Source organism: Stegodyphus dumicola, chromosome 4 (assembly GCF_044657685.1).
Source record: "Stegodyphus dumicola isolate Sdum_Otavi_A_Nest chromosome 4, ASM4465768v1".
NCBI lineage: Eukaryota > Metazoa > Arthropoda > Arachnida > Araneae > Eresidae > Stegodyphus > Stegodyphus dumicola.
In genome coordinates, this window is record NC_140771.1 from 126,264,297 (window position 1) to 126,336,385 (window position 72,089).

Consider the following 72,089-nt stretch of genomic DNA (forward strand, 5'->3'; position numbering starts at 1 on the left):
AAGTAGTAAACAGGAAAAATGTGAATTAACAGTAAAAAGCCTTCACTTGTTTGCCGTGTAATGGGACTTCAATAAAAATGCGTACTTGAAGCGTACATGAAACGCAGCTAGTCAGTTAACGCAAAATTGAGTAACAATAACGCCATAGATATGAATTTAGGATAATTTATTGTATGATGATAATGAATCGTATTGGATTGAAAAGCAAAATGATCATGGTTCCGGACTGGTAAAAAACTTGCAGTGTGTGTTTTGTCTTTGATGATAATCTTGAGCTCAGTAACAATGAAAACAATTTTAGGCCCTTTTAAAAACGGACAAAAAATGATTGAACAGAAGAATCGTGTATTGACTGGAAGAATGGAGCAAAGTGTACCAGCATTGCAAGAGTACGATATTAAACGACTTTTCATTGCTAAACTTTCTTAATGTCCTAAAATTTTAGCTCTAGAAACAGGAAAATAAATAAATAATCCGTTGATTCAATATTTAAGTAAACAATGGAATATGTTTATATACAAACTAAGAGCAAAAATACAGAGTAAAAGAAAATTTTGTTACTGTTCATGCAATTAAAATAAAAAATAAACCATTTTCTAATAGAGATCATATCAAAGCATTCATAACTGATAGAATTATATTCTTAGATTAAACACAACTTTTAGAATATACATTTACCTCTCTGAAGTGCAGTGTAAGAAGACTGCAAGTGTAGATAAAAATATAAATAAGGTATAATGATCAATCAGTCAAATAGCAGTCGTAGTGGTGATAACACTTGTCAAAATTTGTAATCCCATCTGCCAAAAAAGTTTTAAGTTTTTGTTAGAAAAGTGATTGCAAGAAATTGTAATTTTTTTTAGCAGAGTCTAGGTCTTAAATGGCCTCGATGTTAGTGACCAATGGCTTTTATCTTTTCGCTTTCGGTTACATTCAATTTTAACATTTTTTTTAAATGTATTGCATTTCCCCACGTTAGTAACTGTAATCCATCAGCAACCAGTAAGCAGGTGACGAATGAAAATCCTATGCTTCGCAACAGCTCGAAACAGCTGTGATGGGTACGGTGTCTTTTGGTTTAATTATATTTTAAAATTTATTGCTTCAAACATAGAACCACTGCTCTACGCTGACGACCTGTATTGAGTTATCCTCCTGTGATCCTCAACCCGTTCAGTAATGAGCTAAAGTCTTGACGGGTATTCCAGCGTTTCTTTTTCATTTTAATTTAAGAATTTATCTAAATTTACAGCATGGCCAAATGGTTATTTACTGGCTATTAAAGTATCTCAACCGCTAGGCCACCAATGATCGATAGACTTTCCGAGCAGAATTGTGTTCTACTCGGTCTCAGTTTGCTGCACCGCATCACACCTGGGAAACACTGAATGGCATCCCTCAACCTCTAAGACACCAATGACTTTGACAATCACTGATAAACTTTGATGACTAATATCCTGACGATCATCGTTGTGCTTCGATGTAATTTTAATTTAAATGCTTACACAGACAGCAATATACATTTTGCCGGTTGCAAACTCTGCGGGCAATTCTTTTGCCCAGTAGCACCCTAAATATTACAATCTTTGCCACCCTTAAATAATGCTTACTTCCTCTAAATTTTAAAAATTTTAATATCCCTAAAGTTTGTTCACAAACGTTATTTCCATAATTTTGACGTTAAAATGTTTTTTGTTTCCAAAATTTTCGGATGTTTACATTATATTGCACTGTTATGTACTCGCCTATAATCTACTCGCCTTCTCAGATATTGCCACTGTGCAGGTATAGTATTGTGTTTCATTTATCTTTCAGGCGCTTCGCCCATAACTACTTCTTATAATGCTGCCACCACGAAAAATAAAATATATTTAATTTGCCTTATATGAACTTGACTCATGCCCTGTTCTCAGACTGCTCATTTTGGCAAAATGTAAAATGTTTAAGATAATCAATTAGTGATTTTTTAACAAACTGAAAATAAGTGCATTTCTTAATATTGTATATTTTAGTTTTATTTTTAATAACAATTGTAACCAAGAAGTAACATTTATAACGCCATATATTATATACCAGCTAAATAAACCATTTTCTGTCCACCCGCTACTTTGACAAATGGTGAATAAGGGAACTTTTTTTCAATAATTCTCTCATACATCTGATTTCCCAGCAAAGATTGAAATTGAAATAGTAATATGGAGAGTCAAAGAGAATGAGCTAGCTAAAATAGGTCAAACTTTTAGCTATGAGCACTGTCGGGCGAACTGAAAATCAAAAGATAATACAAAATTGATTTTTGAAGATGTCAGGAGGGAAAAGGAAGGTGCCTTAAAAGAAAACTGGCTATTCGTCAGTGCAAAATTAGGGAAAATTCCCGATACAGACAAAATGCTAAACTAACGAAAGAACGCAGGGCTCCGTTAACTTCCGCGCCGCAGAAATTCACTCAGACATTCTGAGCAGAGTTAGAATAAAGGAATATAAAGAGTCCAAATAAGCTGCATTGGTCTGCTATCAAATTAAGTGCAAAAGGAAGAAATAAAAAATGAACAAAGATGTCTTCACTATGTGTCGTAATGCTGAATTAATTTCGAAAGTTTTTCGTTTGGGCCTTTTATCGTCACATTTTACTTATTTAATTATTTTTAAGTAGCCTAGATATTTTGCTTTGTGCCACAAATCGGATACTATTAACCTACACTCTTCTAATCTATATCCATAAACCTTATAACGAATCTTTGTAAAAATAAATAGAGGTATTTTTAATGAAATTACGGTAAGTGAAGAATCATCATCAAAGCTAGAGCTTACGTTTAACAATTTGAATTTTTACTTAATTACTGCATGAAACAGCATTTTATACACTAAAATTAGTTGCATGTTGCAGCGATATAAATGCTGTGTAATGGATAGCTTATTTTGTTGAAATAAGATGATACTTCATTCGGCATAAAAGTTAAAATGAAGCGTGTTTGTCAGCAATCTGCTATGATACAAAAAAAAAAAAAAAAAAAAAAAAAAAAAAAAAAAAAAAAAAACCGGAAACGATTCATTTAAAATAGATTTGGCCAAGAAATCACAAAGTTTTTCTAGACATTGTTATGATTTTCTTTGATATCTAGCAATCATATATATACAGTACAAAGTCAGAAATTCGGACTCGTCAGTACTTCGGCGATTCCGGACTTTGGATTTTTCCGGATAATAGATCATCAGTTTAAATCTAGTAAGACCCTTCAGTGGCCGAGCGGTAAAGTCGCTGATCACTGGTAGTTCGGTCCGAGGTTCAAATCCCGCGAACGGGCTGGTTGCATGGGTGTTTTCGTGGTTTTCCCCATGTGTAACGTGTACACGAGTCAGTTTCGCTTAGAACGTCCTCCACGAAGGCATCCCTCCCCTTAGGCAGATAGCCCTAGTGTGCTTTTCCATAATTAAATAAACCAAACCAAACATTAAATCTAGTAAGTTGGCATGTAGATATTATAAAATTAAAAACATGAAATCGTGATTTATGAAATAATGAAGTATTCCTGATCTAAAGAGTATCAAAATTTACAAAAAAAAAAAAAAAAAAAAAAAGGCTTAATATTTATTTATTTACCTTATTAAACATTTCTTTCAATGCAAGTTGCTTCATTTTGTGTGCTAATACTTTCTCTTTAATTCTGTAGACAGACATAATCTCTTGTTTGGTTATATTGTTGAAGTCTTGTAATTGCTATTTCGAGAATATTACTTGTCAATCGAAACTGACTCGTTTTCAGTAACTTCTCTGTCACTTTCTTAACTATCAGTAGCGGTTTTTTTCTGAATCTAGAACCATACTACAGATTTCGCCATTCATTAATTGATTGATGATTGAGAAGCATTGTCATCACAATGAAAAACTTCTTTTATATAATCTTCATTTATTACCGCTTCTCCACATTTCTTTACAAATTCCGTTAATTGGAAAATTTCACCCTTGTTTTGCGATATCCGAAAACCTTTAAAATTAGCAGCTATCATCTCAAGTTTAGCTATATTTCACTATACATATATTTGGCTATTCATCATGAGCTTGGCGACCCGGTGCTAAATATCTTACCGTCTGATGCAGTCTCTGTGGGTCCTAAATTCTCTGACTCGAAGCGGCCACTCGAGCCCTGGCGCTGGTTCTGGGTTTATGTGAATAGAAAATCAGTTATTCGTAATTCAAATAGCTCTAATTGTAATCTTTGGGTCTATGAGTATCATTAACAAAATCTATTTTTAGCATATGGAAAGAAAGTTTTGGTAAATTTTTCCTCTTCAACATTTTTTAGCGCATTTAACTTAAATTTGTAATCATCGCCAGGCGTAATGTCAACATAAAAGGTTAGCATACTCCTTTATTATTCAATTTCTAACATAAAAAAATTTTTAGGCATCGCTACATGAGTCATTACTAAATTCTTCATGTTTTGATAAACATAAGGTGATGAAAGGAAAGTATAACAATGATTCGCCGGGTTGGCGTCAGATCAACGATGTATCTATGTGGAATGTTTGGGTTTGAGATGTATGCCAAGCCCATACGCAGCAACGGAGCCAAATTACTGATCGTACAAATTTATGCTAAAATAATTGTTTCTTCAATAACAAGGTATTTTTTTAGTGTCGAAGTGAAATTAAGAATCGGGACTCTCCAGATGTTTTATTATGCGCGGAGGAGGGAATCAAATGCGCATGCGTAAAGCCTACGAGAAAACGTTGTTGGTGGTTTTGAGGTCCGGATTTTAGATCATTCCGGATAATGGAAATCCGGATTTCGGACTTTGTACTGCATTCATTTCGATTTATCATTTATAAATAAATTCATTTTCAATTAATAAAGAAATGTCGTTTTGACGACTTCTAAATTGCGTACGTAAATAAACATGCCTTATATGCGATTACAAAAAAATAATCGCAATCGCAACTAAGTGCACTGCAATCAGGGGATTTGCTGATGTCATACATATGGATTAATAAATTGACATATTGTGTTTTATGGTATACCACACCATCTTTACTAATCACAGCAGTAAATTAATTCTCAATAAATGAAATGGGATCTATGTAAAAGCAAAAGATTGGAGTAAATTCGTTAATAGAAAGATAAACTGTTCAGAATTTCAATGATTAATAATTTCAGTTAGATGTCTTTATATACTTTTCGTGTAACTTTCTTATTGTTTAGGCATAATTTAAATATACAAATTGTCATGTATAAATTTATTTTAAGGGATAAGATGCAAGATTGTTTCAATACAGATTTAAACACTATTGATCATTTAGTTTTTAATTATATTTGCAATGAATCTGAATTTATATTGCATTTACAAAATAACGGTAGACCTCTCCCCCCCAATAAAAAGGATACAGGGAAAAAAAGAAACTTATTCTAATGCAGATTCAGAATAATTAAATACCGCGCTATGCCTTTTAATGAAAATTATTTTCTTTGAAGTAACTTTTCGGCAAGCAAATTACTTCAGAAAAAAGCTTCATTCAAAGCATTTCATAAAAGAGTCATTATTTAAGTTCTTTTCCTTTATATTTTGTAAAAAAACTTTTCACATAATATTAAAACTACTATTGGATTTATCATGTGCAGAAACAAAATTGTATTTCATATTTTAATTTCAGGTGGATACTCAGAGTTTTTATTACAGCAAAGCCCTCGAGAGTCTCTGCCTTAGGAAGTTTTAATTTTAGGAAAAATTACAATCTATGCTATTACTGTTTATCAGATCAAACAGAAAAGGAGCAATTTCTCCATAAATGTGACTTTGTTCCTTACGTGATGACGACGGATAGGACTGACGTAAGAGAATGACCATTTTTTCAAGCTTCCAGTTACGGATAGTCATATTGTACTCTGTTTTTGCCTTTAACGATAATCTTCAACTCAGTAACGATAATACAATTTTTAAGTTTTCTTAAAAATGGACAAAAAATGAAAGATCGAAGAGAAAAAGGTTATGTTCACTGAAGAGTGAAATACGAGTATTTTTTTGCTAATGTAAATAGTAATGGCATTTGTCTAGTTTCCAGTAAAGGGTATCAGCATTGCAAGAATGCAATATTAAAAAACACTTCACTATTAAATGTTCTGAATGTGGCACTAATTTAATTCCAGAAGCAGATCAAAAAATAGTCAGTGGTTTTTTTCAAAATTTATCTAGAAAATCAAATGTACTCACAAACTAGAGAGCAAAAATATAAAGAAAAAGTGAGTTTTGTTATTGTTCATATAATTACAGTAAAAAACAAATCATTTTCTGAAAGAGATTATTTCAAAGCATGAATGACTAAAATGTGTATGTTAAATCCGTATATTAAGCATAAATGCTATAACATAAATTTATCTCTGATAAAAGTTGTAAGAAGAGAAAAAGTATCAATAAAAGTTCTATGAGCAATTATTATCAATGTTACAGTCCACAAAATGGTACTCGATAACTCTAAACGGAAGTAATGACCAAACAGATATTGCACAATTTTTATTTTTATAAGTAGAAATTTGAAGTTATTAAAAAGCAGTAGAATTTCTTAAAAACCAAGCAACGGGGAATGACTAGCGGAGCATCAAGTTTGACAGAAGGAAATGTTGGTACATAACGAAAATGTAAGATTTTTTTATATTACCTTGATTACAATTGAATTGCAATTGAATATCAATAAACATCAGGCAAATGTATGTCAAAAGTTGAACACGTCACTTCTCGCATAGATAAACTTGTAAATTTAATATACACTCAAGAGCCAAAACATTATGACCATCTGTCAATAACGAGTTGGGCCACCTTCGGCGCGCAACACAGCTTCAACCCGCCTTGGCATGGATGCCACAAGTCCTTGATAGATGGCCGGAGACAGATTGTACCAGATGTTGTAGCAACGGTCACGTAAATCCGAGATAATGCGAATTGGTGGTCTTTGATCTCTGAGCTGCCGTCCCATGACATCCCAAATGTGTTCTATCGGATTGAGATACGGTGAGTTAGGCGGCCAAGACATTAACTGGAAATCACTATCATGTTCCCGGAACCACTCCAACACAATTGTAGCCTTGTGACAGGGCGCGTTGTCCTGTTGGAACATTCCATTTCCAGCTGGAAAAACAGAGGCTATATAAGGGTGCAACTGGTCCGCAATGATGTTCGGATAGGTCTGCTCTACCACAACCACGGGTCCCAGAGACGCCCAAGAGAACGTCCCCCAGAGCATAATACCGCCGCCAGCGGCCTGTGTATGATCTACTGTGCATTGAGGGAGCAACTGTTCGCTGGAAGACGGCGTATCCTGACACGGCCATCGGCGTGATGAATGACAAACGGTGATTCATCTGACCAGGCAACTCTCTCCCACTGATCCATGGACCAGTCGCGATGTTCCCGGGCCCAGCGCAGGCGCAGTTGGCGATGACGCTGGGTCAGCAAAGGCACACGAGTGGGACGTTTGCTGCGTAGCCCCATTACCAAGAGTGTCCGCTGAACAGTGTGCGTCGATACTTTTCTACTTGTCCCTGCATTGTTGTATTCGGCTGTCAGCTGAGCCACTGTCTGGCTCCGGTTTTGTTTCACCATGCGAGACAGTCTCCGACGACCTTTTTCTTTGATAGCGTGTGGACGTCCAACACCATGTCGTCTACTTCTGATTTCACCATCATTCATCCACTTTTCATACGTACTAACAACTGTAGATCGCGAACAACCCATGAGTCGTGCAGTTTTGGAAATACTTGTTCCGAGCCTTGCAGCCATTACAATCTGCCCTCTATCAAAGTAACTTAGATCCGCAGCCTTTCCCATCACACACAGAAGTAAGTGAAAGAATGATTCTTCAGACTCTCCAGCAGCAGGTAAATACCACTTCCACCTGATTAAGTGCCTTCCACGTCATCCAGGCGCGTTCATCGCAAAATGTAGGGCTGGTTATAATGTTTTGGCTCTTGAGTGTATTAAGGAGTTTGAAACACAGGCAGTCCATCAGTTTTCATCAATATACTGAATTCAAGTACTAAGATATTTCTTTCCATAGTCAAATTCTATGCCTTAACTTAAGAAAAGGTTCTATCAGATTTGAAAGATTATATTACTCTTATGAAAAATATGGATTTCCATTAATTAAACGATAGTACCTAGATTACCCTACACATCGTAACACAGGTAAGTACTTGATTTTACAAGGTAAATATTCGTATGATTTGCAATAGATTTTTAGTTAAAACACCAGCTGTTCCAGTGAAATTCACTGAAAAACAAAGTATTAAATGAAAATGCTTATTTGAAAACAGATCAAATAAGCATTAACACACTGTAGTTCTGAAATGACTTCATAATATAGCAAATTTCCAAGTACAGTAAAGCACCATCTATACGTTTCTCATTTATATGCCTTTTACAACTATACGTCGCTTCGTCTTTCTTTTACGTCTATTTATTCATATTCGTGTTAATAGTTAAATAACTTCATTTATACGACGCATAACTTCAGTTGCTTTTTCCTGAGTGTTTTTGGTGTTCTTTTCAGTTCCTGTTCCGTATTTCCTTTCGAAGATCAAACAGTTTTTCTGTATTTCGTTTCTTTTGCACATTGGAACACTAGGGAGATAAAGAAAAGTGTGAAAACTTCCTGGAAATGTGACTAGATGAGCCATTGACGTAAAAGTATAACCTTTCTTAATTTTATATTAAATATTTACTTAGTTTGAATTCTTAAAATTTTAAATATGAGATATATTAATTTTTAAGTTACTGATGCTATTTTAAACAAACTACATTCAGGGTGATAAAATTAAATTTACATAATAATAGTGATAAAGTAGCATCACAAATTTTTTACAGCTAAAATATACCCGTCATACTTTTAAACCGAAATTTCAATTATTTTTAATTTGCATATATCTTCTGAGAGCACCCTTGAACGACGTATAAAGGGTACTTTACTGTATTTATATCTACGCTAATCTTTTTTTTATTTTTGTAGGTAATGAGCGCAAGCGTTTCAGTAACCATCAATATTCTATCAAAGTGATAAACTTACGTATTTACAAAATTGTACTCATTTTTACAAGCTTGACTAATTAAATTTATTATTAGCATTAATATAGATTTCTGGTTCTTTGGACAATTCTACTCCCACTAATTTTTTAAAAATTTTTCTAGGCATGAATGCTGCATGGTAAAATTATGAGCTGAAAAGAATTTAATCATTCAACATCTGTTCCTTCCAAAATATCCCCATTGCTCACAGTTGTAAACTATGAGACTTCTTGATATCAATTTCGGATGTTTCCTTCAGAACACAAGAAATAGTTTTATTTCAGAAGTTTTCAATATGAATCTTAGAAAATAAATAAATAAAAATATTATTAAAAAACAGCAGCTTTATTTTATACAAAATTATTACGAACAAGTAATCACCATTAAGTACAATTTTTCACAATTGTGCAACATCTTGATGATTTTGCATACATTATAAGAACTTTCTCGCGTATCTTACATACACACATATGTATATATATATATATATAGAAAGAGAGAGAGAGAGAGACGTGATCACAACCATATTACACTGTTTATCCAGTTAAGGTAATATTGTATGTTGATGTAAATTCCAGGTACACCTGGCAGTCCACAACCAATACCCCAGGAAACCAGACCTGCTACGTACCATTTTCTTCCACTTTTGCAAACCAAAGGACTACCGCCATCACCCTGTAAACATAAAAAAGAAATGAATGAATTATATTTCAAAATTATTCAACAGAAAAATGCTGATTCTTCAGAGAGTAATAAAAATCGCAAGATATGATGACATATATGTAAGTAAGGTATTATTAAGGGGAAAATTAATGGGCTCTTATACAGTATCTACCACTTATTAAACTCACTGCCAATAAAATGAGCCGCTTATTACATTCAGATTTCCTGAAGCCAGAAAGAACATAATTATCAAAACAAAAATCGCTGCTTATTAAACTCATCTCCTCTGCTTTTGGAACTCGACTGGCAAAAGATTAATTCTTCATCGTAGGAATATTCTGTTTGCATCTATCAAAACGTTAGTAGTTCATCCATTCATCCAATTAACACATTGTGGACCTTATTTATAACTCAGATATGTAGTACATAAAAACAAAATGAGATTTACTGAAATTTTCCCTTCTTTTTTTTCCAACAAAACATTGTTTTCAGAGCCCTTTTGGCCACACTGAAGATCAGAAGGGACAAATATCCTTATCTTTCCCTATCAAATTCCTTATGTTAAGGTTAATAAAAAGTATCTTGTAGGGTCATTGCAAGTGACTGAGGATTCCTTCTCGAATATCAGTTAATACTGTACTCAGGCTGAGAATAATGACTTACCTGAAAATAACAATTAAATGAATTATAATTAATTAAGAACTAATAAAAAATGCAGATACTTCAAAGAAGCGTAAAAGAGATAAAAAAATCGACAGATATTGAAACTGATGTTCTAGAATTGTTTTAAGCTAATCAAATCAAATAATGTCCCCGTTTCTAGACTATAAAATGCTTTGGAATTCACTAAAACGCTTTTTAGAGATTTTTGCATTAACCGACAGGAGCTCTTAAGTTGAAAAGAGAGGAATCCAACATGGTTCATTGGAAATTGCATGCTGAGAAGCACGAAACACATAATTAGCCGGCTAATAACGTTTTACCTGGCCTGCTAAATGAATAAAAGCCAAAATAATTTGTAATACAGAACAAAACTGGACCGTACTAATGAATGCTACCAATATATTCATTAATACTAAAAAATGAAACAGCAGCTGGTTTAAGTAATGAAGTAACTAGTTACTGCGTTAATAATGTGTAATATGGACTTAACATTTAAGAAATCAACACTTGTTATTGGCAAAAACAGAAAGTCTGGATGTTTGAAAAGAGTCAAAAATTTGCCTCTAATATACCATAACAATAAGAATTCTTGAATGACAAGTAGTAATAAACTGGTTTTCTTATGAAATGGAACAGTAGACTGAAAACGAAAACGCAGCTTTAGCCAATTAGATACCTATACAGCACACACACCCTTGATCTCCTTCTGGAAAACATCAGTCTTTTTTCCTGAAAATACCACTTCTAACATTCAGCCTTTAAATCAGGGTATTATAAAGGCTTTTATATGGCACTATAGAAAATTATTCCGGAAAAGATAAACAGAACTGAATCTTGCGAAAATGCAAGCACTTCGAAGGAGACAAATAATTCGACTCTGCTAGAGGCCCTGCACATTACAATCGATCATTTTCTAAACTAGCTGTGCTTTAGCACAGTTAAAATCTGGTTTAGAAAATGTCACTTTTATATAGAAGCCTCAAAGTAATTGCATATTATACCTCATATTTCAAACATCAGTGAAAGAAGTCATAAAGTTTCATTTTTAGAATGCGTGTCGTTTGATTCGAGAAAACACGTATAAAAACAGACAATTTGAAATGCACAAATTGCCATCTGTTAAAATATGTTTGGAACTCAAATGTGATTGCAACGAAAGGGAAGTCATTTTAGTAAGCGGATGTATGATTTGTAAAACTTACTTTCAACTGAGTAGAAACTAAAGAATTAATTTATGTGTTCCAAATGAAAGTGATATATTACAATGTATGCCGGATTTTATGTACTATATTCTTGTAAACCTTTATTAATTTCCCACGAAAATACTTTTAAATAATGAAATTATTTTAGAAATATTCCGTTATGTTTAACCCTATCCTTTAGTAATTAAAAAACATTTTTTTAAATGAGTAGTAACCAGCTGTTAGTCTCTTTCATGTTAATGTCACAATATTTTAAATAAAGGAATAGGTAATCTTAAAAACTGCGCTTTTTAATAGATTTTATCTCTAGAATTGATCGATAAAATTCAGTGCCACTTTTATGCAAATTATTTCATATTCTATTCTTAGACAGCTTGGATAACATTCAGCCATATTTTCAATCTAAATCATAAACGTTTTATTTGATATATTGTGGTCGTACAAAAATAAAAGTTTAAATAAAGGTTAGTCCTACAATTATTAAGAGTTCAATTTAAAAAACGTATTATTAGAAACTAAATTTAAAAATTTAAAAAAAAGTCTTCCTTAACTTGATATCTGAGAAATGCCTTTTTACATGTAATTTTTAAGTTTTTTTCAACAATTACAAATGTTTAGATTTAAAATGACAAATTACTTTTAAAATTGCTCGTTGAAATGTATTTCATGGAGTGATATAGGCATGAATAATCGTGTTTATTTGTTTATTCGCATTAATTTTTTAATATTTAACGCAGCATTATTAAAATGTTATGTCAACGATTTTTGAAATTATTCTTAACAAATTAAATAAACGTATACAACTGGAAAACTAACATTGTTGAGTGTAACAAATTATGCTCTGAAAACGTAAAACGCGATATTCTTTTTACTGCAGGTCAGGTCAGGTGCAAGTATGCAGGAAACTAAAACAGCGTCATACACAATATTCGTAAAGCTGAGGTTCACTAACCATCTGTTCCCTTCAGAGACATCGGATGCCAATTTATTTAAAATCTTAGAAAGATTATAAGATATTTAGAAAACGGTTACAAGAAGTTTAAAAAGAAAGTAACAAAGGTTACGAAAAGTTTGCAAAGATAAAATTAGTAACAAAACAACCTTGAGATTGGTGCAGATTTATGTCAAGATCTCAATTGATTTCGAGAGGAAACAGGTACAGATCCCTCTTCGTCAGGAGCAAAGAAATCTGCAAGAACTGTCTTTCAGATTTCTTGTTCTTGAAATCAGTTGAGATCTTGACATAAATCTGCACCAATCTCAAGGCTGTTGTGTTGCTATTTTTATGTTTAACTTGCCGTGCTTCTCTTCTGTTTTCAAAGTTTACAAGAAGATCATAAAATGATAACAGGAAGTTTCTCAACGAATCACTCTTTGCATATTATGAGAGTAGTGTTTATGGGGACACAGACTGAGGCCTTGTTGATGTAGATAATCGATAATGGCTTTAAGTCTGTTATATATGTTTCTATGTTGCACCAGGAATCTTTTAAACTTGATATCATAATATTGGGTGTCTAATGTGAAAAATCTGGGTTAGGGGACATGTAAAAAATGTGGTATTGGAGATGTCTCCTTTTCCCACACCTACACGGATTAGAGGTTGTTTTCGCTGCAGTATTTTACAGACCAGCAAACATTTTCAAAAGCAAATAATTTTTTAACAACAAGGGAAAATATTCCAGGAACTGCCTGACATGCAGCGCACTTGCGATTTGCGTTCAGATTTTCATTTTCATGCATAAAATCATCCTCCATTGCTGATAATTTTCTCTAATATTAACTGTATGATTCGAGATACTACGAACAAAAAAACAAAAAATATCTTTATAAGTAATATGTCTTGAGATATCTATAATGTAATTAAAAATTGAAGTAAGCGGATGAATAAAATATTCGTCAAATACAGTAGCTAAATAGAATGCGCTTTTATAAAAATATTCAAGTAGTAGTTTTGATATTGTTTATGAAGAAAACACAATCCACGACCAGTATTCAATATATGAAGAGTGATGGACCTAGTCCCTCTTTTACGAAACCTCTGAGAAATTTCTGAAATATTGTTTCACTACGAAGATATTAGTACTTTGCTGATTCATTGAGACGAAAAGTCAAATTTTTTTGATTTTATATTCATTCAAAAAACGTTTTTCCCAACTTGTAGAAAATGGTGCCTATTGCACCACCTTAAAGAATTTACATACTTGTATTTTAAATTAAACAATTTGAAAAAACAATGAAATAATTTATAAAAAAACAAACGTGTTTTCAGAAATCAATTACATCTATCGCAAAACATCTGCGCAAATTGTCTTATTTGGGAGATACAGGCCTTTAAAACATTTACGAAAAACAAAATTCATGTGCAGTTCAGCAGCAAACACGAAGACAGGAAAAATACACCAGAACTGACTTTTCTATTATTCATTTTGTTTACGAGAAAATTTACAAAGCGCCTACTTTGTTGTACACAGAGCATTTTTCAAAAGTCAGAACATTACAAAATTACAGGGCTGAATTTTGAAAGAATTGCTGATAGCTGAGAGTCAGATTTCGGAATATATTGATCAACAGTCGTCGATAATATATGGTAAGACACCTCTAGGAAGAATTCCGGTGCCATGGGTTACTATCTAGATCAAGGATTATGATCCTTTCGAAGAGCAAAGGCCAAACAGCGCTGCGTTATTCCAGAGGATAGCATTTTATTAAATATAATGAAAACATATTTCTGGAAATTTAAAGAAAAACAAGAAAATTGGTAAATTCTTATTTATATATAAACATAAAAAGAAAAATAATGAATTGCTTGCTATAAACTAAAAATAGTTAGAGCGGGCAAATTTTTAAATGAGACACTTGCTTCTGCTTATTTCTTCTCCGCATTAAGTGAAATATTTAACAATGGCAGGAGCGAAACATTATCCGAGTGACCTCCTTCAACCTTGTTCTTTATTAATTTTTAGAATATTTCATTTTTGAGAAAAGCTGTTCACAAGCACATGTACTTCCAAATAATGATGTCCTCAGTTTCGCATTATTCAGGATATTTTTATATTTCCCGTTTGGCAATAACATATTTTTTGTAAAAGAGAGCAATGACTTACAAATCGAACTTTGTTTCAAAGATTTATTGCATCGTTAGATCATTTATGTCCAGGTACTAGTGGGCCAGATCAATGTCGCTAGAGGACCGGGGGTTGTCGACCATTGATCTAAACACTCCACGAATTTTTAAAAATGTACAGGAAGGCTTAACGAAGCTGAACGGTGTTCGCGTCACAGGAACAAACTGAACAGCTGTTATAGTATTGAATTATTACTCACGGCTAATTCATAATAATATTCAAATTTAATCAATACAGAACATGCAAACCGATGATCAACAGCCATCAGTGAAACCATCAGTGTTCCGTTGGTTAAACCATCAGTGTTCCGTTGGTTAAACCATCAGTGAATAATCTACGGTAAAATAATGTTATTATTTACTACCATCAATACTTCCTTTTTCAACTAGATTTTAAGCTGATCTGAAGGTCAATCAAAATTAAGGTCATCGATATATGGATTTCTTAAACTGTCTCTGGGCAAAGTAAAAACTACATTTGAACTTCACGAAACTGTTTGTTTTATTATATCGTTCATGAAAACACATTTCACAAAACTGTAAACAGTTTTCGAATTACAATAATTCTACCAATTTCAACTTCATAACGCTTATGACAGAATGTCTTGAATAAACATGTCATTAATTCTGACACGTTTGGATTAAATAATTTCAGTATCTTCTATTCTTATTTTATTCGTGTGGGGTTCAATCTTTTAAATAAAAATAATAGAAATGAATAAATGTATTTTCCATGTATTGCAATGCTTTTTACTTCAGCGATCAATTTTATAACATTTTGAATTTTACTTCTTGATAGCCTAAAAAACCTGCCATTGAAATTAATCTCATCCGTTTCCTCTAGTAAAGTTAATTTCAAAATTCATTATTGAACATTTTTATAATTTTGAAATGCACAGTGAAAATTTTAAAATGAAGATAATAAAATTTTTAATTTTTCTGATATAAGTGTATTTAATAGACTTTCATTAACAAACTTGAAAGCATTATATCCAACTGGAAAAAAAATGGGACCATAAATTACGGATGCACTGATACACGCATAGACAGCATTAGAAGTAATGTTTCCTTAATCAGCGGTGGAAAATAAGCCCTTCCTTCAAACAATTTAGTTTGCACATTATTTCATGCTTATAATTACTTCCTCATATACGAACATGTATTCGTGATATGAATATGCTGAATGCCATTTTCGTTTTAATTCTGAGTGAAGTTTTAGTTGAGTTTTAATTCTGAGTTTCGTATTTCACTAATACTATAAACGTTAACTTAAATATATACTATTCAAAATTCATCCATACAAAGAATGCAGAAAAATATAAGAACTTACCGTGCACGCATCTTTGCCTTCTTCTCCGCCGGCACAAAGGAAGCTAGGGTGCAAAATATAAGCAGGTCCTAATTTCGTGTTACGTAGTTCATTGTTGCAAATGTCATAATTCAAAACAGGAACATCTACCTCTTTCAAGACATTTTGGTATTCTCCTTGAGGACCTAAAAAGAATATAATAATTTACTTAAGCAAAACTGTAAAGTTATTTAATGAACTGTAAAGTTATTATATAAACAGGTATATATATATATATATATTCCTACATTCTCTTCAGGGATTACTTGCCACACTGTGTATATTCCAGCTAATAAGAGAAACTAAGGGACAGATATTAGTATAGCTTGAATATAGGACCACACTGGCATTTTTACGTTTGGCTCACTATTCACACAGCTGCGTTTCTGCTAATCCAGAGATATTTAGTTTAGTTTAATTTATTTGCTTGAGGCAAAGCATTCTAGGGCTATATGCTTAGCGGGAAGGATATCTTCGTGGAGGACTATATAAGAAAAAAAATAGCACGTACTCTCTTTACGCATGCGAAGAGCTACAAAAACGCCCATGCAGCTAGCTAATACTCCTGGAATCAAACTTAGGTGTAACCTCCACTGTTCAGAGACTTTAACGCTCTGCCGCTTTTGGACCAGAGGAAATTTTAAACCAGCGCTTCTTAACTCTTTTCTTTTCATTTTTTATCATCGATATTTTTTTTGCGACCTGAGATGCTAAATATAGAATTAATGATACAAAAATTAATATTTTTCCACAGATAATTTATTTCTTTGATAAACATGATGCATATAAAAAGAAGTAATTCTACGATTTATTTCAAGTATACAAAAATAAGGAAAGAAATGAGATGGATGTGCTTCTTTTTTACCGCATAAGAAATGAAATATTGCGGAATACTTGACAATGCTGGACTTTTTATAAAGCATGTTCACTGTTTTTCAGTAATTTTTTTATTGATTACATTGACTCCCACAATGGTATCCACCAAAGGGAAAGGTGCTCCGTGTAGGACTTTCAAGAGAACCTGGCTCTTATCCATGTTACACATTGGGGGAAAACACGAAAACTTCAATACAGCCAACTTTTGTTCACCGGGATTGAAACACCAGACCGAACTAGGGTATTCAGCAAATTTACCGCTCGGCAGCTGGTAAGCCATATTTTTCAGCACTAAACGATAATTGAATTGAATGCTGAAAAAGTCGTTTCACATAAGTACGAGTATATGATGCTTGAATGGCAGCAGAACATTCAATTCCTTTCAGGAGTTGTGAGAAATTTAGTTTTCAATCCGGTTCAGAATTCTGTCAAGGGTATTTGTGGAAGCTCGGGTTTTAAATCTGTGTCACTCGATAGCTCAACAAATTGATTTTGGATTTTATAGGATAAGTGGTTAATCTCATTAATGTCAAGTAATGTAATTGCTTTAAAAGTTTCCTCAGCGTAATTCTTTTAAATTCATTATCATAATTAAATTTTAGCAACTCTAATATTTCGTTTTGCCACCCCATCCGGGTTCGGAACAATTTAAGAAACGCTGTGCTAGACTATTCCATTTTGACAACCCTGCCGCAGTCATGCATGTTTTTAAATTCAAAGATATTTACTTCCTTAGACGTTTTGTTTTTGCGTGATTATTTTAGATTTCAGGCAATCTGTTTCATCATTTCTATTTTAAGATAATACAGAGGTTTAAGGATGTGATAGAGAGGAATTCAAAGTTCGTTTTTGAGTGGGAGGATGACTAGTTAAAGTGGGGTAGCCATTAAGGTAATTTGCCATACATTTTTAGAATCAGTAGATGTTTTAGAATTTTTAAAAGAAAAGAGTTAATTAATTGGGAATTGTATGTGAAAAGTATAATTCTCAATTGAATTTAAAGTTTCCTGGTAAATTTATTAGCAATTTTGTAATTTCTCTTAATTGCCAGCATTATTTTTTTGCTGTTTTTTCCTCCCCATTCTTAATTTAAACATGTATTTTAAAGTTTTCCTCTTAAAAACGCTTATCTTACTATTGAAGACACGTTTTCCAAAGACATGGGAACCTCTTTTCTTTTGTCGCCAAGCCAGAATTTCGCCATTAGTAAGCTTGTAGAGACATTAGGTGTTTTTTGAAAGCTGAAGAGATGAAAAATGAACAACGCCTTCGCCGGGACTCGAACCACGGGCGTCTCAAATACGCCCTGCTGACCACTACACTACGAAGGCGTGCTAAGAAGGCGGGAGAAATGCCTTATAAGCTGCAACAGATATTTTCATTCATGGCATTTTTCTATAGAAAAAGCCCTACAAACACAAGTAGTAATTTTGAAACGGGTATGTATCCTCTCAAGTAAAGCTGCTCAAGTACTTGAATTTCTTAATCTTGTTGTGTGTTACACACTAGATTAATGGCGCGTATTCAGACATACTCCTCAGGGATCGACATAGAAAAGTCTGCAAAGCTAGATCTGGCTAGGATCTGTACCTAGGCAGTCTCGGCCACGGGGGTATAAAAATTATGAACCTAGTGGCCTTGGAGGCTCCGGAAAGGTCATTTATTGGCCGGAACGTCGTCTGGAAAGTCTTACAGCAGATGACTCTAGCAACCAACTTGGCGTCGCGTCGCGGGGACGCTGGGTAATGTCCCTCTGCGACGGGCAGCCCGAGCAAATGGCAAGTAGCAAATCATAGTCAACGGTGTCGCAAAGGCGACGCGTCTTTCTCTACAAAGTGCGAGGGCAGGAGTTGAACCCCTGTGCCTGGTTCTGAGGGGTGAAGGGACTCTTAGTGCCATAATTTAGGCGGAAAGAGGAATGTCCAAATTGTCATTGTTGTTGTTATAAGAATTATATGAAAACTGATAGACCGCAAAATTGATTCGATACAAAATTCAGTTATAAACATTATACCTGTTATAAGCGATATACATTATTCTCTGAAAAGAAAATATTCAGCAACATATTTTAAAAAACAAAGCGTCCATGCGGTATAACTATTAGAAGAGCAACGTTTTAGCGTTATAAAAGCAAGTTATACAGTCCAAAATGTTTCATAAGCTTCACTGATAACATTTAATGTTTACAAACTATTTACAGCAGTATCAAGCCTATTATCAAATTTGTAAAGCACAGAGATTCCCTTCTTCTGTGTATTATATATAGTGAGAGATAGAGATATGGGATTGAATTTTTTATTTATGCCTGAGCCCTCACCTAGAAAGCATACTGAAATATGAAAATTACCAAAGAAATCCTTTCCCCATCCACTGACCCAGCATCTTTGTCCTTCGAACGCTTGTCCATATGAAGGTAAGCAGACTGGGCTTATATGAGGAATTTTAGGATCTACTGGAGTCCGAATTCGAAGCAATGCTAGATCATTTTCTAGAGTCTCCTCATCAAACTCTGGATGAATAAGGATAGCTGTAACATCTTCTTCAACGAATGGATATATTTCATCTTTCCTCTTGACGTCCCATTCCCCAAGCCGGACCAAGAGCCGTGCTATTTCTTCCCTGCAGAAAAAACAAAATTATCGGTTACAAGAATTTTTTGTTCTTTAAAATCAATGAAATAATAAGATATTATTTTATCTGTGTAAGATATTATAAAATTATATCATTATCTGAATTTCTTTATATGACTTTCTGTATTAACTTTATATCACTTTCTGATTTATATACTGATACACGCGCAGATATTATTATTTGAAAAAATTATAAATTGTGTTCCAGGATTTGCTAAAAGTTTTAACTTAAAATCCTAAAATAGACATTTTTCATTATCTCTATTTTCTATTAATTACCATTTCCGTTATCTATTGTATATCTCAAAGTAGAATATAAAACTAATGCAAATGTTTAAATTTCCTTGCGGAATACCTATGTTTAAAAATTTTACGGAAAAGTCATGTTACATCCTTTAAATCTGGAGTACTAGAATATATTTTTTAAAAGGCATTGGTGTATCCTGAATAGAAGAATATATTCCAGGCAGAACAGTTCGTGTTGTTAAAATATATGCGGCGTGATGGCATATTGAGTAAATTGGAACAAAGAAAATTTCGTGATTAAAAGGAGATCTCAGTCAATCAATCAATCTACTATTGATCACGAAATCTACTATTTCGTGATCAATACTAGATTTCGTGATCACAAGGAGATCACAGCTATGACGTAATATTTTTTTTTAATCCTCTAACCTCACTGTTCTTTCTTATGAACAGGGGCCCACCAGCGGCCGAGCGGTAAAGTCGCTGAACACTGGTAGTTCGGTCCGAGGTTCGAATCCCGCGAACGGGCTGGCTGCATGGGCGTTTTCGTGGTTTTCCCCATGTGTAACGTGTATACGAGCCAGTTTCCCTTAGAAAGTCCTCCACGAAAGGCATCCCTCCCCTTAGGCAGATAGCCCTCGTGTGCTTTGCCATAATTAAATACACACACACACACACAATACACACTTTCTTATGAACATAATTCGTGAAATCAAGGTTTCACTCTATTCAGCCGCCTATCCAAAATTATGAGAGAGCCAGCTTAAAAGATATACTAAACGAAACATTTTTCCAATGCTTCAGGAGCACTGAAGCAAGCGTGAGTGTCTCAAAGGATATTACTTCGAAAATGACTATGTAATAATCTTTTGCACTTCAAACAGAATACTGTAATATTTTGTTATTTAACAAATAAATATATATTTATTATTGAAGTGGCAACGCCATATTTGTATGATATAACCATTGCTCAGCAACGCAAGAAATTGTTAAAAATGAGAATTCTGAAGTTTTTTCCAACTAGTAGTTGTATAAAAATTTTGCCACTACAGAATTTTATTCAAATAAAAATAAAATTTATGTTTTACTAAGAAGATTATTTGTTATTTTGTCAATTACTTCAAAATACATTACAATACCCTACAAGCACTTTTTGAAAACTGTTTTAAACAAAAACCTTTTGTGATACCACTTATCAAAGTGTTTGCATTAGCGTTATGTTTTCTCAAGAAAACCGCGTAACGGCAGTTCGCAATAAGACAATGAAGACAATTCTTGTTACGCATTTATTTTGCCAAGAATTGAAATGGAGAGCTTGCACAAACTGACTGAGTTATAATCTGCATTCGTCTATACAATCAGTGTGCAGGCATTTGCTATAATATTATCTATGTATCATCCAACTTTAATGATTAAGTCTGAAATAAAATCTAAAATATGTTTCCCAGACTAAATTTTGGTTAGATTATTGTATCACACACATACGAATTAACTCACTTTTGGACACAGTGAGCAACCGTAGCTACCCATTGAGGAGAAACTAAGGCACCTCCACAGAGGTATAGATTTTTCTCACCTTCCACTTTTTTCAGAACTGCAATCTGAAAAAAAAAAAAAAGTTTACCTTATTACATTCTCTTAAAATAAAGAAAGATGTGTTATCATGCGGTTAAAATGATAAACAAATATTTAACAATCATTTCCCTCCGCAATTTTTATCAGCCAAATGATTGGGATTATCAATTAAAAATTGATCAGATGTTCTTAAAATTTATAAAATGCTGAGAACATTTATAAATATAATGCACCTTGTATAAAAAGAGCAAAATATTTGCATTTGTTAATTGTAGAATGATTGAATTTAATCTTTCCTTGAAGAAATCTGAACTGTTGAAACTTTTAAACAATTTTCGTTAAGGATAGTTACTAAGAATACGCAATTTTTGCATTAAAAAAATGAAATTTTCCTAAAATAAAAATCTGTCATTTATTCATAAAAGAAGGAAAAGAAAAGCGAAAGAGAGAAAGAAAAGAGGAATAAAAGAAGTAAAAATAGAAACACAAATCACCTATTTCTAGGACCTACTGTAACAAAAATACTTATCCAATAATAAGGAAAAAAACTTTTTGCTTTAAGACTTCGTACAACGTTAAGTGTCTTGTTTGACCACTGGAAGAAGCTATTCATGAAAATTAAAAAAATGTATGATTAAATGAGTTCATCTTTCGTAATGTCTTTAACAAATAGTATTTTAGGGAAGCTTAAAAGCTGATACAGGAAAGCTTATGGCCACACATGGGGAAAATAATTTGCTAAAAATATAAAGATTCATTTGTAGGGTTAAATAGTATGCACAGACTTAATTTCTTTAAATTCTTCTCTTTGCCGTAAATGAAAATTATTTTATACTTCTCATCAACTGACCTTTCTCGTCTTCAGATACATTTCTCTTATCTCCAATATAAGTATACTTTGACCCTAAATAGAAGATTTTAAATCACCTAAATGACTCCACAAGATATGAGCGAATCCATAGTGTAATTCTTCTAAATTCAAAATCCTTTGCATAATTTTTGGATGGAATTTAGAAGCAAAAGTCATTAAATTCGTATTTTACGCAGTAGATCTTCATTTACTAAATATTCCTTTAGGAATCCGGTATTTGAATTGTCATTCTCATATTGATTATGGAAAACAACAATATGTTTAATTTAAATGACAGTTTCGAACCAAGTTACCGAGAATTCCATCTGTGTTATAATAGGCGCAGAATAACATTTGGCTGCCAGTTTAAGTTGCCTTTCTTTTAAGTTTAAGTTACGTTGCACTTTTTCGTTTGTTGTATGAATTTTTCTTAATTTCCTTTTCCTGATGCGAAAAAAATACCAGTTTTTTGGCTAAACAATAGCATTTGAAAATTAACTGGAAACAATAGTATTTTGAATTCTATAAAAATATACTACCAACAAAATTCATTTTATGCTTCCAGCTTTAGTAGTGCAATAAAAACCCTCCACCGCAAGTATTTTAGGCAAGTTGAACCAAGCAATCATGTAATTTTCACTTGTTTCACTTGAGATTATTATCTTTCCAATTCCTTTATCTTGCCAACTATTGCTCGACGACAAATTGAAAAAAAATTGCATTGGTCAAAAAACTGATTACTCTGCATATGAATCAATAGTTTTGATAAACTGCAAGGGCAAATGTCTGACTTCCTGTTTAGTCAGACATTTCATCGACCAATACAACTACTGACTTATATTTTAGTTGTTCCTTTTATTATTCCGTCCTCTGAAAATTAGCAAAGTGAAATTTTGCATTAACGAAAATTAGTAAAACATATTTATGTTTGAAATCTTTATCCCCAGAAGAGCATTTACCTGGCCCAGGCATGTGTTCTACTAATTTAGCATGTTTTGATGAATGATATACTTCATGCCGTGGAATATTGGCTTTTATATATATTTTTACCATATCCTCAGCAGTGCCCCCCCTTTGGTAAATGCTTGCATTTGAAAACTATCAATAATTGAAATTTTACGCAGTATAGTCTTCCTTTCCAACAAATGTAGTCCGTTTAACATCAAATCAAAGAACGCACATTGTTTTCTCATTGCATAACGCCATTTTGTCTGTAAACAGACAACTTCCTTTCAGCGGAGAATATTTCTTTTTGTTGTCGTCTTGCCCACGTATTTCATGGTAAAATGGTTGTCATATTCTCAAGAAGGATTGAGTTCTATTTCCACCCAAATTTTGAGGTAGAGCACCCTGGGGGGGGGGGGAGTTACGAGGGTCTCCACTCCTCTTCCTTACCACCAAAACCACACGAGAGGACTTTCGGCTCGCCATATATTTAGAATGCCCCCATGAAGCACAGACACTATGCATTTACAAACATCCACGCCATCTCCATGATTCGAACCTAGGCCCTTCGTTACTGCAGCAGGAGTCTTTAATCACTATTCCGTCTGGGCAGTTGGAGAATATTTCTTCCTGATATATGACTCGAAGCGAAAGCTACGCATCATTTCATAGAAGCAAGCATTTTATGCATTTAATCATAATAATAAACCAAATTATTTTTAATATTAGTATTATTAAATAATATATAAATTTAAAGATAACTTGTAGAGTCATTAGGCTGTTACGAAGCAGGAGATGTGAAAAATGAGCAATGACCTCTGGTACTCGAACCACTGACCTCTCGAATTCGCTTCGAGCGTGCTGACCACTGCACCATAAAGGCATGCTAAGAAGGCGAGAGAAATACCTTATCAACTTTATAAAATTTTCAGATTTAAAATAGTAACAGTGTTATAAATACTATGCATGAAAAAATGAAGACCATTTACAAAGATAATATAAATATTTTTTATAGCTCTTTCAAAGCGAAATCATTTCTAAATTCGAAAGAAAATTATAAGAAATAATTACAAAATATCAAATATTTTACAATAATGAATGAATTGTAAACGTCTTTCATGTTAGACAGATTATTAATATTTAATTGGAAAACCTTTGCTTTTAATTACCACAGTACATTGCTTTGGCAAATTGTTCGCAAAAGTCAAAACTTTGTTAAGGTCATTCATTATAATTAGATGATGATAGTTTGAAATTAAAGCCTCGGTCAAATTTACTTAATTGCTTTGATTCTTCAAAGTGATTTTATATTTTTAGTTGGAATGAGATCTTGCGATTGGACAATCCTTTGCAGTTTTGAATTGACTTAGTAAGAAGAAATACATTTGTACTATGACATCATGCATTATCATCCTCAAAGACATAAACATTGTTTTAAAACATGTTTATAGCTAAAAGAAGCAGTTTTCTTTTAACCACATTAAATAATATATCGAGCAGCATATTTTTTTTCTACAATGTAAAGTCTACGGACACCTTGTAAAGTTTTTCTTAATTTGCATAACAAATTTATTTTAAGTTTACCTGTTCTCAACTTCTCAAACTTCCCCTCACATTCCCTCGCCAGGATGTAAATTTAAAGTTAAGTGAAGTGCTATTTAAATAGTTTCAGTTTTATTCAGAGCGTGTTTCGCTAGCCTAGCGCACGTTTCGTTGTTATTTTCGTGGTAACTCAAGTTAGGCCCTTTGGCCGTTTTCAGTTAAGTATCACGCCGGTTAGATCTCTGTGAGTCCATCTCTTAGGAGTAATTTTGAAGTGCGTTCTTGCACTCATTTTATTTTTCAGATTTGATTTTGTATTCTCGTCTACATTTAAGTTATCGCCGCAAGTGAACGGTGTTTTTGTAAAGCACAAAGTCCGTGCTGTCTGTCATTTTAGTTTGAGTTAATAAAGGGTTATTTTCACCCTTCTTCTGTGCTGGTATTTATTTCACGCCTGTGCGAGAATTTGCCAGGTTCATCGTAGGATCTAAATTAGTGCATGTGGACAGTTAGAGATAGATCTTAAAACCTTTTGGTGAAATGCAACTCGATATCATAATCACAGTACGATAGTTTATTGTTGCTGTGGTGCAATGTGGTTTAAATCTTTCATAATAAGGTTTCTTACAAATATGGGTTTTTCATAAAGTGTAAAAGAAGATCAGCTTATAAAATTTTTAATTTGAGTTGGTTAAATTAAGTTATTGTTATGAATTTGTTCAATAAAACATAAAGATATCGGAACATACTATTTAATTTAGGGGGCTTGATCAGCTCTAGCTAGAACATGAATAAAAATAACTATTCTTAATAAATTAGGACAAACTGATAGATTATTACCTATGTAGAATTATCATTTGCCTTTTAACTTAAGGTTAGTATGAAAGATTCAACACCTGAATTTCTTTCTTTTTTTACTTTTTTAATAAATATTTTTCATCGCCTCGGATAACTTTACAGACCAACTGCAAACATTAACTGAACAGTTCATCTGCAAGGTGAGGCATTTATGCCTCACATTTTCCCAGTTATTAAGAGGATCTTTAAAAAAATGCAATAACACAATTAATTCATTTGGCCTTCCCTTTAAGGCCTCTGTAAATCAACTAAAAGTTTGTCAACCCTACTAAAACTGAGAAGCAAGTTATCGCTCCATATGTGAAAGTAAAACAGATTTCTAAGCAGGTTTAAACAACCTCTTTATTAAAAACTTTAAAGCACTTTTGTAGTACCACAGACGATTGAGGTATCGCAAAAGTCGAATTAACTATTAAGCAAAATCAGCATGTATTTAGGACACCAAAGAAAAGGGCACTATAGAAAAGTCCTTAGAAATTCAGGAAACAGGGCATCAAAAACATTTCCCCTCACCGATTTTCCCATGGAATAAATGGTGCAGGTAAACCAAGACCTAGAGAGAATGAATGGGAAAAAACCAGGCGAAAATTTATGTGGATGTACTAAAATTATTAGAGTGCTCTTAGGACTTTTAGAAGTTTTAATCCGGCCCTGAGTATTACTGAGCCTAGCTCACTGTTAAGCTTTCGCTCCAATTTTGAGGAAGGCAGTCCGATGATTTCTTAATCCTCTTCCCCTACCCCCAACCTCTTGACGGGATTTTTAGCTCGTCATGTATTTTGGGTGTTCCCCTCCCATACAGATACTATACGCTTACAAACATTCATGGCTTGTCCAGGATCCGAACCTAGGGGCAAAGGATACAGCAATTAGAGGAATCGGTTAACAGAAACTTGAAAATTTAAATGGATTTGATGTAGGAGTCTACAGTACAAATAGTCTAACTAAGCGTTGACTCAAATTCTAAGGACAAAATTTACTTCGGTTAGTAAAATGGCTAATGCTGGATGACAGGGCTGGTGGAGTAGTAGAACTACATCGAGCCTTACTTACCAAAATCTTTCCCGAAATTTCTTAAGAACTCTGCCTTTATTATACTTAACTCATTTACATTATGGGGAAAGCTAACGTGAAGAGTTAGCTTTCACCATAATGTAAATGAGGTAGAGAAGAAATGATAGTACGGTTACAATTTATAAGAAAAAGGGTTGATTAATATAAAATATACTCTACACCTTTTCTGTGCCATTCTTCTAAATTACAGGCTAAACTGAAGTTTTTAATGATCTATTAAAAACTTCAATTTAAGTCAAATTATGATAGTTAGATTTCACAGAAGCATGAGAGCAAAATAATTTTTTATTAGAAAGTGTGATAATTTTAGCTCCAGTATTTATAAAGTTAGAAAACGACATACTTGAAACAAATATATATTCAAAACTACAATAACTGAGCGTCAAAAGGATTTTAGCAAATAATAATCATTCTTTTATGGACTGAACTGGACTTCAGAAAGTTTTATTGGATTAAGAAAAAAATGGTTTTAATTTTTAATGGTTAATAGTGCTTTTATGGTTCTTTCTTTAATAACTTTTCAAAAAATGATGTTACTTTAAAACATTAAAATATCGGGTTTTAAAGAAAGTTTCCCGGTACCGCAAATATCGTCTGTACAAACAGTTTGCATTGGCGTGTTTAATCATATTTTGTAATTTGAAAGAAAGAGACTTGCTTTAGAACACTGTATTCTGAAATTTGTAAAAAAGTATCGTTATCATTAAGTACAAGGTGTCTGAAATAGAACTATCACACTGAAAGATTAAAACCATCATTTACTTCCAGTTCTATTGCAAAATGCTAACTACAGAAAGTCATAAAATCATGTGTACAGCTTTAGGTATTAATGTTGTATCATATGAAACTGTGAAGGGTTAGTACCGAAAATTCAAAAACAAGGACTATGATATGCAAAAAGGAGAGCCCTCTGGCCTGCTTACTGATGTTGATGAGGCCCGCCTGCGGTAACTTGTGGAAGAAGATCAGTATGCAACCACTCGAGAGCTTGATAAGGACTTAGACGTTAGTGCCATGTCCTTTAGTCGAACTGTGCATCGCATAAACTTGCAAAACTTTTGATGTACACTTTCAATCGCTGGGTGCCGCTTGAGCTGACTCAAGCAGATAAGGACAGACGTGTTCGGACCTGCACTAATCTGCTCGAATATTAATGCAAGGACTAAATTCTGGACTGGATCTTCACTTGTGATGAAACGTGGATTCACTTGAACAACATAGACCTAGAAGGGGATTGGATCAGGAGTGAGATTGTCTGTCACAGGGATTTTTCAACGGCCTCCTGTCCAGAATGCCGTCATGCAGCGTGACCTGTCTGGCTATGAGAGTGGACCATACCCCATATTACATTCACTTTCAATTCGATATAATAACATGGATTTTGGACATCCCTGCACTATGAGCTTTACAGATAACCATGCGTAGATAAAATGCCTTTAGAAGTGTACACCTTTTTCTCAGTTATAAATGTGTATTCGTACCATATTTCATTAAAATATATTCAGTAGTTTTTCAGTAACTCAATATAGTGTGCAAATTCTCTTAATTTTACTCACGAATATATATTCTATATAAAAATACCTTTTGTGTACTTTTTAATATGGATTAAAGTTAGTTTTGGAAGTATGATAATATGCTCATAATATGTGATTATATACTCAGAATCATATTTTCAAGATTTCTTGATTTGCACCAAGTTTTAATTTTTTCCTTATTTAAGAATTTTAGTTAGAGACGCCTTATTCTTTTTCTTAAAGATTGTCACTTTTAAATAAAGTTATTTTACTTAGAATATTCTTTTAATTACTGGGTTAAAAATTTTTAAACAGATCCTGACTCAGAATTCTCTCACAGAAAATAAGTCCTTTTCAATTATTTTATAACAATAGGAATTCAAACGTAAACGATATACAATTACATCATTTTCAAAGAAGTTAAACACATTATTGCATCTTCAGGTACAATATACTTCGTTCATTTTACAATAAAAAGAATTCAGATGTAGACTATGTATAATTATTTCATTTTCAAAGAAGTCAAACACATTTTTGCATCTTAGGGGCAACATACGGCTTTTAACCTTACCTATTTTTAAAAGTCAAGTAAAGCATTTACTTTATACAACAATAATTATGCCTAAAACATGGTATGGTAAGTCAATATCTTGTTTTACAAAACAGACCTAATGTCTTCAACACAGCATCTTGGAAATGTCCTCCAGGACAGTCGAGGCATAATTGAGTTCTCTTAGATAATTCAGCTTTTCAGAGGAACATTCTCAGGCTTCGTATGAACCTTATTTTTAAGAGTGTTAATGTCATGTAGGACGTGTATGAAAACTTGAGCTTTCAAATGGCTGTTTCTTTTACAGGACGAATTATTTTTCGACTTATTGACAGTCTTTGATTTTCATTCATTTCCCCGAATCTTAATGCAGAAAAATGCAGTTTGTCAGAAATTTCGAATGTTTCGAAGGTCACTGCATGTTGCATCTTGTGTTCCTGCCAAATTGCAACAATGCTTTGTCAAAATGTAAATCTCAAAGACATTATAATAATTGGCTTTATTCGGTTTATTTGATCATGGGAAATAAAGAAAGGGCAGCCTATCTGAGAAGAAGGATGCTATCAGGGAGGACTTTCTTGTGCTATTTACACATGGAGAAAACTGTAAATACGCGCCTGCAAGTCATCCTATTCGCCTGGAATCGAACCCAGGTCAAACTACATATATTCAACACCTTTAACCGCTAAGCTGCTGCTAGGCTGTGACATTGTAATAAATATGGCTCGCTTTTTTTGTTTGTTTTATTTGACTATGAAAAAAACAGGCTGGGCTACCTGCTTAAAGTGAGATGTGAATTCAAGGAGAACTTTCTAAGGAAAATTGGCTTTTATCCAAGTTATACATGGAAAAAAAGCACGAAAATGCGCACTCAATCATACCACTCGGTGTGATTTAAACCCGGATCGAACTACCAGTGTTCAGCAGTCTTAACTACTCGACCATTTATAGACAACCCTGTAACGAAGAACTAAGGCCTGCATGTAATTCCTGACATAGAGCTATTTAGCCATGGGTACATGTAACTAGGCACCATAAATGCATTGTCTTATTTTGAAAATGGATAGATGTCACTCACTTTAGATTAAAAGAAGATTTTTATGATTTTTCAGCATTATTAACATCAGCCACTTTCCTTAAGAAAGACCTCTACAAATGCTTTCTTCCCTTTAGAAAACAAACTTTCATGTTCATTGTAATCAATTAAACAAGAGTGAAATTTGATTTTACCTGCCATGGATATTCTCCAAATTCGGAAACATCGGGAGGGTATTGTAATTGGCTTAATCTGCTTTGAACGCCGTATGCTTTGCGAATGCCACAGACGTTGTGATCTTTCCTTTTGTCCGGGAAACTAGCACTATCAGGAATAGGTGTAGCTACCGGATATAAATCGGCGTCATCATTTTCCTCGGGAAAAGTCAACTGACAGCAAACCGTATCTTCTTCACATACATTCGGAGACGAATTATTCCTTACTGTGTACTGGTGCATGATTTTTGGCTCGCCGTTGAATAGAATGAGAGACTATAATAAATAAATAACAAATGACAAAAGATAATATGTGGACACGTAAGAATTAGATATTATTGGTTAAATATTTTAAAATTTTTATTGTTAATGCAGTCAGAAAGAGCTGGAAATGAAAATTATTAACAACATTTTATCTGAAACCTTTTCGTTAGAGTAATTTTCAGACCAATAATAATTCCGATTGTTTTTAAGAGTTCTCTACAAAAAATATTATTTTCTACGTGAAATGCTATGAAAGTATGATTAGCATAGTGAAAAAGGGCACTTACTGTGTTATAGTTTTCAAAGAAACTGATTTTACAAGATGGTATGAAATTCTCATATGATTTAAGTTCTTGTTAGCTTGCAAATCAAAATATAAGAAATTATTTTTAAAAATTCATGATTAATTAAATTAGAATATCGTGACCCTGCTTTTTGTACCACAGGCTTTTCACAGAAATTTATAAAAGCGGATGCATTTATTACAACATTTTTTCTGTCTTTACTGAAATGTAATGAAGCAGAAGTTTTAAAATTTTGTAAAGCAGGACATTTCATCTTAGTGTCTAAACCTCAACCCTTCAGTCCCAACATTCCTTTCCAGCCATCTTGTCAATTAAATAGCTCATTTTGCAAGAAACACTGAACTTATTTTAAAAGCATTTCTACTGTTTTTTAAGGAGGAAATATTTGAAAAGTTTCCAGGTCTCATTACAAGATGGTAGTTAACATAACAACCTTGAAGGATACAAAAAAGGTTGTTATAATGTCTTAATTATAACAACCTTTTTTGTATCCTTCAATATTCGTTTTTTGCCTACATAAATGCAACAAATGTTACTGCTACATAGTTATATGCAACGTAAAAATCACAGTTGCATCAAATTGTGTTATAAAGAAGAAAAAATAATTTTATTCAGTCCTTGAATGATCTCTCTGTAATTTCTCATTGATTCTCCTGTACTTATGGTTGCTGCTATTGTTGTACTTTACTTACATCTGCTACGTAAAATGTTTTTCTGTTGCACCTGAGTCTTCTTTACAGATAGTCTCCGCTGATAAATCGTATTAAACTTTAAAAGATACCTTATAAAATCATTAAAATCTGAATTTTCTCAGATTTTTTTATTTCTTTCCTTTCTGTCACTTTTATTTATTTATTTTTATTATTATTTATTTACTTTAGTTGTATTTATTTATTTTTAATTTTAATTTTATTTTATTTTATTTTAACTTTTTGTTTGTTTGTTTATGTAAAAAAAAATTAGTGGAATTTGAACTTAATGATAAAAACTAAGCAGTGAACACTGTCATGGCACCTAAGACGAGCATCTCTGAAAATGGCTGGTATTTCTAAGGAAATAAATAAACATCGATATTAAATGTCTCTAAACCAACCACCTCCACAGAAGATCAAAATCATTTGGAACTACAGGTGATCGCCTTATACAGAGTTTACTGTACCGTAAATAAAAGACAAATTTTCTCAATAGAAATAATTATACTTTTTTGTTTAAAATTATTCATAACATAAATTCAGTCAATAGGTTAAATGCACTTTCTAAATGTACCTTTTTAGTTTACCGTCATCTACTTACTTTATTCCGAAGAGGTGAAGACTTGGTGCTCCGTTTGTCAGCTGTTATGTACCTACCGCCTGAATTTACGAAGCCATTTTTGCACAAAAAATAAGGAACACAAACACAAGATGAGTATGGTTTGCCATCATATTGTCTGCGAGCATAAGCTAACGTAGCACTACTTATCGTCCTGTTGAATGTTTTAGCTAATGACACAGATGGTGGATTCAGATCGATGTTGTTTTTATTCGATGTGGGCTTAGCAGAACTTGTAACAATTCTTATTTGTTTCAGGCCGATTTTGTTAAATGGATCTGGGGGATGATTTCTATCCAGTCTTTCTAACAATTGTTGATCGCGAGAGCTGAAATCGGAATTATCAGTTTTACCATACGTCTTCCTTGAGATCCGCCGATTGTCTCTAGTGTTGGTAGATCTAATAGGGAAGGAAGGTAAGCGTAGATACAGGTTTGGATTATTAACGATCCTGGAAAAAGAATTAAATTACTTCAATATACAAACTGGTGACGATACTTAAATGCTCACAATAAAATATCTCATCCAACATTATTTATTTAATGATGTGTATAAAAAACAATGAATGACTTCTGTATTTATTGACTCTTTATTCTTCAAATTATCAATTTCATTTAATTAGACTCGTAAACATAAATTTCAAAAAATTAAATAATTCTAATTAATTATTTAATTTATGCAACTCTGAATATGTATTTAAGCAAGAAATTAAATTATTGTTATTATTATTATTTGCATCTTCTTTGATTTCCTACTTTAGTTGTTCGTATTATATATGAAATAATCTAGGATAAATCTGGTAACAAAAATCTTCTACACAAGTAATAAAAAATCTGATGTGTGCACCACATGACTTCGTTGCACGGAATATTAAATTGTACACATTTTTTCTTAACGTATTGGATTGAATTAAATCTACTTCGTCGATAGCGCGTAAACCACGATAGAATAAATGCATTCTTTAAAATTCATTATATTTGTTTACCACAGCGACACTCTCTCTGGCGCTAGCTTCACTTAATAGCGTTACATTTCGTTCATATTACAAATCAGAATTCATAAATATTTATATCATTCGAAGAAATATCTAATTGTTGCCACATGTTCTATTCAAATATTATAATAAATCAAAAGCGATGTATAAAAGAAATTAAGCAAACAAAACAAAAAAGAAACAGTTTTTTACAGACGATTCAGTATTTCTCATTCAATTAATTCAGTTCTCACTTCCCGACGAGGCAAAAATACATAAAAACTCAAAATATCTATATTAAAAATTAAGAAGCAAACCTTATTTCCTCGAACAAATTCCAGAATGGATTAAACATGATTTGATTCGCAATAATAAAAGAAGGCGTTATATTTGTTGTTGCGAAGCTTAGTTTCTCTATATTGGCAAAAAATACGCTAACCAAGTTCGAAACTTTTAAATTGTTGATAACTCCACAAATATTGCATGCTGATTTACTAAAGGCATAAAAAAACATTAACCGGACGATAAGAACAATATAATTCAATCATTTTTAAAGCAAAAAATGCACAGCTTACAAACATAAGGGTAAAGAAACTGAGATCAATGAGCCGGTTAACAGAGTGGATATATATATATATATGTATATATATATATATACATATATTTACATACGTTTGGTGCGGCCGATTACAACCAAAATACGAGGTGCACATCTACGTGTTATAGCAGTCCTACATACAAAATTTCAATGTTCTGAGGCTACGCGTTTTTGAGTTAGGCGAGATACGTACGTATGTACAGACGCCACAAAATATTCTCTTCGGAATTCATTTTAAATCAGTTTTATAATTTTTTGGGGGGAAAAGATTCTTTTTTTTCTGTCCTTACATACAGATGTCACGCAAAAACATCATTAAATTGCATTCGATAGCGGTCAAAATGGATATTTTCGTTGAAATATGATGCCTGAAAATTTTCGCAATTACAATACTTCTTTTTTACTTCGTACGAGGAAGTAAAAAGCTTAGCGTGATGCTAAAAACCTTTAATCAAATTTCCAAAATTGTTTCAATATTTTCCTGCGTATTATAATTTACATGTTATTTATAATTTAAGTCTGAAGTGATGGTGTGCCTTTTTGCAAACATGCCTTAGTTGCAAATTGATACCACATCATAAAGGCATGTGTCACATCAAATAAGAAGCCACATTATACAAACAAATCACATATCGAAGATATCTATTTTTTTAAACTTATTGCGTGCTCCACCCTTAGACACTACACGAAAAGCAAAGGATGCCCCGTGGAGGTCTATTTAGAGGGAAATGTCTCGTATCCACGTCACACATGGGGAAAACCACGAAAAGGGCAATACAGTCAGCCCGTTCGCCGGGCTCAAACCACAGACTGAACTACCAGTGTTCAGCGGCTTTTACCGCTTGTCCGATGGTTGGACGCAAAAGTATCTATTAAAGTGACAAATTACATAAAATAATAACAGTTGATAACAGCCTCATAAAAATATGTAGCCACATTATGCAAATATGTTTCATATCAGAAGTATCTAACAGTGTGACAAGTTATGTAAAGCAATTACTATTCAATAACTTTGGGAAACTTAGTTTTATTCGCAATTAATATACACTGAATAATTAAAGCATTAAAAGTAGCACTGATGGCAAAATGCTATTGGTGTGATTGATGACAAAACTGATCACCGATTTTAAATTGTATGCAAGAAGTTTAAAAAAGTTACAAGATTAAATACTTCTTGCAATATTAATTTTGTCATAGATTCACGGTTCCGGTTTTAAAAGTGAATCAAATAAAAACTGGCTTTCTGATTACAATTTTGATAACCGGAGAACTTTTATTTATGGAAACCTGCCAATAACTCCGTCTGAATTGATTTAGCTTCCATTAAGTAAAACAGTTCTCCGCCGTCCAACATCTTTCATCACTTAAAAAAAAAAAAAAAATAGCTAAATTCTCCGTACTAGCTGGTAACAAACATTACTGGATCAGAAACGAGTGGAGAACTGTACCTTTCCCCGATTAGCTGAAGATACTACTTACACTAGAACGATTCGAGACATTACTTAGGAAGAACGAGATACAAATTTTCATTACAAAACATCTATCAATGAGACGCTGCAATGGATGTTTTATTCTTGTTAAGTGAAAGATTCAAATTTAGAAGTGTGAAGGCAGCATAGCAAACCATTTATGATGAAATATGATAACGCTTTTATATTGACGGCTATTAGTGGAATATTGTTTTTAAGTGAAATCAAAGCCTACATTCAAACTGGTCTTACAAATTGTCTGAATATGTATGTTGTAGGAAGCTTTAGAGATATACATATCGCAGAACAGAAGTACTTTAAAAGAATAATGAGACTACTTTTAAATAACTTCTTCTTGAACTATTCTCAGCACTGAAAAATAGCTTTAAACATCACTGCCATTCTTACACTGCTGTAAAGGGTAACCACATTCCACATACGAAAATATTTTACCTAATGCAGCTCATTTTCCAAGAAAATTCCTGCAGGAGCTAATTTCTGGCTAAATATATTTCTGCAGTAAAATATTTGTATACTTTTCTGCTATTAGCGACACTATTGGTGTTTCGAATAAATTTCTCTAAAATGTTTGCGTTTTTAGATTATTACAATTTTTTTTGTTAAGGAAACCAGTGAATTTAAACAACTACTAACTTAAAATTGTATATAAATCTGATATGCCAATACCATAAAAATTTAATATCTAAAATAAAATTAAAAATTAAAAAAGAGTAGTTTGGCTTTGCAGGCCCGTTTCAATTTTAATTCTTTCGTTGTTTCGTTCTTAGAAATATCGTTTACTTTACTTTCTCATATTTTAAAATAATCATAAAATGATTTTAATATTTCGTTTGAGAATATATTAATAAATTTAAATATAAATCAATAACGTACTTGAATTTAACTGTTTCGAACAAGTTTTTTCACAGATGAAACAGATATTAAACTTTTCACCATTCAAGCAGTTACTTATGATCTATTATTTTCTAAAATTCTGTATTAAAAATGTAAAGAAGACTAAGTTTATGGACACCTATCATTTCATTTCAGTATTAATACTATTAATATTCCTGCGTGCCTGTCTATTTGTTTTTTTTTATAACATCATCTCCTCCGGAGCGGCGGGGAGTTGATTTTCGAGAGAGATACCCCAGATTCCAAAAGTTCGTGGGAAGCCATTTTGATCATTCTCGTTTTTGTACGACTTTAATCAGCCGAGACATTAATTAAAAACTCTGAAAATGCCATTATATATATATATATATATATATGTAATAATAGTTCTTTTAGTTTTCAATTTATTAAAAACAATGCTTTGTTATTACTATTGCAAAAAATTTTCTATTAAACTAATTAACATTAAATATGTTACCCGATCATAAAACAAATTTGCTGTGAACACCACATGACTTCCTGATACAGCTAATTAAATTATATACAATTTTTGCTGCACCTCATTTTAACTTATTTTCTCGAATTATTCTAACTCAATTAAGCGATCTCTCAGAGCAAGATGAAAATGACATAAAATTTGCAAAGTTTAAAATTAAATATTGCCGTCAACTCTTGTCGCGTGGGAGTTAAAGACTTCGTAATTCTATATTTTTCATAACGATTATAATCTTTCCCAAAGTGTAAAAAACAAGAAACCGCATTAAATTTTATTTATTTGTCGAAAATATTTTTTTTTAGTTTGGTATTGGCAAAACATGAATATTTTCATTATTTAAAACACTTCTGTAATTTGAAGTATATGTTTATGTCCAACGATTGCGAAAATAAAGGCTGAGTAAGAACTTTTAAGCCGAATAGGACGATGGATATATATATATATATATATATGTAAATGTACACACGTTTGGTTCCGCCGATTGCCATAAAAAGGAAGGTACTCAACTAGATGTTATAGCAGTCACATAATGAAATTTCAAAATCCTACGGCTAATTGTTTTTGAATTACGCGAGATACATACATATATACATACATGCGTTTATATAGAGATGCCATGAAAAATTCTCTTATCAGTCCACTTTACAATTCGTTATGGAAACGTCATTCCTCTATTCTGTCCGTACATACAGATATTACGCAAGGAGAAATCATCCAAATGGATTCGCAAACTGTCAAAAAGGATTTTTCTGTGGAAATATAATACCCTAAATTGCGATTAAATATTTCCTTTACTTCGTAGAAGTAAGTAAAAATGAATAAATTAAATAATTATTCGCAATAAAGATATAAATACAACAATATATGTATGCATGCAATCATAATATGTAAGGTAATAATTTTGCTGCAAAAAATAGCAAACTTTGTGGAATGGTTTGAAATTTTCGCGGTTTGAAATTTACATCAACACTTCGCGAAAAATATCGAGAACACAAAACATCTGCACTGAGATTTCTTCAAGAAGAGGAACTTTTACTACGAAGCAATGTCAGAAATGACGTAAATAAATACGTACTGCCATATATTTTTTAATTAGTCAAAATCTGATAATGTAATCAGCCCTGTTATTTAAGATCAAGGTTCCAATTAAGGTGGATGTAGACGTTTTGGATATATAATGTAATTAATGTTTATTAATAGATAACGAGATTTATTTGTATTGTACATACGATGATTTTCCTCAATAAGTACTATATTTGTTTATTGGAAAACATACAATCTCTCCGTGTACCACAGATGTACAACACGAGGCTTACAGAAGTAAGTTAATTAAAACATTAAAAGTTGCATGCATAAATAAAACGAACAAAAGCAGAGAACAGCAGTCTGTACTTCACTGGCCAAGTTCACTGGCCAAGTCACTCGGAACATTTTCAAATCGTTCTGCAAGCATCATCTAAAGGCATCAAATATAGGACATGAGAAAATCAAATGTTCCAGATCTTCAGGTACTCTTTTTGAACATTCACACAAATTGTTTGATCTTAGATTGAAATGAAACAGGTAACTGTCAAATTTACCGTGACCAGATAAATACTGAAAAACTTTAAAATTAATAGAGAGGAAAGATTCAGAATGCAGTCTATGGTAAATAGAAGTAAAGAACTTTTTGCTAACTTTAGCATTACAAGATGAATATATTTTTCATTCCACTTAGCTAAAAGTTTTGTTATAATGAAAGGACTTCCAATATATCTTTGGAATAATAATGTTAATATCATTGGGTAATTTTACGGCATTTTTAGCTAAGAAATTAGGTTTTTCCTTCCCATAGAAACAGTGATGAGCACGCAGATAAGAAAAGCGGATATCAATTCCCCTATTTCTAAGCGAACTGACAGTTAATAGGGTTTCGATAACTAATTTGTTGCTGCTGTTAATACTGTTCAAAAGGTGAAGAGAATCAGAACAAAAAAGATACCTATAGAATGTTGTCCCAATACCCTTTATCCATTTGACGGCTAGGTAATTACACAGAAGGTCTGCTTGAAAAACTGTGCCTTCATTCCGTATACGGTGTTTAAAATAACAAACCTCAGAATGGCCTTCAAAAAGAACAAATGCAAGGCCAACCTTATTGATCATCTTGCTGCCATCTGTAAAGAAAACTATATGAAAACTCATTTCAGTAGTATCTCTATAATCTCAAAAATTTATTGGCTCTAAATAAGCTGGATAAGGAAGATCAGGGAAGGGGACATTTCCATTTATGCAGTCTTCCAAAGTTAGTTGTCAGTGCCTCGAAAATACTATTCTTATATTTAATTTCAAAATCAATATTCGGAATTCCTGCAAAAACAAAGTAGCCTCATAACTTAAGGTACTATAACCACTAATAATACTAAGAAGAATTCTCCGTTGAATTTATTTTTTTAACCTTTTTTGCAAGAACATGTCCGCAAGCACTACAGCCTTACGAAGTGAAAGGTACAATACACTGCTTATACATCAGTTTCTTAACATCGTAGCTTACTCCAAAAGTATTTTTGTTCGGTTAGGTGAAAGCCATTAATATTTTTTTTACATTTGGTAGAAAGAAATTCAATGTGCTTTTTCCGTGTTAATTTTTGGTCAAGAATGACACCAAGGGACTTAAAATTTTCTATAAATTCCAAGAGAGAATCATCGAGTATCAAAGGAGCAATATTTTATTCATGAAACTATCTGGGAACAATCATAGCTTTACTTTTTGAAGGCTTGAAAGTGAGCTTATCCAAAATTGCCCAACTGGAGACAAAATCTAGCACTTCTTGTACTCCCAAAAGAATGTTATTTAAAGTCTTTCCTTGGAAAATTAAATGTAAGTAGTCTGAAAATGCAATTTTTAAACAACCGTCAAGATGACTTAAAAGATCATTTATTAGTATGTTCCAAAGAGTAGGTCCGGACATTGAGAATAACCTTTTTCGAGAGAATAAACCTTAGCTTCAGACCCAACCTGAAGCTCAGCGGTCATCCCGTTCAAGAAGCATTTAAGCAGGTTATAGATACTATGTGGTATACTAGCACCTTTTAGAATATTTAAGATAGATGGCCACCGAGCATTTTCAAAAGCATTTTTGAAATACAGGAAAATAAGAAATGTTATAAATTTCGTTTTCTTCATATATTGCAAGATATTATAAAGACGATTTATGGCATCTTCATCAGGCTTCCGATACGTAAACCCGAACTGAGAATCATTATAAAAAAACATTTCTGTCACAAATACCAATTTATTCTGTTAATGAAGAGATTTACAAGACATTTTCCCAAAGTAGGCAAAAGACTAATGCATCTAATATTATCAAGATAAGGATTTCTGGATTTCTTGTATCTAGAACAACCCGAGCCCTCTTCCATTGTGCTGGAAAAATTCCTAATTGTAAACAAAGGTTGAAAGGTATGTGCCAAAACCTTATATCCACTGAATGAAAGTGCTGTACAATTTCATTGGAAAGACAGTCTAGCCCAGGTGATTTGTTCTTCTTGAGACTTTTAATAACACTGGTAACTTCTGAAGTAGAGTACTGATAGTTCATAAATAAAATATAAAATCCCTAAGACTCAGTAGGCATAGTTTTATGAGAATTTCTTTCATCACGCGCATTATCTCTTGAGAAATTCTTTGTCATTATAGCAACAATTGTATCACTCAATCTCGAAGTAATACTGCCCTCCGGGAGTTTAATTCCCGAAATCTCAATCCTGTTCGCAAAATTGATCTTAGCCCCATACTTATATATATATATTTCCAGACATTGTGAACATTACTAGTTGAGAGAAAATTTTTCACGAGTAAAGTTTGGCATTAGCTAATTTAGCCGCATAATTATGTCGCAACTCAAAATACTTAATTTTATGAATATCTTCAAGAACACTGTTCCTTTCACTCTGGAATCTATGCCTAGCAGCATTTACGTATTTTCTATAACAATCAATTTCCTTAGACCACCAAGGAACACTATTCTTCATCAGAATTGAAAATGAAGAACAATTAAAAATAACGGTAGAAAGTCTATTTACAACGTTTTCTAATGCAATACAATCAGATCAGCTGTTAAGAAGGATATTTAAGTCATACAGTTCTCTCTTGCAAAGTTCCGTAAATAAATACCAGTTCGCTCTTTTTCAATTAAAAGGACACAAATTAGAAGATATAACTGGACGAAATGAAACAAGTTCAAAGGTAGTCATTTTACAGAAAGAGAAACTTCCTCAGAGATATCCCAAACTTGAACTTATAGCAGCAATCTCAAGCTAGAGTTGGGTAAGTTACAAAGCGTAAGGTCACTGAAACTCGAGCCATACTTGGAACAGAAAGTAGGTCCGCGATTTTCATTAATTAGAAACAAATGATTCGCACTAATATAATCGCCAAGCTTTGTTCGTCTAGCATTAGTAACAGAAACTATGCCAAACCGCTGATTTGCTATTCGAGTCCATACCACACAGAAAATTGCATGGTTCCATTGTAGGGTTTATATTTATTTTAACTAACATTTATTTTAAGTTTAAACTACCTTTCCTATCAAGCCTTACTTTCCCCTGGAACTGCCAATGCCAGAGTATGTAAATTTTAGTAGAACGCGCAAGGATTCAAATTATCAGCGGAAGTATTCTGAGTTAAATAGAAAGGAAACGAGTTCGAGGTGTGCTGTTCTTACTTCACGAGCGCGGAGGTAGTTAGCCAGAAATTGAAGAACCCCGCGTTTCGGCCTGTGTGCTTGCCTGGAAGTATTGTTAATCGTTCAACGTGATCTTCAAGTTTGCTGAATTAGCAGCGGTATTGTAAAACGCGGTGAGGTTAGTTACTTTTAGAGAGCCTCGTAGTTAGAGTCTTGTCTTTAGTTTCTTTTCAGGTTATTATTTTTATTTGACCGCCGAGTTGGCGTAGTTTGTGAGCGTCAAGAGCACGCACTTGTAATTTATTACGATGAATAAAAAGGGACTTAAACCCTTAACAAGACTCTGTCTTTTATCCAGTTTCAACAGTCACCTCTTGGTTGCGTGCAAGTTGGAGGCGCGCAACGCTACACCTTAATCGTTAAAATACGTTAAATTTTTAATAATTCGGTATCAATATTAGTTTGGATCTCAAGATAAGCGGAACAAATAGTCAGATCACATGCATTAATTTTTATATCTAAAGTAGTATGTTAGTTTATATCTAAAGTAGTAAAGTTATTTTATATCTAAAGTAGCATGTTTTTGAATTTAGAAAAACAGAATTATTTTGTTTCGAAACTGTTTAATGATATTAAAAGGAAAAAGAACGCTTATATAACTCTTGAAAACAACCTGCTGTAGTAATTAAGAAGTCAAATTTCTACATATTTAAAACATACATTAAAAAATGGTAGATTTCTGAAATATTTGAAAAGATCGGTAATAACTTAGAATTCAAATTTCTAGTTTGAATTTTGGAGCAGAATTACATTTCAGAAAAATTTTCACATAAATTTTGATGAAATGTACTATTAAATCTAATAAAATACAAAGAATTATCTGACTATTCAAAGCAAAATTTTTTTAAAAATTCAAAAATGTACTCCATATTTACTGCAAAATTTGATATTTATGTAATTACTGAAAATCTGAAAATTCGCTAAATTAGTTAGAAAATTCCCACCGCGATGAAGTTAGTGCCATGATTATAGGTATATAAAGAATTTAAGTTAATATTGATAAGTCAGCATAAAATTTGGACTTAAGTATACTGTCCAATAACTTTAACAGGCATATGTCCAGCGTCCGTCCCTGTAGTTTATTTAATAATTAAAAATGTATCCACACTTTTAATTATTAAATAAACTCCAGGGGAGGACGCGAGACATACGCCTGTTAACCTCTGTTTAACTTCAGGCGTCCCCGTCCTCTCACCTGTCACCTGTCCAATAACTTTAAATATAAACTGTGAAGAAAGAGCAATAGTGGAGTGGAGGTAAACTGAATCTGGTATTACCTTATTTCTGCATAAACATTATATAAGAAAAATTTAAACAATTTACTGAACAATTAAGTAGTAAAACACATTCAGAAAGGAAAAGAAAAAAAACTCTCATATTATGTCTCAAACAATGTAAATCATCATTCCCATATTACCTTGCTTGTATACCATAACCTTCTTCTGACGATCCAGGAAGAGTGAAATTCAAATTCTTACCACCTCTGCTTCTAGGTTGAGGCAGGGAATAGAAAATAGTGTAGAAGGTATCCGTCGGACCAGAAAGGGGCTTTGACTCAGAAGAAGCTTTTGCTTTTTCTAAGCCGGAATTGTGCCCTTTTGTTGGAGTCTGTAAACTAGGATTGGGATATCTACCATACTGGCCTGTAAGATGCAATAGCTAGTCGTAATAAGTTATATAAGATGAACCGTAATACAAAATATGAGAAGTTTCTTTTTATTATCACTTACCGTTATACAACAGCTGGGCGTTTTTTATCACCACAGCGCAAAAGAAGATGAAAGTAATCCATGTTTTTACGCAGACGTCCATGAAAATCCTGAAATAATAGAAAATTGTGCGTTATTTCCTTTTGTAACTAATGAATATCAAACATCATTTTCTTCCTTTTTACTCACACATGACTGGATGTTCCTAATTACAAAGTAACTAGAAGAATTTTTCCTGTTTTAAACTAATACCATAATGAAAGTTATAGAACGATCAAAGAAGTAGAAGAAAATTATACAATGTTCTTAATATTAGATGCTTTTTTCAGGAGCAATGTAAACGAAAAAGCATGTTATATTGAAAGATATGATTTATGAGTTTATGACTGCTAGAACGAGGTGTAGCAGTAAAGTTCTTAAGGTATTGATGAAGTATGTGATCTATGGCTTTTACTTAAGTAATTTATTTCTTAGATCGTACCACTGAAACTCTATTTGGAAATATGGAAAAAAAATGCAGATAATTAAGAATACATAAATAAAAATTATTCGATTAATTAATTTGGTTCATCAGCGGCTGATCGGTAAAGACGCTGAACACTGGTGATTCGATCCGGGAGAGCGAGTTGGCTGCATGGCCGGTTCGTGGTTTTTCCAATTTTCCTTAGAAAGTCATCCATAAATTCCTTCAAATTTTGCAGAACAAAAGCAGAAGTGGCCTTTAAAAAGGTTTTTTATGAATTGCCTAGCTGCATACATTATAAATATCGCGCAATATGATCACAAAACAGTCATCACTTTTATTAAACGATCTTTACCGTGCTTCTGCGAGATAATATGTAAGCATTTGCTGTGCAGTACTTCGCATGTTAAGCAGAATCTTTAGCTTCAGAATCTCCCAGCCCGAATTTAATTATTAAGTATTAGTACGATTGACAAGATTGAAAATGTTATTTTAGTGTTTTACAGTTCGATGATCGTATTCTAATAGACCTAGCCCCTTAAATATATATTCGTCTCTCATAATTGAACCAAGCATTGCTTTCCCTGGATTATCGGTAGTAACGTTGCGGCTCCTCTTCGCTACGATATCAGCATCAAAATAAAAAAATACAGTAGCATTCATATTCAAACGCATGATAAAATGGCTCAAAAATGAAATGTTTGAAACAACAACCAGTTTATCAATGCTATCTAAGAAATAACTAACTAAAAGCTGTAGATGGCACACTGCATCATGGCCGTTCTGAGATTTGAATGAGAGCTACTGAACAGCAAGCCTCCGAAGGAAGCTCTCTCTCTAAAAAAAAAAAAGGCTATTGCCTTGGCAGAAGACTTTCTTATTAGAGATTTTGAAAGCTGAAGTGTACACTGATACTCTACCTGTTGTAGATGTATTTAATTATGGCAAAGCTCACTAGGGCTATCTGCCAAAAGGGAGGGATGCCTTCGTGGAGGACTTTCTAAGGGAAACTGGCTCGTATACACGTTACACATGGGGAAAACCACGAAAACACCCATGCATCCAGCCCGTTCGCGGGATTCGAACTTCAGACCGAACTACCAGTGTTCAGCGACGTTACCGCTCGGCCGCTGGGGGGCCCCCTACCTGTCATAAACAGCCTCAGAAAATGCAATTCTTCAGTAGACTTCGAACATTATTGCTAATTTCAAACAGATACAGATGTAAAAGTTAGAGGTAAATTCCCAAAAGGCATTAGACAAAATAGTGCGCTGGGCCAGTGAACATAAGCTCACAATTTCAAGAGCAAAAACAAAAGGAATGCTAATTAGCCCAAGAAAAAGGCAGTAGCATACTCCGTGCGTAAACCTTCATGACAGAAACATACAATCCGTGAGACATTTCGACTACTTGGGTGTGATTATAGACGACAGATTCTCCTGGCTCCCTCATCATCAAGGATCTTAAAGAAAGGCTGCATAAATTGTCTAATTCAATGCGGAGAACAGCTGCTGCTAGCTGGGGTGTCTTCTCGCAGATTCTCAAAATATGGTACGCAGCAATAGCTGAGCGCATAGCTCTTCATAGCGTTTCCATATGGGGCGTCAATGTCACGATTAACATGCAACATACATTGAACTCCGCTCAAAGACTATTTTTTCTGGCCATCTGCAGAGGATTCCGTACCTCTTACAGAGTGATCAGACTAAAACAAGACGTTACTATTTGGAGTAAGACTTATGTATCCTCGGACTACGAGAATTACATTGCCCACTCTCCTTGCCACCCTGCAGACTTCGATATAGAAGCAAATTGTAATCCTCCAAATGCAGTACAATACTTAGTCGTATATACTGATGGCTCCAAAGAAGAACTCGGGACTGGCAGTGCCTGGTGTGCAATGGAGGGTGACCTCGTAATCCATTCCTGGGCTAAGAAACTTCATCCCAGTAACTCGGTGTTTCTGGCAGAACTTACAGCCCTAAAGGCAGCTCTGGACTTTACTGCTAACAATGGCAGGTATAAAATAATTTACACAGACTCAATGTCAAACTTGCAGACCATCCAGAACGGCCGCAGTAGACACTCCATCGTCAGAGACATGCAAAAACTACTAATTTCGATTCCTGCAAATCTGAGGCCCCAGCTACAATGGGTTCCAGCCCATACGGGGATTAAAGGAAATGAAGCAGCGGATATGATTGCGAAAGGCGCAGCCAATGAACCCCACGTGAGTAGCATTGGTGTGCCCCTTCCGCACTCATATCTGAAAAATACTCTCAAATATGAACTAATGAAGCAGTGGAAAAACTACTGGGAGACAAGCACCACAGGTAGAAGACTGTATGATTTCCAACCAAGAGTTAACCAAAATTTAAATAGCAGCTCTTCGCACTTCGCACAGTATCTGACAGGGCTTGGCCCATATATGTTCTATCTTCACAGATTTCGCCTAAGAGATAGTGACCAATGTATTTCTGGCAGTGATGGTGACCCAGATCACTATCTGTTTGACTGCTCGCACACAGGGAATTCACATTTAAAAAGACCAACTGTAATCAATATGCTGGCATGGTTCAAGAACACAATTAAGAATAAATATATGCTCAGCCGCATTAGAGACTGCACTACCATTGCTAAAAGCACTGCTGACAGCCTGGAGTGACTTCTTTCCTTGGACACCGTGCCGTCAGCAGCCCGCTCCGTACATATATTAATTTCTTTAATGGCTTTTGGGGAGGTTGCTGCTTTTAATTATATTTAATTTTATGATTAATCCAGAACTTATTTAATGTATTCCACAATTTGTAATGTATTTTACCATCTTTACATCTGTACCTGATTATTATAGCATCCTTATTGTAACTGTATGCCTAACATGTACTATAACAGTGAAAAGTGTTCCGCTTAGTCTCAGCATTCTTTCCATGTTCTGTCCTAATTTCAATGTTCCTCCTTTCGTGGTCAATCTCCGGAAGACACAGTACTAAGCTCTTTATTTATTCATGTATTAATTTTTAATTCCATCGACGGGATCTAACAGGTTGAAAAGCACCTAACCCAGTGGGCCAGCTGTTCCGTCGATGGCGAAAAGAAATGAAAGAAAGTAGACTGCGAACGTTACGCAGAACACTTGCAGAGACATTAAATTATTTTGAAGCAGGAAAGATGAAAAATGAGCAAAGCCCTCGTCGGAACTTCGAACTACAGACCTTTCGAATACGCATCGAGCGTGCTGACCTTCACTCAACGAAGGCGGGAGATATACCTAGTATACTCCTCCTTTTAAAGGGCGACTGAAGTTTAGGGGACCCAATCGCCAAATCCTGGTGGTGAAGAATCATCATTCACCAACTTTTAGTTCGGAACCACTGTAGAGTCATTAGGATTTTTTGGGGGGGAAAGCAGGATGCATGAAACATGAGCAATGCCCTCGCCAGGACTCGAACCACAGACCTCTCGAATAAGCGCCGAACGTGTTCGCTACTACACCAAGAAGGCATGCTAAAAAGGAAGAAATACCTTATACACTTACTCCACATAGCTTCATGGAAGCACCTAGGAGATACTAGGCATGACGATTGCCATGAAGAAGGGGCAGTATTGAAGAAATAAAATCTGTTTTGTGAATCCAGGGCACAAACTTATCTAACCATATGTAGTTGTATTTATTGCTTGCTCAATAAGTGTGCTACACTGTTTTTAAATAGAAAACCTTAATAATTAAAAATGCCGTTTTTGCAGATTTTAGAGTTCATAAAGTAATGTATTGTTGTATTATCTGTTTTATAAAAGCATTAGGATTAGAATTACCTAGATTATTGCAAAGTATTCGAGATCTGTCTGCCTAAGGAGAGGAACGCCTTTGCGGAAGACGTTATAAGAAAATCTGGCTCGTTACGCTTAGAAACGTATAACAAGCCAGATTTTCTTAAAAGTTCTTCCACATATCACTGATTTTCTTAAAAAAATCGGCCACGTATTACTAATTTTCTTAAAAAGCCAGATTTCCTTAAAAGGTCTTCGACGTATTACTGCTTTTCTTAAAAGGTCAGACACTTGTTACTGATTTTCTTAAAACGTCTTCCACGTGTAACTGGTGTGCTACACGTAGAAACCCGAATAATATTAATAAACACCAAAAACATCTCATGCAGGCTAGGACCATTCACTGGGACTTGAATCCGGACCAAAATATGAGTGTTCAGCGGGTGTTCTGATCTTCAACTGGTTGACGTTTTCGAAAAGATGTTCAATACCTGATTATATTAATATAATATTAGATAATCTTGGCTTAAAATTTCAGTACAATTTATAGAAACTGTTAACTCAAAATTTTTCTTTATCTTCCGCTCCTCGAACCATTCTGTAGTTTTGAGTATGTATGTAGGAGGTACTGGCCTAGCCGACGAATTCCTTGGGGTGAGCTGTCTACCTGTTATATGAAGTCGTTGGTCTTACTTTCCTCAGTGCCGTTCGTTTCATGTATTCCTATCGTTCATGTATATGCTGTTCGTCTCATGTATTTTCATGTATTCCATGGTGTCAAGAATTGACGTTCGATTGAATTTTTCGAACTTCAATTAGAAATGAGCCATAATACGACAGTAGATTGGAATAACTTCTTGAGGGCGGTATGTGCAAATAGTTTGATATTCTATAAAAGAATTAAAATCGGTGCAGCCAACAAAATCGTAGAAACAGACGAAAGTCTTTTTACAAGAAGGAAAACCAATGTTGGACGTATTCTTCCGGAAGAATGGGTATTCAGAGGTTTATGCCGGGAAAGCAAAGAATGTTTTCTGGTCGCCGTTCCTGATCGTTGTGCTTTGACATTGATGATTCAATTTCATTCAAGAAAATATCGAGGACGGCAGCATTCTACTTTCAGACTGCTGGAAAGGATATAAGCAAGACGAACTAATAAATGATGGGCATGAATATTTAACTGTGAATCACAGCTATAATTTTGTAGACCCCGAAACTCGATGCTATACCCAAACTGTGGAGCGTTTGTGGGGCAGTTCTTTAAATGGAGAAATAAACGTCAGCAGGTCACTGCTCGCCACCATTTAGAGTCATATTTATGTGGTGTCGACTTATTTTATGTGGTGTCGACTAATTCAAAAACTCAAAATTTTTCTGCAATATTGAATGATATTCGTAATTTTATGCCGCCTGTTTAGATTGTATTTCGTTTTGTTTTGATATTTTTATTTATGTGTAGAATATTCGGTACTTACGTACTATGACGACTACCTATATATCTTGCCAAAACTGGTGACCCTTGTAGGTTATAGAGCTCAGCCCTAACATAGATTACAGAGGGCACTAAAATAAAGAGTATTATCCCGGACTAGTCGCACTTGTTGTTATCACACCTTTTTTGCTACATTTACGCGGATTATTACGGTTGGGTTAAACACGTGAAACTTTTTATGATTATTTTTCCCAATGGGTATCAACATTTTCTAACTTCCTTTAAATGAAAAAGAAGCGATAGAATTTTTCAGAAAGGCTTGGAATTTTATCCAAAGAACGCGTGTGAATAAACGGCCGTGATATGAAGTTTTATAATTCAGGATTGTATTGGAAATCCAATGTCAACAACTGTCCACAAAAGTTTGGTGTCTGAACTGGTACGTGATTTGAACACAGTCGTATTGAATTTCTAAAAGCTTTAAGATTTATTTATTTTCGGGCATATGAACAGTCGTGCATTGAATGGTGCAAACATTAGTTGGATTTATCCGATAAGACTGTTATTGATAGTAATGATTATATTCGTGAAGTGAGTGTGAATGATTTGGAGGATACTCGAAATATTAAAACTGGAGGGCCCGGAATGATTGTCGAAATTGACGAAAGCCTTTTTACGTGTCGAAAGAAGAATCAAGGTCGTATCTTGCCACAACAGTGGGTCTTCGGTGGAATTTGCCGGGAGACAAAAGAAACATTTCTAGCCAGAGTTCCAAACCGGAAGGCAACAACATTAATGCATGAAATCCAAAATAATATTGCTGAAGGTTCAACAAGAATGTCAGATTCGTGGCTTGGATATCAAACAGAGAAGCTCATTGCTGCCGGTTTTGAATATTTTAAGGTGAAACATCCATAGAATTTTGTTGGCCCATCTATTCAGACTCATGCTCAACATGTTGAAAGGAAGTGGGGTTCCACAAAATGTAGGAACAAGCGACAACATGGGACAAGCCGCCATCATTTGGATATCTATTTAGCTGACTTTATTTGGTGAAAAAACAGGAAACGCCTTTCGATGCTATTTTGACCTTTTCTTTTAACCAGTTTTAAGTAAGTTAATTTTAAATTTCTAATTCGTATTTAGTATAATATGTATATATATATATATATTCGGGATTTTTGGCTTTTAAGTTTTTGTTCCTTTATAGTTAGGGCTTTTATTTTTAAAAGAATTTATAAACATAAACTAAAAAACGCCAATGAAGATTTTTATCGGCAGATGTTGCCAAGGTAGTCGTCATAGTACGTAAGTACCGAATATTCTGTTACAAAATTAAAAAGAAAAATCTACTTTCTTTAAAAATCAAGAAAATTATCGAAAATTACTTTTTACAGAATTATTTTTTTTTATTCTTTTGAACTCTATTATTATTTCATAACTCAATGCTTGTCGAACAGTGTGCTTAATGCTGTCGGAACAGAAGCGGTAAAAGTCTTAAAATTTCATCAGATTGCTTGCTTCTCTGAATTTTAAAGCACAAAGCAAAATCCAACACATCTGAATGTTGGCTATCGATTATTTTTCAAATAATCTGTATAATGTCTTAGATCCTTTTAAGCTTATTACTCAAAAATCTATTGCTTTTTAGTGTGTTAAATGTTTTCTATGAAAGAAAATCTAAGATTCTAAGGTCTTCAGTTTTCAGATTAATGACAATCCGTTTCATTAACTATATTAAAAAATATTTGTTTGTAAATTGCTTATTTACAATTGAATTATTTTAACGTTGCTTGGTAACATAAGAAACAAAGTTACTAAGAAGAAAGCAAGAAATTTAGTTTTTATTTATTTACCGCATAATGCATTCCAGGAAATTAAAAAATGCACTTTGCAAATTATATTGAGTTGATTCCTTCCGATTATTGATTTACTATTAGTTGAACCAATGTTCTCTACATTGTTCTTCTGAACTTGCACCCAAGAAGCCGATTTGCCAGTTCACTCCATATCCTATCATTTCATCCTATCATTTCTCCTTCATTTTTCGCCCAATTGTATTAAATTTCACTCTTTCTTCATCGAAATTGTAGAAATCAAACAAACTGAAAACGTTTTTAAGTTCATAAAAGCCAATGAAGCATTAAAAATGAGCTGTCAAAGAGGAAAAATTTTAGGTATAAGTTTACAAAATGGTATGGATTATGTTCAGCCAGTAGGAAGAAATGCTAATGCTATTCGCGATTCAGTGAACAAAACTGCAACTACGAAACCACCAAGCTTTTCCATTTGGCCATTTTTATTATTTTCCAATATTGTTGGTTTACCTATACGATACAGAAAAATGGTGGGAACTAAATCTATATCACGAAATACCTGGAAAAGTATATTCATTGTCCTTTTTATGACGCTTAGCTTGATACTAATTATAATCTTAACTACTGTGTTTAAACCAAAGTTAGCAGCATCTACGATATTCCAAATTATCTGTGAAATATTCATTATAAATTATCTTCATAAAAGACGGAGTTATATACTTAAATTTATTAGAAGATTTTCTAAAATTTGTGAAAATCTGCTGCCTGAGGATTATTTTACAAGAATTAACCATCGAATGAAAATCGTCACATTTTGCATGATAGGATACGTCGTAGCCAGGATTGTTAATCAAACTTATGTAATAACTGAAAGCATACTGAATAATGGATTTTTAAAAGGAACTTTGGCACGTTACAACAATGAAATTATGCCTCATTATTTGATAATGCCTTTGTTAATTTGTCTACGTTTACGGTCTTCCTACATATCACTACTTTGTGGTTCTCTAGCTATATCCTATATTTATGTCTGTTGGATTCTTGTAGATCTCTTAAAAAAGCTTATGTTGCTCCTGCAGTTATCTAAAAGACACAGATATTTATTTAGATTGTATATGGATATTAATGAGATACTCAAATCGATAAACATTATCTTTTCGTTTCCAATATTTGCAGATATTTTATGCTGCCTTATTACGTTATTTCGCTATGGCTATCGATTTTTATTAGTAGAGGAAAGTTTAAGTTACATTATATATACTTCGTGCAAAATGCTATATAATGTATCCGTTATATGTACGGTCATTGTGTTCGGATCGACCGTTAACGAAACATCTGAAGAAGTTGGCAACTTTATGAAGTCCTTGCCAGGTCAGTTTCCTAACCAATACATGGAACTGAAGATTCTTTTAAAGAGATTTCCAATGAGACCAACTACATTAAAATTATGGAATATATATGCCATACATAATTCTCTTATCGTCACAACTTTTGCATCACTGTTAACTTATGGAATTCTTTTTGTTACTTTGGCAAAACAGCCAAGTAAATAATGGTTGTTTTCTGCCAGTAACGGAAGCTATAGTTCAAGGAAACAACGGGTGTACAATCCGTTCAAGAAATCTACACATTCTTATTATAAACTTATGCTTGTAGGACATATGTGCTTTATGATACTGAATTCGCACGTTCGTATCGTCACTTTAAGAGTGACTGGAACGAAATGTTTTCTGTATTGCATGTTTCAGTTTATTATTGTTTATGTGCAACAAAGCTTGAGAGAGCGCACTTTGATAGCAACTTGGTTTCTATAAGTTAAGCATACGATAATAAACTCGATATAACTGGAAAATTTATAATGTGACTAATTCAAAATTTTACATGAAGGTAGGCAATTCTGTTATATTATCATAATTAAAATGTTACAGTAAACAAAATAAATTTAGATGTACTTATAAACATTTCTATACGCATACTAAATCAATTCCAATAAAGGCTATGCAAACGAATGAAACATACCTTAATAAGGAATAGGATTACTTCTAATTCTCTTATATAGTTTAAAGCAATATTCTGCACGTTGAATTAAATATTTAAAAAGGCAGTAAATTCTCTAATAAAAGAGAGTTCAATGGAGGATCAAAGACCAACACTGAAGGCTAGGCCATTCAACTCTTTTCCAATTCACATGCTGACAACTCCATTTTAAGACATATTTCTCTGGCTTTTATTCTTAAAAGGACTTAAACGCATTATACTCTGATCTCCCTTTTTTTCACGTAGTCTACGCCGAACAGTAGTCTTTGATATCGACCTTTTAGTTGTTGAAGTTGCCATTGTCTTAGAGTTGATGGGGTACTTGTCATCAAACGGCTTCGATGACCTTTGGGTGACCAGCAATAGGTGTTCCAACACCGACTCACTCATTTGGCAGTTTTCTAAACACGAGAATTTATAGAATGATCTTAAGCAGAGATAATAACCCCATTTTTTATAAAGATGTCTTGCTTCAAGAAGGCCAACAGTACATCAATATTGAAAGTAATACACTTGTTTATTTTGAGTCATGATTTTCATCTAAGAAAAGATTTTATAAAATAACTTTTATTTAAAACTCATAAATTAATTAACTAAATGAAGAAAAATATATAGTTTAATAGAAATATATGTGACAGAAACAAGAGATTTAATAATTCTGCTTAGAAAATTTATGTACAATTTTCTGACACGAATAATAAAAGTGTGCAGCACCCTCAATAAATTTATAAAGATAACTTTGTAGAGAGAATTATTTAATCGCTATGTTCCCATTTAAATTATGTAATAAATTGTTTTTCTTCTCCTAGTTTATTAGTCCAAAGGGGCTTTGTCCCTGAAAGACAATTGTTTTCGTTTTGCGATTTTGCGTTGAATCACTATAAACGGCGAATCTCTTTTCAAACTGCTGCCATCAAATGTTAGAGTCCTGCATTACTAATATGGGCATGTGGAAGAACAAATTTGAAATTTGGAATTTTTTTATTATCGATTTCATATTTTGTAAAACTTTAGCGAGTTTTGATTAACAAACTCAAGGATTTCAAAGCAAGCAATGGCAACGTTGTTGTAATTTTATTTATCTGTCTATTAACTTTCAAGGCACGTTCTTCACTAAATCATTCAGTTGAAATATAATTTTTAACTATGAATAATCACTCTTTCACTCCCAACAATCCTGTTACGTTAAATGGTTGAATAAATCCATAGATTTATGAAAGAATCAGAATTTTTTTTAAATCTCACATGAGCTTCATTTGAAAGATTGCTTAAGCGTGCAGAATTTGAGCTTTAGTTTATCAGGATGGGACGCAATATCTTAACATTCAAACTGAAGAATCGATAACCCTACTGTTTCACATCGCAGCATATTTTTTAATACATAAAATCCCCCAATTAATATCTTTTTATCATTCTCATTTTAAAAGAGTCAGAAAAGTCTGTTTTATAATCAGTGAATCTTTCAGAAATTTTAAAATCAAAAGCGTCAAAAAGTGGAAAGAAATCGAACGGTTTCCGAAGTTTCTCGAAAATATCAGACATTAACGTGTACACTTTCATTCAATTTCCATTTAAAAGATTTTTTACCTCTATAGGTAGTAGACTTCTGAGATTTTGGGTTTGTTTGCTAACCGAAAATACGCATAAAAAAATCCTTTCACATTAAATTTATAAAATGAATATCGAATTTTAAAAGCATCTTTTTTCCAGATTGTATTGCAATTCACAAACAGTGTGTGTACAGGGGTTGAAATCTATAAATTATCGTGACGTGATTTAAAGCGGAGAACACAAAGAGTTAATTAAGTAAAGGCTTATAATAATAAAATGAATCCATGAGAAGAGGATAAAAAAAAGAAAGTAAAACAGCAGCTTAATAAGACACCTTTTACAACAAAAATGAATTTGTGGATTTTATAATGATAACATAATGTTTAATAAACTGAATTTTTAGATTTAACATACTGAAATTTAAAATTATCTCTTTTAATCTAAAAATTAAAGGAGAACTTCATTAAAAAATTTTTAAATCAGAAACAACTGAAAAACAGTTATACTCAGAAGATTCACTAATATTTACTTAAATAAAAAGAATAATTAGAAACTGCTGTTATGAATCAATTGCGTCATTATGCGCCATCAATATGCGTCACTTGTGATCTTTGGAGCACATTTTAGTTCTTGTGCAATAAAAAGTATGAATTTAGTTGAAATTAAGTAATTTAGTTAAAATCAAAACAATCGAGCTGCTTTAAAAGTGCAGTAAAGTAATTTCTTTTTTACTTAATCATCGAGATAAAACGTTCTTCACGTCACCCTAAAAAAATTATAAGCATTTCAAAAGTTATATTGCAGGATTTATATTAGTTTATAAATTTATTAAATTATTTGGTACTAGTCGGTTTTGAAAGCCGTAAAAAATCGCCAAACTATTGTTGATGCCAGCGCTGCCAAAAATAATTGCGGCAACCCTAATGCAAGAAAGGAAGTATAATAGTAAATAACTTTCTAAGATTGATGTTTTAATTTAGATGAAATGTTAATTTCGTATAATACACTTTTATTATTATAATTTATATAAAATCTGATGTATACACCACATGACTTCCTTGTAAGGAATATTAAATTATACGCATTTTTTCTTGCATTTCATTTAAACTTATTGGATTGAATTAAATCTACTTTGCCGACATCGCATAAACCACAATAGAATAAATGCATTCTTTAAAATTCACTCTATTTGCTTACCATAGCGACACTCTGGCGCTAGGTTCACTTAACAGTATCATATTTCGTTCATATTATAACTCAGAATGCACAAAATTTATATCGTTTAAAGAATTATCTAATCGTTGCCCACATTTTCTATTCAAATACTATAATAAAGTTAGAACTATGTATAAAAGAAATTAAGCAAACAAAACAAGAAACAGTTTTTCACAGACGATTGAGTACTTATCATTCAATTAATTCAGTTTTCATTTCGCGACAAGGCAAAAATGCATAAAAACTCAAAATATCTGTATTAAAAATTACGAAGTAAATCTTAAACACTTATTTCCTCGAAAAAATTCCAGAAAGGATTAAGCATGATTCAATTCGCAATAATAAATGAAGGCGTTATCTTTGTTGATCCGAAGCTAAGTTTCTCTAGATTGGCAACAAATCCACTATTCTGCTGTTTCAAATGTAAACAAGCAACGGCCGCCATCAAAAACATTATTAGGCTTAGCGGCCCTTAAACAACTTTAAAATTGTCGATAATTCTAAAAATATTGCAGACAGATTTACTAAAGGCATAAAATCCTTAACCGGAAGATAAGAACAACATAATTCAATCATTTTTAAAGCAAAACAATTTACAAACATATAAGAGTAAAGAAACTGAGATCACTGAGCCGGGTAACAGAGGGGATATATATATAAATATATTTATATACGTTTGGTGCGGCCGATTGCAACCAAAATACGAGGTGCACATGTACATGTTATAGCAGCCCTATATACAAAATTTCCACGTTCTGAGGCTACTCGTTTTTGAGTTATGCGAGATTCTCTTCAGAATTAATTTTAAAGCAGTTTTATAATTTTTTGGAGGAAAAGAGTCTTTTATTCTGTCTTTACGTACAGATATCACTCAAAAACATCGTTAAATTTCATTCGATAGTGGTCAAAATTGATATTTTCGTTGAAATATGCTGCCTGAAACTTTTCGCGATTACAGTACTTCCTTTTTACTTCGTACAAGGAAGTAAAATGGCTGAACATGACTGAAGGGAAGCATAAGAGTAAATAACTATTTCAGATTATTTTTATAATTTATATAAAAATTGCTAAACTGAATAGATGCCTGCATCGCTATTTCGCTACCGAGTTATCGCTAAAGCATAATTTCATCTTGTTGGTTATTCAAACATAATTTTCTATAATGAATGATGCCTTTTCTATGAAAAAAATTCTCGGTGAAGTGCAAAATCACCCACTAATTTGTTTGCCGCTTTTTACCTTCTAAAACCTTCTAAAGTGACATAGCATGAAAAGCAAATACAAAAGCACAATCTGAAATTTTACTGTGAAGAAATCTAACTAATGAAGTAATCTGACTAATAACCGCTGAAAAGAAAGCCGCTAAAAGCAATCACCGCAAATCCGGAAATACAATCCCTTGGAATTCAAAATCGAATATTATTTGTATAGTTTGAAAATTATTCAACGTCTAAAAGTTGATATTAAATTGTTGAATAAAACTCTAGAAATTCTTCAAGAAAATGGATGAAAAATATAGCATCCTCAATTATTGATATTGTGCTATAATTTACGTTAAAATCTAGAATAAACTAAGTTTTTGTTTACTTAAATATGGGAAAGCACTCGAGGGCTATCTACCTACTAATAGAGGGCCATTAAAAAACGATGGCAGATATTTACTTACGTTATTAAGAAAAGCATATATATAATCATATATACACCATTTGTTAAATAAGGCATTAAAATAATCAATTTTTCTGTGGGCAGAAGTGAAAAAGTTTGAATAAGGAACTAAAAGGATAATTTTTAAAAAAATACAAAGTTTCACCTCCCTCAAAACTAAAATTTAATTTAAGAGATTAACTCTCTATCAAATGTTTTGTTTGTCCTAAATTAGCAGACATTAAGATTTTCCCGTTTTGTTTAATCTGACATGTAAGCAGTTAGAGAAATTGAAATACTGAAATGACAGTTGATGAATAATGCATTAAAGTAAAATGTGAAGTTAATTTTACTTAAAAAGAATGTAATAAGAAGAGTATTTTGGCATGGATTATAATTTAACTGTTTCGTGTTACTTAATGAAAACATTTTTCTTCCGAGTAAATTCAGTTATTTTTAAAGATGTTTTACTTACTTCAGTATCTGGTGACACTTTTTAAGAGGTTCGACAATCAACAAGAGGACTTTCTCGTCTCGACGACAGACGTTGACAACAGAGAAGCGAAAGCTTTTACCGAATTTTGAGAATGAGGTCACACAGATTCACGAACCGTACATCGTCATAACTATATAACACTGTTATGACCGACATGAAGAAAATGGGTGTGGAACGTTAATAGAGAAAGTGCCTTCCGTCTCGCCTGCATGGAAGAGAATGCAAAATCTTTTATTATGATGAGCACACAAGAAGAACAAAATTCTGTTGTAAGAATTGTTGACATAAATTACATTCTTCTAATTGGAAAAATAGAGCTTGTGGTTCAGACGAATATGAATTGCAGTTTCCGTCCACATAAGTCTTGATATTTCCTGGAATGTGACAGTGGGATATACATTCACGTAAACGGCAAATAATTAGTAAATGTTATTAAATACAGCATATTTCAAATGTCGAGAAAAATAATAAAATAATTTGGAATTTTCCCTCCATTTTAAATATTGAATTACCTAGTCATTTATGGTTACATAAATAAAAAGCGTAATTAAAAAATAATACATAATTAAAAACAAAACATAATTAAAAAGCGAAATAAACACTCTCTGAACTGCTTAACCTATTTGTCTTTCCGCTTAAAAGCTGAATGATTAGTAAATCCTGTTGGCACAATCTTTACTTGAATAAAGAAGCAGTATGTGATTTATGAATAAATTTTTATACTTCATTTCCAATTGTAATCACTTGATTTTTATTGCTCTTTAAAGCATAAATATTACGAAATCTATCCAAATTATAAAGTGATAACACTTAATGACAAGCTGCAAAGTTTGAGACAAATTTCTCAGGTTTGAAGGATTCTGAGATTCTAAGGATTAGTTTCAGGCAAATTTTAGAATTTAAAGAAAGGGATAAGATACTAGTTATTAGATTCCTAACTGTAAGTCTAACTAAATAAGTCTTTAAAACTTTTCCTTATATTCTCCGAAATATTTATTTTTATTTCTGTAATAGACTTTTACTATACATAACTTAGAACGTTTCAAGTCTGTTAACTATTCTTTCATAAATTCCATGTACAGCTTATCCGTGGACACCAGGGAACAAAGAGCCTTGACTCACTTTGGCATCAAAAGTTTGTATATAATTTATGATTCCTCCAGAATTTAAATAACCTTCCAGACGCGGGATCCGTGAATCACCTTTTATCCCAAATACACGATGGGAACGTTCTTATGATGTTGGCAGAAATAGGGATTTACGATGCGATCAGTTTTTCAAGAAGAAGAAATATGATTTTTTTTTTTTTTTTTTTTTTTTTTTTTTTTTTTTTTACGCTTTTATGAATTTTGTACTCACGATCAGAGGGTTAAGAATAGCATTTCGTTGGCAAAATAGATGTGTTACTGACGTTTATGCCCCAGACGTTTAGGTGATGCACTACACGAAATTAACGCTGTGGACCTTCATATTCGCATGATATGTAAACAAATTCAAATCTTTTTGTACCCACCTTGCTCTATTTATTTTGTACCTAAACCACTTAATTTCACCTAATTATATACTCTGCCTCTATTTGTACCATTTTATCTCTTTTTGCTCTTACTAATTGCTTAAAATAGTTATTATGAAACCCTGATGGGGACTCTATATAATACTTGTACGGCCTATTAAATTACGCATATATTTTGCTGCGCTTCATTTAAACTTATTTTCTGGAATTTCATTTGAGACAGATATATTTCTCATTCAATCAATTCAGTTCTCACTTCGAACGAAAGCAGCAATACATAAAAACGTGAAACATCTTCATTAAAATTTGTAAAATACCGAAAAAACATTGTAAAATTCTAAAATACAATATGCTGTAAAAATAGTTTTAAAATCAATTTTCGCAATTGAAATTAGAGTTTCTAACCGAAATTAAGCAAATCGGCCAACAGGCAGGAAGACCAAATTTTGGTACACAAAACTGAAAGTAGCTTTTGGTCGCACTTTGAAAAAAGGCACTAAAGTTGGTGCACGTACTGATTTTAATTCACTATTCTACTAAGAATTTTAAAAGTAAACAAATGACTGCCTCGTTAAGCTTAGCACCATTTAAGTTTTAAATTGTTTTTAATTATACAATTATTGTATGCAGTTTCACTAAATGCATAAAACTCTAAAGCGGAACATAAGAACAGTATAATAAAACAACTTTTAAAGCAAAAAATGCGCAATTTAGCAACAAATAAGAATAAAGGTACTGAGCTCACCGAGCCCGGGAACAAGGTGAGGAATATATATGTAATAAAAGTAAATTTCAGAGAAGTATTAATGAAGGAACGTTGAGACGTAGAAGCATAGATCCATTGATGAATTCATTTTAATTCCTTTTTACAATCCTTTTTTGAAATAAAGAGGAAATAAAATTGTATTCTGTAAATACATACAATGTCACGCAAAAAAGTATCACTCAAATTGATTAGAGAGCGGTGAAAATGGATATTTTCGCTGAAAAATGATACCCGACATTTTTTCTTTACTCCTTTACTTACTAACTTTCCTTACTTCCTTTACTCCGTACAAGGAAGTAAAAATGATATATATTAGGGTTTAAATGAGCTTCCAGTTAGTTTAACTTCGTTGCATTCATACAGTATAACTTTATCACACTGTTTAATGCTTTTAATACTAAATCAAAATTATTGCTTTTTTTATTATACTAGTTTAACCGTTTCAGTCCAGCGATCTGAAGCAACGGAAATTATACAATTAACTACATTTTATTTTACAAATTCTTTAACGGGACAACTACTTTTAATTATTTTTAGGAAAGGACTGGAAGGAAAAAAATATGTTTTAGAGCATTTTATATTTCAGTGCCTGAACGAATCTTATTGTTTAACATTCAATACAGATAATGCAATATACCTTACTTCTTTCCCTCAGTTATTCTGAAATATGTTTATATTACTTTTGGTATGCTATTTATTTTTCAGTACTGATATTAACTCAAACATCAATTATTTCATTATAATTATTAGCTCAAATATCAACTCTTTCTTTTTAATTTTATTTTATTAGCTCGAAAAGGGCTATTTGTCCTGAAATGGGATTTTCCGTTGGTTCACTGTAAAAGGAGTATTACTTTTCAAATTGTTGCAACCGAAGTTTATCGCCGTGCATTATTTTTAAAGAAATGAAATAATGAAGAATCTGCAGCTGTGTATGTATGTTCCTCGCATTACCTAAAAACGATGGTACTTAGAGCCATCAAATTTTGAATAACGTAGTCTTCTCCCCGATGTGTGCACCTGGAAGCCCCAATTTTGAATTTCGAATTTATTACTTTTTATTTCGTAAAAAATTTATTAAAACATTAGTGAATTTTTTAATTAAAACAAACTCAACGATTTGAAAGCGAGCAGTGGCAATGCTGTTCGAAACAAAAATTTTTATCTCCAGTGCGCGAAACTATTGTCATTCGGAAAAATGTAAGATATTTATCGTTCAGTTTTTAACTAACAGAATCGGCTCTATGAAAGCAATGTGTTGCTGCGCCTAGAAATAAAATACTTTTATCTTCCACGCATCACCTTTCGCCATTCATTAGCCTATAATCTGCAAGGTTATTGATATTAAAGTACCCCGTCAAAACAGCCCACAACTAAACAGCCCCGACAAAATAGCCCAAGATTAAATAGCCCCAAACTAAATGGCTCCCAAAAGAGATAACCTCGACAAAATAGCCCCGAAGTAATAGCTAAGCTTTGTTATATAATTATTTAAAATTAATTATATTAAAATATATTAGTAAATATTAGTAAAAAATGAAATTTGACAGTTGAAATATTTATTAAAAGCGCATTTTAAAAATTTGATACGCACATATTAAGCAAAATTCTAAATGCGATTTGATAATTCTTTACACGCCTTTAAGATTTCTGTTCTTTAGCACATTCATTACAAAAATTACATTTCAAGGTTATGTGAAATACTAAGAAGAAAGCCCGTATATTCGATATTTGCATAATTTTCCACTAATGCTTCCAGGCGTCGATTCAGTTGCGCATACTTAGCATATGTTGCGAATACCTGCAGTAAGGCGTGTGAAACGGATTTTCACCATATCTTGCTGTTTACGGAGATGATTAATGAGTTTGTAGAGGGATAGATGATGACAATCTACAGTTTGCTGTTATGTCCTGTGCTATCCTTCTACCGAATTATTTGTCCTCGGAAGACCATTGACGACGCGCTAATGAACGTTCCCCCACATATGTATTGCAAATTATGGTTGGGGACGGCGGTTGCATCTTACTCGCCTTATATCCGTATCTTTAGGGTAATCGATAATGGGAACTAATTCTTTTGGGTAATTTTAAATTAATGCTTCAAAAACTCTGATAACATCATGCACTGGTACAAAACTCAAAACATTTTTATATAAATACGCACATTTTCATTATTTACATAAGCTTCTGCCAAATTAAGATCGTGTACCTTTCGCCATAAGCACTGTTCCAGATGAAACAAATATGTGAAACGTAATTTTGTAAAAAATGTGGTAAGGAATAGAAGCATTGTAAGAGAATATCTTTTTTTATAATGACTATTTAAGCAACTGGCTTCGCCAGCTCCTAATTTTTAAAGAAATAATATAGCGAATATAAAAAAATGTATGATAACCTCTAAGAATCTATCGAGACTTCTAAAGATATGCTGTATTTAAATATTTTATGACTTTTCTGTTTTCTGTTGAGAAGAACGTGATATTTAGTAAATAAAGTCAAGACATAAAAAGTTAATAATAAAAATGAAAAAAAAATTGTTATCCATGTAACTAAGAAAACTGAATATTGATGTGATGAACAGAGAAAATACTAAAAAAATTATAAAAAATGAATACTAACACTTAATACTGCATATGGAATTCTAAACATATGTTGCCATGTAGGTTTTAAAAATTTTGTGATTTTGTTGTTCAACTGTATGCCACGCAAGCGCGAAAAGCCGATACTTAATAATAAAGTAAAAAAAAAAAAGAGGGTTAACCCGAGTGAGTGCAAGAGCAGACTGGTGGAAGGTCAGCGAAAGCGTAAAAAACCATAACAAATTCTTTTGGGAAACTGTTAAAACCTGAAAATTTTCAGATTTTTTTTTTTTTTTTTTTTTGTTTAATTATTGATTTATTTACTTTGTTTTTAGAGAAGAGTTTCATGATAGAATACACAAGGATCAATCTGTAGAAATCATCATATACATGTCTTCTGAAGTAAATTTCCTTTTCTTCTTAACTGTGCAAGGAAATCTTTTACTTACCATTGCACACCAAATACCATATATAGCAGTAGCTGAGTAAAGCCAAGGAATATACCTATCAATTATCATATGATACTTGGATTGATCATATTTGAACAGCGTACGCTTTCCATAGAGTATCAGAAATAGTACTTCAGAAAATGCAAAAAAAATTAAGAAAAACATGCACTTGAAAAATATCTTTCCAACTTTCTTATTTACAAAGTAAATGTTGGTTGATCTTTTTATCACTGCATTCTAAGGACTATGGGTCGAATGCAGTGCTTTTCTATTCCAGAATTTTCTCAATAAGATTAAATTTCATCAATAAAATTAAAAGAATAGCTTAGGAGTAAAAAGGAAGCTGAAAATTTATGTTGAAGTCTATTTTACAGCGGAAAATCTTTTGTATTCACTGCCTTAAACCCATTTGCATGTTGTAAGCAACAAGAAAAAGAAAGTTTACTGGAATCTGAACAATACTGGATATTCATGAGAGATAACAATAAATTTGATTAAATTTCACTTAATAGACTGAGTGAGACTTTAGCCAAGAATTTCTGCACACTATGAATTCTAAGTGTTACCCTGCGGTTCACTGTCATATAAAGTTGTCTGATAATGCCCTACGGGATTTCTTACTAAATTGTCTCAACTGTCAAGTCAATTCGCTAAAATCTTTAGACAGGACAGGAAAAAGTGCAGGGGACACCACAACATCGTCATAGACAAAAATGGTATTCCCCCTCTGCACTAACCTTTTCTGGCATTTATTAAGACAAAAGATTACATATCAGGTCATTACATTACGCAGTTGACATAATAAATTACATTAAAGTAACAAATTATTTACATAGGAAGAACAATTATACAGATAAACTGGGGTACAGGTAATCGAGGTACAGATATATTGGTATACAGAAATCAATATGCAAATAACATGTTACAATTAATTAGGTATGGCAGTTTGACATTTGTTGGTGTGCTTGGAGGAATACTTTAGCATTTGGGAAGATGGATGTGATGTGAGTTATAATGCTATGTTATTTTTGTGTTTATGGTATCGCTGTGTGATTGTGCACAGATTTCGCAGAGTTTACTTTGCACAGAGTTAAATCTTGAGACAGTCGCAGGCTCCTTCCCATCAACCTCCAGGTGTTCAGTATGGGAAATAAATAACTGGCTAAAAAGGTATTTGGCAGGCATGAAAGCGATCAGTAAAAGTGGGTACCATGTGCTGCTGGACATTATGTTCTTAAAAAAGTAAGACCTTAGAAGTACAGGGGAAAGGAATGGCAACACAATGAGTCTCAGAATTTCATGAATATATGTACATCTTTGTTACAGGGAGTCACGAATACGAAAGGGATTCGGCTATCAAAAGAAATGGCATCGTAGATATAGCGCCCTATCGGCTTATTTTGTGTGTGACAGTAGAGTATGATTCCAGCACTGTCCTTGACATCTCCAGACACGTTTGCGCTGGCCGTGGAGATTGAGTTCAAAATGTGCTTTATAAATGAAGACATTTCCTCTCCAGTCTGTTCAGTTGAGGACTGATCGAATCCGAAATTATCAGTCGCATTTGACAGTGTACACTTGTCAAGGAAACGCAATGGGTGGCGCGAGAGTAGATTTCACTCTCTGAGTCACTTGACGATGATCCTGGCACTTATTTTGGTGTTGACCATATTTCAGAACTTTGACAAAGTCGAATAGATTGCTGTGAGAACCGTTTTGGCAGTATTTTGTTTTCCTATTTTATTGTCGCTGTATGTCGACTGATGTTCTTTTGAAGCTGAAATTTAATGTTATTCCCTGCTAAAATCTCCTAATCTCTACATCACTCTAGATTAAGCTAAAAACCAAAAAATTGAGCTGTTCTTTTGTAGTGAAAATAATATATATGTAGTGAAAATATTTGTATATTTTAATTTCTTATGTAATGAAAAATGTGTTAATTTCTGTAGGCTATGAGAAATATTTAATATATTTATTCAGGTGTATAAGTGATAACCAAAATTTTGAATATCAATTTTATCAGCGATGAAATTATGACAGTGATTAAGAGTACATCACGTTGTTTCCGCAATAACCCGAATGATAGGGATAAAATATGTGACCTACAGAGGATAGCAAAATAAAGTACTTACCCCAGACGTTGTGATAGTTGAAGAAGAAAATACAAGTTATTCGTCTACAATTTATTCTATTTATCTTTCCTATCAAAAATTTTATTGCTGAGCTCACACAAATAAACAAGAAAATTAAATAATCAGATCATAACTAAAGTCCTACTATAAACACAGAGCGTCCACTCGTTTATCGATACACTACAGAGCACTATACATTTGCATCACTTTCTAAAAATCACGAAAAAACCTGGAGTCGAAGATATATGAAGACCAGGAGTATACTTATCTTGAAATTTCTTTTGATTTTGAAGCTTCTGCCAGTGAATTAATTTGGAGCAGTGCACCACGTGGCGATAGACAATGGATGAGTCTTAAATTGCACAATGAGATCGTTCATGATTCTTGCTTAAAAAACATCATTCCACCCAGGATGAATTTCCAGCAACTGCATATAGAATGAATATATTCAATAAAAAAAACTACAGTTGGCTTTCTATCAATCAGAATTCATATCCTCGGTCTTTTCAGGAAAGTTAAAAGTGCATCATGAAACGAGGTCGTAGGTGAAGAGACAGTCAGTGAAGAGACAGGCCGAAGCCCGTCCTTCACCCTTGAACTCCCAGCAGCAAAGAGAAAGAAACCGGTCCAACAACTGCCACCAAGGGCTTGGACGAAACGATGACGATTCTTGAAGCGATAGTTTGATGATAGATGCCGGCTTGCTAGCACATCTTTGATAACCCATCTAATCTTTTACAAATCGACAGCAGACGCTCTTTTAAACATTGATGTATATATACTCGTAAGGAGCTCAAACCAGTCGGAGAGACATTGTTACGGATAAGGTGAGTAGCGGCAGTTGAAATCTAATGTAAATTCCGCTTTGATACCGAATTTTGCTGATTAATATACCTGCAAGAAGCTCATCTCCAATGTGCTGGAACTCATTTCTTAGGCCTTAAAATCCTTTCTGGCATAAAGTGCTCAATCTGGGCACACCCAAAAATTTCCCTCTCTAGGCTCAGAAAAATTGAACGGTAAAGGCTTTATGGGTTACTATCAGCACAACACGAACCAGTCCATGCATTTTAGCCATGCTTAGCCCTCATTTTTCAAAGAAATCTTCCAGTTAATTTTTTTAGGATATAAAAGGAGTTGTTTGAAAAGAAATTTCGATGTTATTTTCTTAGCTGTATGCTGATCTCTTTATTTATTTTATATTAGTTTTAAAATTTTACCTTGAAATCTTGCCTAAAATCGAACGATGAACATCCGGTGTGCCTAGAGTGGGACCAGACAAACAACTCTATCTTTGTTTCACTGAAGTATTTTCTTAGGTAAGTTAATTCACAATAGAAAGGTGTGTGTACATCTGTTTTTTTTTTTTTTTTTTTTTTTTTTTTTTTTTAGGGAGGATTGGTTATTAACTAAGAAATTGTTGGGGTATTTTTCTGAAAGGTAGGGGTAATTTTATCAGTTACGTCTTTGGTTTGCCTTTTCACTGGAACAGTTCACTTTTTCCTTTCGCTTTCGTTGAAAGAAGTTTTGTTAGCTCTAGCTTTTGATAGTTTTGAGCTGTAGATGTTTATTTAATTTTATTTATATTATCATTTAATTTTATTTCTTAATTGCAGATATAATATTAGTTTATTTTTTCTGATTTTTAATTATTTTGCAAGTGAATCGGAGAGAGATGACACTTTCTGAAGCACTGAAAGTGCTAAAAGATAGTGAGTCCGAAAGGATTCAAATAGGGAATCCGATACATGTGCGAAACATGCAATGTTGGGTTGTGCCTTTCCGAAGGTGGTGTAACTTGCTTCGAAAAACTCCACCACGAAAAAAATAGACGAAAGTGTAAATATGAAATGTAAATATCATATAGCCAAGTTACCTCTTTTTCACTTATACGCATGTAATCATCATAGAACCAAGTAGAGCTTTTTTTGAAGGGGTGTAACGTAGCATGCTTATGCGTGGTTTACCCTGGGTAATGCTAATTAATCAGAATCTAGTGCTTTTTAATCGTAAGCGAAATCTTTTACTCTATTGCGCGCTTCCCAGCAATTCTCACTTCAGCGCTCTTTTCTATTCATTCAGTGGGCCCGCTTCGAGTACACCCACAGAATTAAAAGGGTAAGTGCTATCTTTACAAAATTTACCTGTTTACTCCTTTAGGTCTAATTAGACTGCCTACCTTTATCTCAACTTAATCTGTTTGCTGGGCATCTAGCTAAGAACGACTTGTCTCATTTCCCGAGGTTAAATTCAATACCCTCAGTAAATGAAGAATTGTGAAGATGGGTTGAAAAAAACTTCATTCTGAGTTCGAACTTTGCATTAACAAGTTAATACCACTTCTTCACTTTAATTCACCAAAACAATATAATTAAAATGCCACCAATACTAATTAAAAATAAAGAATTTTTGACTCTCAAAATACAACAAATTAAGAGCCCACTCTTCTATAACAAACCTGGTCCAAATTTCAACCGAGCTCAATCCAGACATAATCCTCATACAAGAACCCTACTGTGTCAATGGAAAAGTTAGCGGAATACCAAACTGTTGGAATTGTATTCAATATGAATCTTCAGATAAATCTTCAGTCAGATCAGCCATCATCATCAATAACAAATACTTATCTCCAATAATAATCTTAACAAGTAAAGATGTAGTTTCCATATTATTAAATGATAAAGAAAATCAACTTATCATCACCTCCTTCTATGCATCGCCATTAGAAAATTTAGAAAATAACATTACAAGCCTTTCTTCAATAACAAGGAAACATTCAAAATATCAACACGTAATAGGAGGCGACTTTAATGCCCACCATACAATATGGGGATATAATAATATTGATACAAGAGATAAGCATGTCGAAGATTTCATAGCAGAACATAATTTAATTCTTCATAATAATGACAACAGCCTATCTACGTATGAAACAATACATGGACGTGGATGGCCTGACTTAACTTTAACCTCATATCAAATAGCTAAAAAAATCTTATCATGGAAAGTTTTAGATACCATATCGCTATCTGACCATAAAATAATCTCATTCAGAATAGATCATAATTTTGAAATAACCTTAACTCATCGATTTAAAATTAATCCAAGATCTATTAAAACTTTTAATCGTCTCATAAAACAAGATTTCTTCAAAATCCATCGAGAAATCAATAATTCATCTCATAAAATAACACTCAATAAATCAATAGAAAACCTTACAATATTCATACAACACTGCTGCAAACAATCATTTATATCCCAAGAAACCAAATAATAAACTTAATTTAAACTGGTGGACTAAAGAATTAAGGATTCAGAGAAACAAAACAAGAGCATTTTATAGGAAAATGAAAAAAGCCTCCCTTCAAGTATCAGGACTAGTGTTTCTTTTGACTTGCTTTGGATGGAAACATGAATGGTCCTGAATAGGAACAGGGAGCTTACTCAAGCTATGTTCAGGAATATGTGAAGTAGACAATACAAGCAAGAAGGGTATACGAAACACTTTATTTTCTATACTTTACAGGAATTTCCTAAACTTCGGAATACAGACACCAACCACTTGTGGTCTGAACGTAAGAATATAAAATCTACTAACTAAAACTAACTTTGAATTAGTATACAAGTACAGCCTAGCACTAAGATTGGCGTTTATTTAAAGAAAAGTACGTATGTAGTACGCAGAGCTGCTAAAACTACGATACGTCTGCAATTATCAAGAGGGCTAAACTTCTGGCCTTGAAGGCAACCAGCAACAGAGTGAAAACTCGTAGAACTACAGTGGCAAGCGGCTTGCTTCCAATAACTCCTTCCTATCTCTTGTTTCGCAAAAAGCCACAACTTAAGTACTTGGCGTTAGCAAGACAATTTGCATAAATATGTTAAAGCGTTTAATTCTGGCCGGAAGTAGAAAATAAGAAGTGATAATACAGTTTTAAAATAGCATAAACGTTAGTAAAACTTAGGATCCTTACACAAGATCTGAAAGATAAAATTTACATTATATACTCACAACAAAAAGCAATGTATAAAAAAATGATACTGTCAGCTAGAAATAAATGCTGGAGAGATTATTGTACCAAAAACACAGAAAAATATGGAAATATTTACAAGATCTGTATGAACAAAGTTTTTAAACCAACCCAAATCTCCCTCACTTCAAACCTCAATCAACCTCAACATCAAGATCAAGATACAACTTTAATAACTCTTTCTAATATCATGGAACACGTTTTTCTACAAAACTCCTCTGAAGAAGATACTGCTGAACAATCGTACGTCAGAAATAATAATACAGCTCCAGATACAATGGATGACTTTCCCTTTAAATTAAAGGAAATCTCTAGTATAATAAAAAATTTAGCAACAAATAAGGCACTAGGACCAGATGGAATACCTAACCAAATAGTCCAACTTATTCATTCTATTGATCGAACTATTTTCTTAGATCTCAGTAATAAGTGCCTACAATTAAGCAAATTTCCTACTCATTTCAAAACTGGTCAAGTTATCTGCATTTTATTACGATTATAGAATGGTTTTATCTGGTCAATGTTTGTGGTGCAGGTTTCACCATTCTTGGCTTTTAACACCACTACAGCCTGAGTTACTTTTTCTATGACATATGGTCCTTCAAATCGTTGATAGAACTTGGCAATTTTATCTTCCGGTGCTGAAGAAAGTGAATGCTTAATTTTTAACACTACATCCCCTACTTTATAAGTTACTCCTCGTCGTTTCATGTCGTAATACAGCTTCTGTTTTCTTTGTGTTACTTCAGTGTCCTTCTTTGCTTCTTTAATTAATTTTTCTATATCGCCCATTTGAAATTCCGGGGCTCTTTGTTGAACATAAAATAATTTATCTAACGCCGTTATAATCTTTCTGCCTAAAAATAACTCAGCAGGAGTTTTGCCCGTCGTATCATGTTTTGCGGTCCTAAGGGCGAAAGCTAATTCATTGACATAGTTATCCCAGCTTTTATGAAAATGTTTAACATAACTACGAATAATTTTCACTATATTTCTATTGACCCGTTCCGCTATATTTGATTGCGGCCGATACGGGACCATTTTTAAATGACGTATGCCCAGTTTTTGGCACATGTCTTCAAATATATTACTTACAAATTGAGGACCGTTATCCGATATAACTTTTAGGGGCGCCCCGTATTTTAAAATATATTTATTTAAAATATAATCAGTAACTAATTTCGCGAAGTCTCGTTTTAAGGGAACAATTTCGGTTCATTTACTAAAATGATCAACCAGAACAAGGAGATACCGACTTTTATTTAACTGACTTTTCGGGAAAGGGCCCAATAAATCGATGCCAATTACTTCATTTGGAAATTCTGATTTAATGCTATTTAGAAACCCGGCGGGGCGGAAATTAATATAATTAACTGCTTGACATGTTGGGCAGGACTGGACATACGCCCTTGTTAACTTTTGCAGCTCAGGAAAATAAACTGCTTCGCGTACGCGTTGGATGGTTTTTCGAATACCAGCATGAGAAGCTAAAGGGGAGTCGTGTAACTCCCTCAGTATATTTAATCTAAGACTATCTGGGATAACAGGTCGAAATTCGTTGTTGGAATTCGTTGTTTATGTATAAAATAATAGACCATCTATTAGTTCGTAATGGGCCGCCCTATTCTTTATCGCCACAATATCTTCGTGGCAAAAATTTTCAGGATCTTTTAAATAAATATTTTTAAATTCCGGATCCTTACCCAGTTCGGTAATTACAGTTTCTCGGGAATGTATCGTACATGCTGTGAGCATTGCCACCTTTACAGTATTACCTTCTTCATCTATTTTTATTCTGGATAGGGCATCTGCTACGATATTTCCTTTCCGGGGGTATTTTTAATTACCAAATTATACTCCTGTAACTTAAGTGCCCATCCTATTAACCTTGGGGATAAGTTTTTCCCTGAGTACAATCTAGTTACCGCCGCATGATCAGAATACACTGTTATTGGCGCCCTTCCAAAATAGACTCGGAACTTTTGCACTGCTAACAGAACTGCAAGTGCCTCTCTCTCAGTCGCGGAATAATTTCTTTGAGTTTCATTTAAAGTTCTACTAAAAAATGCCACGGGCTGCTGATTTTGCGAAAGTACTGCTCCTACCGCATAATCCGAAGCATCCGCTGAAATTTCTAAATTCTCATCGTTCTTAGGAAATTTCAAAACAGGGGCTTGCGTTAACGCTTGCATTAATTTTTCAAACGCACTTTTGGCTTCAGCCGTCCACGAGAATCTTACCTTTTTCCTTTTTAATTTTAACAATGGTTCAGCAATAGCTGCAAAGTCTTTTATAAAGGACGTATAATATGAATAAAGTCCTAGAAAAGAAGACAGCTTCTTCGCCGTATTTGGCGGTGGATACTTTTGAATAGCGATTATTTTTTATTAGTCCGTCTCGATTCCTTTCTGAGATATATTGTATCCTAAGCATTTTAATTCAGGGGCTGCAAATTTGCACCTTTCAACATTAACTTTTAGACCGGCCTCATTTAATGAAAACACCTCTCTCAAATCTTTTATATGTTGATCCAAATTATCACTAGTAATAATGATATCGTCTAAATAGATAAATGTGGTCTTTCCTAGAACAGGCCTTAGCACAATGTCCATAGATCGCTGAAATATCGCCGGTGCCCCTGAAAGGCCAAACTGCATACGCAAGAATGCATAAGTGCCAGACTTCGTTATAAAAGCAGTCTTAGGCACATCTTCTGGTTTTACACCTATTTGAAAATAACCAGTCGTTAGGTCTAACGTAGTCATGTATTTCGTAGAAGTTATGTTCCTTAAAATTTCTTCAATAATAGGTAACGGATATACTGGATATTTAGTAATGGAGTTTAATTTACGATAGTCAATTGCGAAACGCCACCGCTTCGGATGTGTTACTGGATAATCGTTATTTTTCTTACATAACACAACCGGGCTAGCATAACTACTTGAGATGGGTGTTATGATCTTTTTACGTAACATATCTCGAATGTGCCACTCTATAATTTTTTCTTTATTTTTATCGTACCGATACGGCTTGTGGTGAACTGGAAGTGAATCTCCTGTGTCGATATTATGGTTCGTCACTTGAGTAAATCCGGGAATATCACTAAATAACAAAGCAAATTCACTTAGCACTTTGCGAATTTTTTGTTGCTCTCCCGCAGGCAGGTGGTTAAGATTTAACGTGGGTGGTTCTCTTTTTTCTTCTAGCACTGGTTTCATGGTCAGCTTAAGGGACGCTTGGTTAAAATCCAGCGTTGCTTCTGCCTCTGAAAGAAAATCTATCCCTAAAATTACATGTGCTTCTAGATTTTTTACGATAAAAAACATGATCTTTACTTGCTCGTCCTTAATACGAATATAGAGTGGTATTTTACCTATGCATTTGCATTTTCCCCCTGCGCAGCTAACACTGTCGTATTATCCGAATTATATATTCTGTATCTACGGAAGTGTTTCCTAGAAAAATCTTCTGCCACACAGGAACACT

General features: G+C 33.2%; 1 protein-coding gene across 1 annotated transcript; it reads right to left on the reverse strand.

Annotated features, from left to right (window-relative positions):
• Nucleotides 1–9,358: 9,358 nt before the first annotated feature.
• LOC118189077 (phenoloxidase-activating factor 2-like) lies at nucleotides 9,359–57,314 on the reverse strand. The gene is made up of 9 exons (XM_035359621.2): nucleotides 57,113–57,314; nucleotides 42,732–42,820; nucleotides 42,419–42,644; nucleotides 31,827–32,295; nucleotides 29,944–30,240; nucleotides 21,303–21,406; nucleotides 19,277–19,548; nucleotides 16,036–16,199; nucleotides 9,359–9,725 (listed from the first exon to the last, which is right to left on the reverse strand). Exons 2-9 carry the CDS (start codon nucleotides 42,811–42,813, stop codon nucleotides 9,567–9,569), a joined length of 1,773 nt encoding a protein of 590 aa, XP_035215512.2. The 5' UTR covers nucleotides 42,814–42,820; nucleotides 57,113–57,314; the 3' UTR covers nucleotides 9,359–9,566.
• Nucleotides 57,315–72,089: the final 14,775 nt, after the last annotated feature.

What these genes read in the sequence shown, in the direction of transcription:
- LOC118189077 (XM_035359621.2), bottom strand. Translation starts at nt 42,813, where the DNA reads ATGGACGTCTGCGTAAAAACATGGATTACTTTCATCTTCTTTTGCGCT. An exon ending in TTGGAGAATATCCATGGCAG is followed by an intron (nt 21,407 to 29,943) that starts GTAAAATCAAAT and finishes TTTTTTTTTCAG; the next exon opens with ATTGCAGTTCTGAAAAAAGT. An exon ending in AAGGCAAAGATGCGTGCACG is followed by an intron (nt 9,726 to 16,035) that starts GTAAGTTCTTAT and finishes TTATGTTTACAG; the next exon opens with GGTGATGGCGGTAGTCCTTT.